Genomic DNA, 72089 nt, shown 5'->3' on the forward strand with positions numbered 1-72089 from the left:
GGGTCAACTTCAAATGACCATAAATCTCAGTACATGTTGAGTTATGTGGGATAAAAGATAGATAATGAAAGGTGTTTGAATTATCTTTCCAACGCCACCGAGTTTGCTAAGTTTCGAGTTCGGATGAGTGAGATATGCCCATTGAAGTCAAGCTGTCCAAATAAGGAAAGTTACCCGAAAATAGTAAGGGGTATTTTGGGTTTTTCCTTATCCAATCAGATTTGATTCATTTTTAGTAATATTTTAGGGGTCTAATCTGATTAGGTTCAGTTTTATAATCCTAATCTACGCCTAGGGTTTTAGTGGATAGTTCAAGAAGAGAAAAGAAGAGAAAAGAGGAGAAAAGAGGAGAAAAGAGGAGAGGATCAAGCGTTCATCGAGATTCTTGTGGTTTTTCGCCATGAGTTTTGATCCCTAAGAGGTATGTAAGGTTTGTTCACCCACATGCCAATCATGTTAATTTCAGCATTAAATTTGTTCTAGGAAGTTGAAAGTATGATGTTCTTGAAATTGGCTTTAGTTCTTGAGTTTAGATGAGATTGTTGAGTTCTTGATGAAATCATGTTAATATTAGAGTTGTATATGCGTAGGTTCTTGTGTTCATGTGCTGGGTATCTAAATTTAAAGAGGGATTGAGAAAAATAATCGAATTTAGGCGAATTGGGGTTAGAAAACGAAGAAGGGAAAAGTCGGGCGAATCTGGCACCTTGCTTCGTGTCCCAGACATGCCTTCCCCTTTCACAGAAATTTTCTTCGCGTCGCGGAGAGGTCACGGACCTCTCTGCCTCAAAATTTAATTCGCGACCAAATATTAAAATGCATCTTCGCGTCGCAGAATTGCTTCCAGACAATGATTTCTTGATCGTTTCTTATGTTTAACGATCTAAAAACATTCCTAAACATCCCGAGATCTTTCCTATCACAAATCACAACTTGGAATCATAAATCAAATTCAAGGTAGAGTTAAGAGTTAAGTCTTGAGAATTCTTTCGAACATTCTAAGAAAGTCCCTTTGAGTCCTTTTGGAGTTTTCTACAACTTCTAGTAACTTGTTTCAAGACTCAGGCAAGTGAGTATGAGAGTGAGGAGAATGTATTCATGAGTCTATTTTGTCATCACGATATCCTTCATATCAGGAACCAGAACTCTTGAATTCATAATTCACATTCAAGAGAGAGTTAAGAGTAGAGTTCAAGGAAGCCTTTGAGTTCAATTGTGAATCCTTTGAGATCCATCATCGATTTGAGTTAAGTTTTGAGTAAGTAAGTATGAGAATGATAAGAGTCGTGTCCATGAGTTCCTTATTGATATTTTGACCCATTAGTCGAGTCGTTCATGCCCATAACTTTCGCATGAACTCCATAAATTGAGTATCATTAAGAGGAGTAGTATCTTTAATTTCTAAGTCTTGAGTATTGAGTCCCTAACCCCCTTTGAGTTTATATTTCTAATCACGGGACTATTACCTATTACCCATGAAGTCCATGAGTTGAGTTGTTCATGCCCCTAATTCTGCATGAACCCTATAAGTCGAACAATCCTGAGATGAGAAGTATCTTTGAGTCCTTGAGTTGAGTAGTTCATGCTCATAATTCCGCATGAACCCTCTGAGTTGAGCATTGTTGAAATTAGTAGTATCACTGAAGTTCTTGAGTTTCAAGTATTGAGTTCTATCTATGGTTATTGAAAACCTTGAATTGAGTCGTTCACGTCTACAATTCGGCATGAACCATATTTTAAGAAGTTTTTTACAAACGTTTTAACTTTATTTTAAGACTTAAGCTTTGAGTTGAGTAAAGAAGTAAAGTTCATTTTCTTTAAAATGATATATAGGAATTAAGTATTAACAAGAGCAAATGTTTTCACATTTAAGATGAGAGGAAACTGAGGTTTCCAAAAGAGTTTTGAGCAGTTTGAGTACTATCTCTTTTAAGAGAAAGATTTTTGAGTATTTATCTCAAATCAAAGAAAAAGTTATGTTTTTAAACATATGAGCTGAGTATTTTGGAGTAGTATTGAGCATCGATATGGGGACGAGTTTGAGTTCAGATAAACCATGTAACCATCATGAGTAAAAAGGATCATACTTTTTAGATGACTCCTTAGTGATTTTTAGCATAGACTAGTGGATCTACTTAGTTAAGGCTTTCTATATGACGGCAAAGTATAGGACAATTCTGGCAGTGTGGGCAAGACGTTGTATCATCACTTAGGCTCATAGTGATGGTTGTCGGTTAGAGAAACTCCCACAAAGTTATATTATATTTCATTATATATAAATTGAGTTTTTATTGTATTTTTCAATACATTGAGTTGCTATCCACAGTTTTACAGCTTTCCATATATTGCATGTGTATTGTTGCTTTATATTGAGTTGAGTATCCAGAGTTGAGTACCCAAAGTCGAGTATCATATCCTTGACTTGAGTATCTAATCTCTGAGTTGAGTATCTTATCCTTGAGTACTTCTGAGTTGAGTAAGTTGAGTAGTTTTGAGTATCCTTGAGTATTCCTTGAGTTGAGTAAGTTTGAAAAGAGGTAAGTATGTTTCCTTTTTTTTTATATCAAGTTCAAGCTTATGTTTATGTTTTAGAATTCCCCTTACATACTCGTACATTCCACGTACTGAGCCATTTGGCCTGCATCATTTCATGATGCAGATACAGGTATTCAGGGTCATCAACAAGAGCTTTGTTGATACCACACGCAGTTCGAGTTAGTTATGGTGAGCCTCCTTGATTCCGGAGTATTTTATTTAGCTTTCAGTTATATCAGTTGTTAGAAAGTCGTGGGTCTTGTCCCAACTTCCATCTTTGTCATTTAGAGGCTTCATAGCTAGGCAATAGAGTTTCAGAAATGTGTTCATTTATTTTATTAACTGTTTTAAAGAATTAAGTTTCCCATTTTGGGGCGAGTTGAATATATTATATTTTTCAGAGTTTTCTTTTGAGTTAAAGCTTGTATTTAAGTTTTTCATGAATTTTATTTTGTTTTAAGCTATGTATGCTTAAGTTAGTCTTCCACTTGTAGTCAGTCAGGATAAGGTTCTCTTGGGGACCTGCAATGGTTCTCGAGTGTCGGCCACGTCCAGGGTGTAGGCTCGGGTCGTGACACATTCACCCACATGCCAATCATATTAGTTTTAGCAAAGTTTCGTTGTTGAAGTTGAAGAATTTGAGTTCTTGATTAGTTTCTTGAAAGTATTGTTTCTGTTCTTGAATTAGGATGGGTTTGATGAGTTGTTAATATAAAATTTAGTGAATTGAGGGTGGTTTTGAGTAAAATTTATCATGGTACATAAGTTGAGTATTCAAATCTAAGTGATTGGGAAAGAAACCATTCGATTCTAGGCGAATTAGGGTAAAAAAAATGGGTAAGAAAAGATCTGGCAGAAATTAAATTACCAAGTCTGCGACGCGGACCTGTTCCTCAGAAGTGAAATTTTCGTCTCCGCATCACAGAGAGAACGCGGACTCCACTGTTTAAAAAATTATTTCGCGACCAAATATTACAATTCTTCTCCACGTCGTTGACTTGCACCCCAGACAGTGTTTTTCAATCGTTTCTCATTATTAACTATCTAAAACTCATTTTATCATCACGATATCATTTCTATCACAAATCATAACCTTGAATTCATAATTCAAATTTAAGGTAGAGTTAAGAGTTAAGTTTTGACAGTTCTACGAGTCAGTTTAAGAAGTCTTTTACAATTGTTTTAAACTTATTTTAAGACTTAAGCATTGAGTTTGAGGTAGAATAGAGCTAAGTTCATTTTCTTTAAAATGATATATGAGAACTAAGTATTCCTAAGAGTAAATGTTTTCACATTTAAAATGAGAGGAAACACCGATTTCCAAAAGTATTTTCATGAGCAGTTATAGTACCATCTCTTTTAAGAGAAAGACTTTTGAGTAATAATATCAAACCATAGAAAGAATTATGTTTTTAAACATATGAGCTAGTTACATTTTGGGAGTAGTATTGAGCATCGATATGAGGATCAGTTCAGATAACTCAAAGTCTTCATAAACCATGTATCCAACGTGGGTAGAAAGAGTCATACTTTTTAGATGATTCCTTAATATTTTTTAGCATAGACTAGTGGATCCACTTTGTAGCATGTTCTATACCCCGTCAAAGTATAGGACAGTTCTGGCAGTGTGGGCTTGATGTTATATCATCACATAGATCATAGTGATGGTTGTTGGTTAGAGAATCTCCCACAGAGTTATATTGTATTTATTGTATTCTTCAATACATTGAGTTGTTATCTGCTATTTTTAAAGCTTCTCAAATGTTGCATCTTTTATTGTTGCTTTATCTTGAGTTGAGTATCTTATTATTGAGTTGAGCCCTATTTTCTCTGAGTTGAGTTGAACTATGTTTCATTGAGTTGAGTGAGTTGAGAAGAGGTAAGTAAGTTTCTTTTCCATCAGTTCAAACTTTTGTTTATGCTTTAGAATTCCCCTTACATGCTCGTACATTCCATGTACTGAGCCATTTGGCCTGCATCATTTCGTGATGCATATACAGGTATTTAGGATCATCAACAGGCACTTCGTTGAGGTCATGTGATATTTCAGTCAGCTTTGGTGAGCCATCTTATATTCCAGAGGACTTCACCTTTATCTAACAGTTAGTAGTTTTGAGATGTCATAGGTCTTGTCCCGATATCCTTATGTAATAGTAAAGGCTTTATAGATAGACAAAGTTGAATTAGTTTTCAGTATGTATCTTTCTTGAGTTGTTTTTACAAACTCTGAGTTATATATTGAGTATTGTTTCAAATTATTTTAAAGATTGAGTATTTGAGTAGTTGAATTTAATTCAACTATTAAGCTTTTGTATTCTTGAGTTAGTCTTCCTCTTGGAGTTAGCCAGGATGAGGGTTTACTTGGGGACCATCAATGGTTCTCGAGTGCCGGCCACGTCCAGGTGCAGACTCGGGTTATGACAAATTGACTCAATCTATAATCATGCCAACATTCATTTCGCCTATCATAATATTCTTAAAAGAAACAAAGAATCAAAATGATGAGCAAAAATTCATACATGATTTGTCTTTAAAGATGAGGATGTTTCGACGTTATAATACCAAAATAGTAAGACATTTTTGCCCTCAGGGTATTCTTGGTCAGACTCCAAATTAGGTTGGGGTGACGCTATCCTCACCAATCAGAGTTGCTGCCCCACTACTGGCCAGAGTTGTTGTCGTTGCTTTGTTGGAGTTTGCTGGTCACAACTCGCTGATTCGCGGGAGCTCCTAGTTGGAGTTGTCATTGTTTTCGTTAACACGTCTGTCAACTTTGACGAATAAGTGAGAAGAGAGGAGCAGGGCAGTGACTGAAGAGAGAGAAAGCATCGGCAAGAATGAGAGTAGAGGAGAGGGGAGGCAAAGGGGTTTTCATAGTGGTTCTCGTCAGTGAGCGACAATGGAGATCGGAGGCGATCAACGGTTGCTATCAATTTTTAGTCAGAAGATAGAAATTTGAGAGGATCCTCTAGTGCGGCGGAGAAGGTTGAGGGAGATGAGGTGTGCGGCTATTGAGTTCTCCAAGAGAAAGAGGAGAAATAAGATAGAATTTTCAGGGTCTTTGGATTAAAAAGGGAAATAAATGGGAATTTGATCTCAGGTGTCGATTTAATCAAGATAAGCGACTGAGATTGATTTTTGGTTTTGGATGAATTAAGATGGACATATGAGATTGAATTAGATTGGGGTTTTTAAGATTGAATTGAATTTGGTCTAATCTGGCTATAATTGAAATGAACAAATGACTATAATTGACATGAGAATTGGATTTAAAAGGTTAGAATTGAATAGAAAAGGCTGTGATTTGACTGATTTAAAGGAAGGTTAAATGAATTTCCACTTAATTAATAACAAATTACACATAATAAATAATTTCAAATAAAATAACATACTTAAATATTTAATATGTTTTTGAATAAATACGTAAAATAATTATTTCCAATTCAACTATTGATGCATAAAATAATAAAAATAATTTTTTAAAATTATGAATATTATTAAAATATATAGTTATTTAGACAAAATTGATTAAACTTTTAAACACATAATAAAAGGAATAGGTTTTAAAATATGTATTTAATTAAATAACAAATACTTAATCAAATAACAATTTGGAAAGGTCTATAGTGTCACGCCCCAAACTAGGGGAGGTGTGATTGGCATTTGATACCTCATTTTATCGAGTTATCCACTTAAACATACTAATTGACTTAACTGTGGGCCTAAAAGGTCGGGCAACATAACATCTAAAATACTAAGCCTGGACCATTACGGTCATAACTTGAATAACAACAAGTCATATAGGCGAAGGTAGACAAGCCAAAAATAATAAAGTACTACTTGACCGACGAGGCCGCAACTCAAGATATACATATGCGCGCGCGCGCACACACACACACATATATATATATACATGTCAAGCCTATGATGCTGGAGACTGGAAGGTGCATAAAGAAACCTAGAATATCATATGCACAATAGCCTCTAAGAGTGTCATACACACTGGTCAGGAAAAGGCCCCAACTATAACTATATTGTACAACAAAAGTAACCATCCTATGAAATATCCAGGAAGAGATGGAGCTAACCAACTCACAGCTGAACCCCGAATCTTAGCGGAGAGGTTAATACGAAATCTACTTGGACTTGCACTCACGAAACAAAAAAGCAGCGTCCTCAGGCAAGGGACGTCAGTACGAATAAAAATGTACTGGTATATAACATAGAAAGTAGAATCATAAATAACTGCTGTAAAAAGGGCAATAAAGATTCCACGTGAAACAGAAATTCTGATAGCCTCTATGGCTGGCATCCGACTTTATATAAATTAAATATGCATGGTATGCTCATGTTCTTTCCGCTTCCTCTTCTTCTTCCTTTTCTTCTTCCTACTCCTCTTCTTCTTCCTTTTCTTCTTCCTACTCCTCTTCTTCTTCCTTTTCTTCTTTGGTCCGTGGTCTGTGTCCGTGGATCAAGACTCATTTAACCAGCCTCTGACATGAACTACAGTCGACTACAATGGACCGTCGTTCGATGCACGGTCTGTAGGTCTGACCGTAGATGAGGGTCAACAGCCAGTTAGAGGAAAATTGTTGATTGGATCAACTTCAAATGGTCATAACTCTTACGAAAAAATGAATTAGGTGTCCCATGACCTATGAAATGATAGATAATTGAATCCTCTTTCCAACGCCACCGAGTTTCCTAAAATCCAACCTCCGATTAAAAAGTTATGCTTGTTTTAGTGAAGCTTGTCGAGAATACTCGACCTACGACCCCAATTTACGGACCATAGATTGAGCTACGACACGTAGGTCCAATCCGTAGGTCACTCTGACAGCAGTTAATTCAGGGGTCTTTTGGTCTTTTCCTATTTCGTTAGACCCCTAAGATACGTCATTTAGACCCTAAATCATGAGGTTTTAGTCAATTTAAGCCTAGAAACATAACTAGAACTTACCTCCTAAGTCAAATCATTAATCAAACATAGAAAATTAGAAGCAAAAGAGGAGAAAAAGGTCAAGAACCCTAGTTCAAGAACGCAGCAAGGTTCCATCAGTTCCATCCCCAAAATCTAAGGATTTCTCCGTGGAATTCGTCACCAGGTATGTGGGATTTCACTAGTGAGTTCCTTTCACCCATTAGGTCCATAGTTTTTAGTCAGTTTCTTGATTACCTTATTTTGACTAGACCTAGGGTTTCTTGAATGTTAGAGTTATTAGGTTCTTAGTTGTTCGAATGATCCAATCCAGATTAGTATGTTAATATTCAATTTATTGCATGAATTCCAGAACCCTAGCTATGTATTTCTTTAGTTCTTGAATTACACATGTTAGGTTAGATGTTTCAGTTATTCAGTTATACATGCCTCAGTTATTAATGCATCAATATCAGTTTAATTGTTGCATTCTCAGTTTGCATGTTCAGTTCGAGCTATCCAGTAACTTACATAAATTCAGTCATAATGTGTTAATTACTTAATCTATTGGGAGTAGCCTAATACCGAGTTGGACTAGGGTTCAGCGTACCCAAATAGTCCCAGAACTACTAGCAACGTAGGTTGTAAGTCCCCTCTGCGGGCATCATTTCAGTGATCACACCAGCATGCCTCTATACCTCTGGCAGGGTATATTTGGTCTTCTCGATGGGGGGTATACATCAGACTCCACATTTAGCTCATGTGGTTTTATTGTCTGTTATTAGTAGCTCCCACAGTTTAGTCAGATTCTATTGCATTGACCTCATTTACAGTACAATCAATATTCAGTTTCAACAAGTTAAAAATTTGGTCATTGCATTCAGTTAACTCAGTATTCAGCATCTATATCATGTTAAGATTATTTCATTGCTTTATTGCTTTGTTCAGTTATATGTTATTTATGCTTTACTCTATCCTGCATACTTAGTACCTTTCAAGTATTGACGCATATGTGCGCTACATCTTCTCGTGATGTAGGTTCAGGTTGTCAGCATCCAGATCACGCTTAGATCGGTTCCCGATCTCCAGTCCAACAAAATCAATGGTGAGTCCTCATTCTCCGAGGACAATAGTCATGAGTTTCTTTTCAGTATTTTTAGTCTTTTAGTTTCAGTATTGCTAGGCTTAGCTGGGGCCTGTCCCAACATTTCTAGCCAGTTAGAGGCTATTTTCAGACATAGATAGATTCGGCTTAGTATTGAGTTAATATCTTCCTTGTATTAAACTCATCATTTTTCATATATCTCAGTTTTAGTATATGGGTATCCCCCATCATTTTAGATTTACTTATAATGAGCTTCCGCATCAGTTATTATTATTCTTAGTGTGCTCATGTCGTGCCAGCAGGGTTAGCTTGGGGTCACTTATGATCCTAGGTCCCGTGTCTGCGTTCAGGGGGTAGCCTCGGGGTGTGACAAACTTGGTATCAGAGCATAAAGTTTAAGTGTCCTAGGATGTCTGAAAATCCGTACTAAGTAGAGTCCTCTTCATGGGTGTGAAGTGCACTACATCTAATGAGAATGAGGCTATGAAGTTTTTTTACGAAAACTTCACTTTCTTGATATTCTTATATTGCGTTGGTATAATCTCCTTTCTAATCCATCATTATGCACTTAAGATCATGCCTGTTTTTAGAGCTTACGCATGGAGTGCTAATGCACGCAATGCTAACGCAATTCCTCCAGTCCCAGATCAGGAAGTTTCGAATGCTGTTATCCAGCTGTTGGCTCAGAATGTGACCAACCAGAACAATCAGTAAGTTACAGTTCCTACTAGTAGAAATGATGGATCAGTGGCAGTTAGAGTTTGAGATTTTGTTAGGATGAATCCGCCTAAGTTTTTAGGGTCACAAGTTGGTGAAGACCTACATAACTTCATTGATGAGGTTAAGAAAATCTTTGAAGTGATGCAAGTGACTGGTAATGGTAGGGTTGAGTTGGCATCCTACCAGCTTAAGGATGTGGCTCACATATAGTACACTCAGTGGAAAGATTCAGGGCTACTCTTACCTTTGTAACTCCCAATATAGTAGTAATCTTAGGTGTCAATCAAGAAACTCTTTCAGAACCCTTCTCAGTGTCTACTCCAGTCGATGAACCAATTATAGCTAGACGGGTATACAGAAATTACCCTGTCACAGTCTCTCAGAAAGTTACCTCAGCAGATCTTGTAGAGTTAGAAATGGTAGACTTCGATGTCATTCTAGGCATGGATTGGTTACATTCTTGTTATGCATCAGTCGATTGTAGAACTATGACTGTTCGTTTTCAATTTCCAAATGAACCAGTCTTAGAATAAAAGGGTAGTAGCTCAGTGCCTATATGTCGATTATCTCTTACTTAAGGCTAAAAAGAGGTGAATCTATGGGTAGTATAGCACATGTTGAGGAAGAAAGAAAGGAACTAGCAAGGGATGTTTATAGACTTGCTCGCCTAGGAGTTCGTCTTATGAGCATATCAGACGGTGGTGTAACAGTTCAGAATGGGTCAGAATCTTCTTGGGTAGTACAGGTTAAGGAAAAGGAAGACAGTGATCCAATCTTGCTTGAACTTAAGGGTGCAGTCCACAATCAGAGAGTGGAGGTTTTCTCCTAAGGGGGAGATGGAGTGTTTCGTTACCAGGGTCGATTATGTGTTCCTAATGTGGGTGAATTGAGACAACATATTCTTTCAGAAGCCCATAATTCAAGATATTTATTCATCCAGGTGCCACTAAAATGTACTACGATCTGTGGGAAGTCTACTGCTGGAATGGTCTGAAAAGAGATATAGCAGATTTTGTGGCTAAGTGCCCAAATTGCCAGCAAGTCAAGGTAGAACATCAAAAACCAAGAGATATGACTCAAGAGATTGACATTCCTACTTGGAAGTGGGAAGTGATCAACATGGACTTCATCATAGGACTACAGATTCGGCAGAGGATTACGCCAAGCTTTACATTAATGAGATTGTGAGGTTGCATGGGGTTCCTTTGTCTATCATCTCAGATAGAGGTCCTCAGTTTACCTCTCATTTCTGGAAGTCATTTCAGAAGGGTCTTGGTACTCAGGTTAACCTTAGCACAACATTTCATCCACAGACGGATGGTCAGGCAGAGCGTACCATTCAGACCTTAGATGACATGTTGAGAGCTTGTGTGATCGACTTCAAGGGTAGTTGTGACGATCACCTTCCTCTTATTGAGTTTTCCTACAACAATAGTTACTATTCCAACATTCAGATGGCCCCTTATGAGGCATTGTATGGGCGTAGAAGTAGATCTCTAGTTGGTTGGTTTGAAGTAGGTGAAGCAGCCTTGATAGGACCAGATTCAGTCCTTGATGATATGGAGAAAGTGCAACTCATTAGAGATAGACTTAAGACTATCCAAAGTCGCCAGAAGTCTTATGCAGATGTGAGAAGAAGGGAACTAGAGTTCCAAGTTGATGATTGGGTTTTCCTGAAAGTATCACCTATGAAGGGGGTGATGAGATTTGGCAAGAAAAGGAAGCTCAGTCCCAGATAGGTAAGCCCTTACAGGATCTTGAAAAGGATTGGTAAAATGGCTTATGAGTTAGAGTTGCCACCAGATTTAGTAGTAGTGCATCCAGGCTTTCACATTTCACTTCTGAAGAAGTGTGTGGGGGATCTAGCATTCGTAGTGCCATTAGAAACTGTGGCTGTAAAAGATAGCCTTTTGTATGAGGATGTACCAGTTGAGATTCTCGCGTCATGTTAAAAGGTTGAGAAACAAAGAAGTCGCTTCAGTCAAGGTTTTGTGGAGGAGCCAGTCTGTAGAAGGAGCTACTTGGGAAGTAGAAGCAGCCATGAAGTCCAAGTATCCTCACCTCTTTTCTTCCGATTCAATTCCAGCTTGAGGTAATAGTTCCTCTTCAGTTTTTCAGTCATTCATACGTAAATTCAGTCAAGGATCATGTTCCTTCAATTTGTACTTGCATTTTCAACGTAATTGCATGTTCTTGGAACTCAGTTCAGCCAAAAATTCAGTTCTCAATGTTTAGTGGTAGGGATTGCAGCCCTTTCCCTTTATTTCAACTAGTTTAGTCTTCATTCGAGAACGAATGTTCTCAAGGGAGAGATAATGTAACACCTCGTATCCTAGATAAACCAAAATGCAGATTTTTAGAAGTCGCAGGTACAACCTACGACCGTCACCTACGGATTGTAGTCTGACCTACGACATATGTTGTGGGTCCGTGGTTCACCACTACAGCCCCTCCCAAAAACCCAGATCAAAAAATCGGCTAAGTCTAGACCCACGGACAGACCTACGGTCCGTGGTCTGTGTCCGTAGATCAAGACTCATTTACCCAGCCTCTGACACGAACTATGGTCGACCAGCACAGACCGTCGTTCGATGCACGGTCCGTAGGTCTGACAGTAGATGAGGGTCAACAACCAGTTAGAGGAAAATTGTTGATTGGGTCAATTTCAAATAGTCATAAATCTTAGGACAAAATGAATTAGGTGTCTCATGACCTATAATATGATAGATAATTGAATCCTCTTTCCAACGCCACCGAGTTTGCTAAATCTAACCTCCGAGTAAAACGTTATGCTTGTTTTAGTGAAGTCTTGTCGAGCAGACTCGACCTACGACCCCAATCTACGGACCGTAGATTGAGCTACGGCCTGTAGATTGAGCTACAACCTGTAAATCCAATCTATAGGTCACTCCGACAACAGTTAATTCAGGGGTCTTTGGTCTTTACCTATTTTGTTGGACCCCTACGATATATCGTTTAGACCCTAAATCATGAGGTTTTAGTCAGTTTAAGTGTTGAAACATAACTAGAACTTAAGTCAAGTCATTAATCAAAACATAGAAAATTAGAAGCAAAAGAGGAGAAAAAGGTCAAGAACCCTAGTTCAAGAACGCAACAAGTTTCCATCAGTTCCAGCCCCGAAATCTAAGGATTTCTCCGTGGAATTCGTCACCAGGTATGTGGAATTTCACTAGTGGGTTCCTTTCACCCATTAGGTCCCTAGTTTTCAGTCAGTTTCTAGATTCCCTTATTATGACTAGACCTAGGGTTTCTTGAATGTTAGAACTATTGGGTTCTTAGCTGTTAGAATGATCCAAATCATATTAGTATGTTAATATTCAGTTTATTGCATGAATTCTAGAACCTTAGCTATGTATTTCTTTAGTTCTTGAATTACACATGCTAGGTCAGATATTTCAGTTATTCAGTAATATATGCCTCAGTTATTAATGCATCAATATCAGTTTAATTGTTGTATTCTCAGTTTGCATGTTCAGTTCGAGCTATCCAGTAACTTACAGAAATTCAGTCATAATGTGTTATTACTTAATCCATTGGGAGTAGCTTAATACCAAGTTGGACTAGGGTTCAGCGTACCCAAATAGTCCCAGAACTACTAGCCACGTAGGTTGTAAGTCCCTCTGCGGGCATCATTTTAATGATCACACCAGCATGCCTCTATACCTTTGGCAGGGTATATTGGGTCCTCTCGATGGGGCGTATACATCGGAATCTACATTTAGCTCATGTGGTTTTATTGTCGGTTATTAGTAGCTCCCACAGTTTAGTCAGATCCTATTGCATTGACCTCATTCACAGTACAGTCAGTATTCAGATTTAACATGTTATAAATTTGGTCATTGCATTCAGTTAACTCAGTATTCAACATCTATATTATGTTAAGATTATTTCATTTCTTTATGCTTTGTTCAGTTATATGTTATTTCAGCTTTATACTATCTTGTATGCTCAGTAGCTTTCAAGTACTAACGCATACGTGCGCTACATCTTCTCGTGATGTAGGTTCAGGTTCTCAGCATCCAGATCACGCTTAGATCGGTTCCTGATCTCTAATTCAACAGAATCAATGGTGAGTCTTCATTCTCCGATGACAATAGTCATGAGTTTCATTTTAGTATATTTAGTCCTTTAGTTTCAGTTTTGCTAGACTAAGCTGGGGCCTGTCCCATCATTTCTAGACAGTTAGAGGCTATTTTCAGACGTAGATAGATTTAGCTTAGTATTGAGTTAATATCTTCCTTGTATTAAACTCATCAGTTTTCATATATCTCAGTTTTAGTATATGGGTATCCCCCATCATTTCAGATTTACTTATGATTAGCTTTCACATCAGTTATTATTATTCTTAGTATGCTCATGTCATGCCAGTAGGGTTAGCTTGGGGTCACTTGTGATCCTAGGTCCAGGGGGTAGCCTCGGGGCATGAAAAGTATGATACTTATTCTTTATGATAACCTTATTCAATTGCCAAAAGTCAATACACATTCAGGGGGAATCATCCTTCTTTCGGACAAACAACATTGAAGCACCTCATGGAGAGATACTTGGTCTAATATAACCCTTATCTAACAAATCCTTTGATTGATCCTTTAACTACGTTAAGTTCTCTTTGGGGCCATGTGTCAATGAGGAATAGAAATAGGTTATGTATCTCGAAAAAGGTTAATATTGAAATCTATTTCCTTTTTGGAAGGAATACTGGGAAGATCATTGGGAAAAAAATTCAAAAACTCAGTGACAATTGCAATTGACTCAAGAGTAGGTGTTTTAGAGTTTGTATCCCTAACTCGAACAAGATGATAAATGCAACCCTTAGAAATAATCTTCTATCCTTTAGGAAAGATATTAACTAACCCTTAAGAATATAATTTCCCCATTTACATGACATGATAGGTTCATTCAGAATATATGGAAGAATAATGTGCATGAAGTCAATCAATCCAAAGAATAATATCAAAATCTAGCATATCAAGTTATACAAGATTAACATGAATGATTCTATGAGAAAAATAAATAGGACATAGTTTATAACCTATTCTAGCAATAATAAAATCATCAACAGGGGTAGAGACATGAAAACGATTAAAAAGGATTTTGGTACCACAATCAAATATCATGGCCATATAAGGAATAATAAATGTCTACATTGCATCTGGATCAATTAAAGCATAGACATCGAGGTGAAAAACTTTCAACATACAGGTCATAACATCTGGAGAACCCTCATGATCATGTCGAGTTTGAAGAGAATATAATATATTTTGCTTGGGATCGAGCACCCGAACCAGAACCACTAGGTTGAGATTGCCTACCATCCCTTTTGTTAGTAGAAAGCAACGGACGATCTTTCATCTTGTGACCATCTTTCAACAATTAAAGCAACCATATGTGTCGTCCAAACATTTGACATCATGTTTGTTGTCACACATTGTGCATGTAGACATTGAAGATCCATCAATATTTCCCTTTGAGGCTTAGAGTTAGAACTCTATCCGTGTTGGACTTAGGGGTAGAAACATTAGAAGAACCTTGATCAGAAAACCTTTACTGTAATTTAGAACAACTTGTCCACCAGACTTAGAATGAGAAAAGTCACGATCATCCACACGAGCCTTCTTGGAGTCTCTTGCCATCTATTTGAGTTTTTCATCCTTAATTTGTTTTGGATGAACCATAAATCTAGAGATATTCATTTCCTTGATTAATATGGTGGTTCGTCACTCTTTGACAACCAAGTCGGAAGCATCCGACACAAACATACTCATCATTGCCCTAGAATTGGCAACCATAGTCGGAGCATACTTAGCCAACTTAGTAAACATCAAAGAATATTCTTTCAATAGCCTGACCCACCTACCGCCAAGTCTAATATGGGGTTAAGGGTAAGGGTTAGTAAATCATACACCCAGTGACAGACCAAGTTGCGTGGTGAAATTCCCTACTTGGAGGACCAATCACTTAGGAGATACATAACTTACCAACCTTGCATGTTAACACTAGGATAAAGTTACTATTATTGGAATTACCATATTAAGAACTTGTGGGGAACACATGTACCCTAGTTTTCATCTCATATTGATTTTACAAAAGTGAATTGTGATTACTTGTTACTTGTTATTACAAATAATCAACTGTTACATTATTTACAAATCACCCCTATTTACGGAAGTAATTTGACCAAAAGTAGATAACCATAAATTAGATTAAGTCTAGACCATATTCCCATGGGATCGACCCTAACCTAAATTTAGGTTCTTTATTTCACAGCGATCACTTATACTTATTTAGGGAGGTGTAATTTAGGCGTATCAATATTTTCCTCCTTGATTTATTGGGCGTGAGTCATCAACCTTGAGATATTCATATCTTTAATCAACATGGCAGTTCTAAATTCTTTAACCACCAATTTGAACACACCTGAAACAAACTTACTCATTCGTGCCTTAGAGTCAACAACAACTGTCGGAGCATACTTGGATAATTGAGTAAACTTTAATGAGTACTCGTTCACACTCATGTTCTATTGAATTAGATTTATGAACTCTTACACTTTAGCTTCCCTCATTTCAAGGAAAAAGAACTGATCAAGAAACATCCCTTTGAACTTGTCTCAATCCAACAGACCCGCATCCAAAGCCCTTTCTTCCTTCCATTGATCGTACTAAACTTGAGTAACCCCTTTTAATTAATAAGCAGCCAAATCCACCTTCTCCACCAAAGTCACTCCTGTGATGTCCACAATTTTATGGATTCCCTCAATGAACTCTTGTTGATCCTCATCCACTTTCAAACCATGAAACTATGGAGGATTAATTCTTGTGAAGTCTCTGACCTTGTTGCCATCGTACCTAAAATTGGGTTCACAAGATTTACAACCTCTCTATTTGCTTGTGTGGTCATGTCTTGGGCCAACACTTGGAAAGCAACCCTAAACCCCACATGTGAGACTTGCTAGGCCAAATGATCAACCAGAGCTTAAGGAACTTTGGCTTCCACATTGTCATTAGCATTACTTCTCAACGAAGCTCTTTGTGGAGTCATATTCTGAAAATGCATAGAACAAGAGTTAGGAGGAAGACCCTTATAGAGTTCAACTCTATCACACAACTTTAGAGTAATGAAAGAAGTAAAGTTTCTTAAAAACATCTTGTAACCTCCTATTCATAACGCTTCACACTTATGAATAAGACACTACTCGACGCGGCTTCTCAGACTCCTAGAACCTTTAAAACCTGATGCTTTGAATACCAAGTTTTTCATGACCCAAACTACCTCTTAGACGTGACATGACATATAAGATCTGGAGAGACCCTAAATAATCCACTTGACATATGAATAACACTAAGATGAATAATATAATATAATAAAGCATAAAAGTGCGATATAAGTCTCAACATCAACATTATAAGAGATACCAAAAATAGAGTGCACCAACTCATAAGCGAAAACACACTAAGTCTGAAAGTAAACCTCTATATCATAGATGCGACTAGGACAAATCCTTAGCTCACAAAAGAAGTCTTGAAAACTAAAATGACTAAAAAGACAAGAACTCATAACATGTGATCATTCCCTTGAACCATGAGGATTCACCACAAGCTAAGCAAAGTTGAATCAATCCGCTAGCCATAGTTGAAAGAAAGAACATCCTACCTTATATTATGAAACAATATAGGCACAAGAGATATATGTGTTAGTACTTTGAATGTACTAAAAAATGGGGAACATACATAAATATAAACATGATAAGATGATAAGTTCAAAACATGATAATGCATGATGAAGTAAATATATCAATCGAATAATCTTAATTCGTAAATCATGGAATGGTCAATGCAATATGAGAATCATGACATATGTGTAAAACATAAGCTAAGTAAGAAATCATATCATTTGTCGAATGTTTACTGTTAACCGATTTAGACCATGTGAGATATAACATGGACTTCAGTGTTTTGCTCCCACATAGAAAAGAGATTGTCATACTTGCCAAGATAAGGACATTATGCTTAAGCTTAGAGTCGCACTAGCTTTCTTTTCCATTAGGGACATCCTACATGGTACATAGTTAACGGACTATGGGAATCGCCTAAACTTACTTGATGCTAAGTAAACTCCAAAAAAAATCATCAAGAATAATATCATATTCATATCTCTTTAGTCTTTGAAATGGTGAGAATCTAGTAATACCAACTCAATTATAAGGGCTCATAAAAACATAAAAATAGCTCCTTTAATTTAAAATACCATGATTTCATAACGTATTTGATGTTTAAGAGACACTTAATAAAAAGCATCTAAATCATGATAATTTTTTCATGATGAGGATACTTCATCATAAGTAAACCTGATTTTTCATAAAAACGTGAGACACTATATTCGAAAGCACCCTAGAATCATAGTCACTATAATTGCTCATGCATTCCTAGTTTCGAAGCTTCAATTTATGATTATAAAATAGGCATATAGCATGGTTCATACGAAAGCATTAAAAATATGTAATTTAAATCAAATCATGTATAATAGGATCAATTATAATCAATTGAATCATAAATAATTGAACTCATAAAGAATCATATAAAACCCTAGAATTTAGGTTGAAATCATAGAAGAAAATAGATATACCTTTGGGACTCAATGGATGAAAGAGAATCCATTGATGAACTTCCCACATACCTTGAGTAATCTAAGCCTTAGAATTTGAGAAAGAGAACTTGGATCTTGAAGGACCCTAGCTTTCCTTGAAGCTCCTTGAAAAGAATTCGGAGAAGAAGACCATTTAGGAATTTTGGGGTTTTAAGTGAATGGGAGGGAATGGGATAATAGAAGAATAAAATCAGTTTATAGGACCTTAGAATGTTCTATAAATGACGTAGTTTAGGTGTTAAAAGGGTTGGAAAACACCCAAATAATCCTGAGTTAAAACTGTCGGACAACATCTACGGACTGGCCTACGATCCATATAACCCTCTACGGGCCGTCCTGGTCATCCATAGAACAAGGTACTGGAGATCAAAATCAAATCACTTTCCATGAGCACTTCCTACAGTCTGTAGTCCCTTCTACAGACCGTAGGTCCTAACCATATAACTTTTGATTTAAATTTTTTTACTAAATCTGGAACCACAACTATAGACCACTTTCTATGGGTCGTATGTCCTCTTATGGACCATCCTATTGTTTCGTAGACTTTCATAGAGACTCAACATTTTCCATTTCCCAAGTCATCATCCATGACTCCCATCCTATGGACCATAGGGCCTTGTACAATCCGTAGGTGGGCTCATAAGAACTGCACCAGTAAACATTTTTCTGCATTTTCCTTTCCAACTCAACTTACCAAGTTATGAGGTGCTACACTAATGCTCAACTACAGATGCAATAATCATAAAAATCAAAATTCAATTTGTGGGCCACTAAAGCATATCATCAATATGTAAAATATAAAAGCCCTGAAATCACTTCTTTCTCTGCCCTATAGGTTCCTAGGGCATTTTTTTAGACACGCTACCGCTCAACTACATAGCAATAAAGTAAACTAAGAAAGGGTCTCAGGAGCGACCCAAGAACCGTACATAAAAGTAGTGCATTTCTTAAAAACATAAGACCAATATCTTAAGGAGAACGTCTCTTTAAGAGCCTAAATTTCCATGAAAATAGTACAGTCCTCCACAATATCCATTTGCAATAAAAATTTGGTAAAATTTAAGATAGGAATCCCTTAAAACATGAAATCCAAGTGAAAGTAGGACAATCTTTTTATAAAACCCAGTTTAATTAAAAATAATATAATTTAAGGTAAAAATATCTTTAAAGTTAAACTACATTAAATGGTATAATATCTCATAAAAATCCAACTTTCCAGAATGAACCAACAATATGCTCCCTCAGAGCCCAACTCAACTAAATTTGAGGCATATAAGTTTTAAAATTGAAACTACATATGTTTATCTCCTTTATCTCATATTAGGGTCAAATGCAAGTGTTATGCACATGGATGCATGTCAATCATAGTAATAGAAGTCTCAATATATTCATATAACTCAAATAAATAGGGTAAACTCCCATTACAATACAATCGTACTAACCTGGAACTCCAATTAGTCCAAGTCCAAGACCTCAGACCCACAATCACAATAACATAATAAAAGCTCAAAATATTGGAATAAACACACAATCATACGAAAAACTTCAAACACATCAAAACTAAGTTTAAACCACCTAAAAGACTTTTAATGATCCTACAACAAGACCAAATCCAACCTAAACTAAGACTTTAAAGCTAATTTACTAATACAAAGTCTAAAAAATGGCCAAAATGTGACTAAGAATCATATAAGACTAATAGTTCAACCTACAAACTTTATAATGATCATGCAACTCAATTCATATAGAAACTACTTAATCTAAGTCTAAAGAAGGAAGTCGTAACCTGCCTAAAGTTGAAACTGCTCTCGAATGGCTACTTGGGATCCTTCCCTTCAAAACAGCCTCAGAACACTTCCATGTTGTTAAAAATAGAAATTATAAGTCAATACGAGATTAGCGATACCTTATCGATGTTAAAAAATTCAACTAGAAATTGGGTCAAAATTTGACCGTCGGAGATTGACAATGAAATGGAAAAGTAACTCCATCATTATATTCCTCTCGAGGTGAGGATCACATGCCTTAAAGCTAGGCAAATATGGGAATGTAATCAGTCCTCAAATGTACTGAAACTATACTTCAAATAATTTGATAAACAAGAAATCAAGGTCCGAAACAAGAATTAATTACGTAAGTGAAGCTAGAATAAGCAATACAAAGGAAATGAAAAGAAAATTATCTTTGAATCAAGTGAAATGGTTAAGAAATTAGAAATATCACCTATGATCGAGTTGAACAATGGAGGTTCTTGGGTCTACTAATTTAAAGAAATGAGGAAAAAAGCACTTAAAATTATTTAATGATCATCACCCTAGTGAACCCATGGTCGTCGGAGTGACGTTGATGGAGCAGAAAAGGACCTACTAGAGCGGAGGTATATAGTAAGCTCTGATTCTGCAGGACTGAACCAAAGCTCATATGAGCGAACCCACTATAATGGAAAAAGCTCTACAGAAGCGGCCACTGGCTGACATCATCAACCTTTCTTGGTGCAAATCTCTTATCGTATGAGCAACATCGCCGAAAAAAGCTAAGCTCCCTCGGAGAAGTTGTATCAACGGTTAAAAAAAGTTTCAAGTCCCGAATAGACCCTTGAGATTCAGTCGGGGTCCAATGAACACAAACTAAATATGCTACCCTACCAGATATGACATTTCAAACTCAATGGAATGAACCAAATAACCAATGGAGGTCATCTCAACAAATTTTGATCAAAGTCAACACTATAATAAAATAACAAAAAACAAACCAATCAAACAAGAAACTCAATCACAACCCGACCACTAACCAAAGGTCCTACTAGATCAAACTCAACGTCTAGGAGCTAACATTGCTGATGAAAATATCATCCAAGTCCATTTTCCATAAATTTTGACAGAAATCAACTCTTTCCATATAAAATCTCCAAACAATAGGGAAAACCCACCCAAAGCTCTCTCAACCACCCTAGGAAGTATGGCACCCATCCCGACAACTCAAAAACACAACACAAAAGTTATAGGAATGGGTAAAACAATAATAAAATACAAAGGCAAGCTAATGACCTCAAGGGTTATTACAAAATCCACTACTAGAAGAACTTTTGTCCTCGAATGTTAAAGAAAGAAAAACAACTGAAACCTAAAAAATGTGAGGATATTCGGTCTACATGTCAAGCTCAGCCTAGCAAGTAGCCACCTTAATTAGACAATGCCTCTGCTAAACATTTATCGATGGAATCTTCTTAGACCTCAACTTCCTAACTTGCTTGTCTAGAATAGCCATAGGCTCCTCCTCAAAAGTTAAAGCCTTATCAAGCTGAATTGAATACCACTGAAGCAGATGAGACTCATCCGGAACATACTACCTCACATAAAGACATAGGAAATAGGGTGAACACTCGAAAGAGCTGGAGGCAAGGGTAACTCATAAGTCACTACTCTAAAACACTTAAAATCTCAAATGGTCCAATGAACCTAAGTCTAAGCTTACCCTTCCTCCTAAACTTCATCATGCCCTTCATAGGAGATACCCACAGAAACACCTAGTCACTAACCATAAACTCTACGGCCTAAACCATACGATCAACATAGATCTTTTGCCTACTCTAGGAAGTATATATGGAGTCTCTCCTAAATCTCACATACTATATGCATGGAATCATGCAACAAATCAGTGCCCCACGACCTGACCTCAAAAGCATCAAACTATTCCACCAAAGACCGACAACTCCTACCATACGATGCCTTAAAAAAGTTATCTGAATACTCCAATGATAGTTATTATTATACACAAACTCTTCCAAAGCCAAGAACTGGTCCAACTAACATCTAAAATAAATAGCACATGTCTGAATCATGTCGTCCTGAACTTGAATAGTCCTTTCAAACTAATGATTAGTCAGTTGATCGAAGGTTTTGTTGAGATAAACTTTAGTACCCAACTCGCTCTAAAGGTTTAGAGACCTTACAAGGATGATATAAAATGAGTACCATGATCTTAAATGATAGACAACGGTACCCCTGAAAGTAGATAATCTCTTGAATGTAGATTTGAGCTAACCTCTCTAAATTGTATGAAGTTTGAACTAACAAAAAGTAACCAGACTGAGTCAATCAATCCATAATGACCCAAATAGCATCAAACCTTTCAAAAGTATGTGGAAAGACTACTATGAGGTCTATAAATATTCCCTCTTACTTCCACTGAAGAATTGGTAGGCGTTGAGTCAAACCGTTTGGCCTATGGTGCTCGTACTTCACTTGATAGCAGTTCAAGCACCTAGCCACGAATTCTAGAATATCTCTCTTCAACCCACACCAACAATAGTGCTACCTCAAATCATGATACATATTTTCTTCACCCGAATGAATAAAGTATCTATTATAGTAGGACTCCTTCAAAATCAATTGAATTAGGTTGCCAACTCTATGAACATAGATGCAACCCTCAATCCTCAAACACCATCCAATCTAAGGTCACCTTCCTAGCTTCACCACTCAGCACCCTATCTCAATTCACCCTCAACCTCACATCCTTGAATTGATGTTCCCAAATCTGCTCCATTAATGAATATCTAGCCTCCACATAAGAAAGAACCCCTCAATCTATGAAATATCAAGCCGAACCATTGAGTTGGCTAAAGACTAATGTCCAAATATAAAGGTCACTTCTAAGAAATCCAAATTCCCATACTCATCGCCTCTGGCTCAAGGCATCTGCTACCACATTTGCCTTCCCGGATAATATAGAATCATAATATCATAGTCCTTGAGTAACTCCAACCACCTACACTATCTCAAATTTAGGTCTTTCTAGATGAAAATGGACTAAAGACTATGATGATCGATGAAGATCTCACAATGAACTCCATATAGGTAGTGCCTCTAAATCTTCAACACTTAGACTACTAACGCTAACTCCAAGTCTTGAGTGAGATAGTTCTTTTCATGAACCTTCAGCTGCCCGAGAGCATATGTGATAACTCTGCCCTACTCCATCAACACACAACCTAAATCAACACCAGAAGGATCACTGTAAGCCTTAAAACCATGACCATCAATAGGAAAAGTCAAAATCGGAGATGAAGGCAACAAGGCCTTGAGGTTTAGAAATCTCTCCTCACACCTGACCATTGGAAAGGAACATTCTTCTAAGTCAATATAGTCAATGACACTACAACCGAAGAAAACCCATCCACAAACCATATATAGTAGCATGCTAACCTAACAAAACTCTGATCCTATGTAGGAGAAGTGAGCCTAGCCCAATAAACCTCTATCTTTACTAGATCCACCATAATCCCATACTTGGACACAATATACCCTAAGAATGTAACAAACTCAAGCTAGAACTCACACTTAGAGAACTTGATGTAAAATCGTTGATCTCGCAAAGTCTGAAGCATAATCCTCAAATGCTGCACATGATGTTCCCTACTTCCCGACTAGACTAGAATGTCATCGATGAACACTATCACAAAATATTCTAAGTAGGGATCGAACACATGATGTCAAATCCATGATTATTGTTGGGCATTAGTCAAACCAAGAGACATGACTAGAAACGCATAAGCAAATCACCAATACATGGCCTCAGATACCTATTCTTGATGGTCACCTTATTCAACTACTTGCAGTCAATACACATACGCAAGGAACCATCCTTCTTCTTCATGAATCAGGACAGTAGCACCCCACGGAGACACACTCGACCTAATGAACTGTAATACCCCATAATTTAAGTAAAGGGCAAATAAGTCTTTAGTTATTAAAAAAAAAAGAAAAAAAAATTGGCTAAAATCCCTAGGCAACCACGCTGCAACTTCAGTGATAAAAAAATAGAGGACTCTTCTTGTTCTACAGTGAGCGAACGAACAAAGGAGAAAAACAAATCAAAATTTAAAGACTTCGTTCCCAAACTAAAGAGAGAAGTGGAAGAGGAAGAAGAAGAAGAAGAAGAAGAAGAAGAAGAAGAAGAAGAGAGAAGTGGAAGGACAAGAAGGTAAGTTTCTTAACTTAGTTTAAAGTTTGAATTTGTATATTCCATGACTATAAGATTGGGAATTGGGAAGTTGAGGAACATGGGTTTAGAAGAAATAGAGGAAATTTATTAAATTCTTATGACCAAGTGAATATAGTCAATGATTTGAACTGTAAACTTTGGTATTTGGCTTATATGCAATAAGAGTAATTGGGCAGTAAGGTTAGGTTGATCTTTCTACAGTGATAATTAATCAAGAAGAAGCTATTTTGTGTGACTAATTAAGTGATTGGACATATTTTGAATCAGTCATGAAACCTCTAGGGCTGGGTTTTTAATGTAGTGCGAATTACCTAAATGAAGGAGTTAACACGAAATTGATAAGAACGTGATTATAGATTGATTGAAGGGAGCCATATGGATTGCTTGCGATGACAAGTTTGGTATTTCAACACAAGTACTATGAGTAGTAATCTTACCACAATTTGTATTTCGCAAATTTCATGATTTTTACATGGTTTATAAAGTAAATGTGTTACTGACTATTTTGAACTTGCATGTGGGACAAGTCTTTTACTGGATATGATACTAAAAAGATTATTTGAGATGATCTCATTCTTATAAGATATGATTACTATTATTGAAAAGGTTTTACACTTGTTTGAGAAATAGTATTTTGGCAGGTGATTGTTAAACTTTGAAATGATATGATTTGATAAGATTTAAATGCTCGGTCCATTTTGAAATGTTTCTACTGATTACAAGAAAAATATAAATGGGAGTAGACCTTGATGAATCCCGTAGTTAACAACGGGTTCTTTAGACTTGGTACGCTTTGTAGTTACTGATTACTGATAAAGCCCTTGCTAGTGGGAAGGTAGAACTAGTATACTATTACTGATGTCTCTCGAGTAGGGATCTACTGATATGAATATTTAACTCCTTTATGAGGAGTTCACTGTTATTGGTTACTTCTTAAAGAGAAGGCCACACTGAGTACATGATTTATCCTTGGAAACCTCCCAGCTATAAGATTTGATATGGAAATGTTTTTTTTTTAGTTTACTATTAAGTATTTACATTGATTTTTCTTATATGAGCCAGAGCCACATAAGATTGAATATTGTTATTGTTTCTGAAATGGCATTATTTCATCATTATGATTATTACACTAGCATGTTTTCTGACTTGTCCCTCATTAAAATGGTTGTGCTTAAAGCTAGCTTCTCACTCCTCGCTAATTATTTTTACAGAGAACTCAGGTGGTATTAAGGAGGATTTCATTAACTAGAGAGTGTGATTTGGTAGCATCTGGTGAGCCCCGCCTTGCTTCGCGTGGCAAGAGATCTATTGATTTGTTATGTTTTTTTTATAAAAAAAACTCTTAGAGTCACTCCATTCGTCATTCCTTTTATTTGAGTCAATGATTAGTCTTCGTATTGTAGTCAAGTGACTAGTTTGGAACTTCTTTATCGTATTTGGAGATGAATTGGTGTTACTGCGTGACAATTAGATCAATGATAGATATTATGTTGTGGTTTATAGTTGCTATTAGTTGTGTTGTGAATTTCTGAGACAGGAAAATTCAGGATAGGCCTAAAAATAAAGGAAACTCTGCCCGATTTTCTATAGAATTCTGGTAAGGCTTGCTTTGGGATTCTCCCCCTTAGCGCCAATCATGATCCTTAATTGGATCGTGACATGAACCCTTTACTCAAGACAACCTAGAGCTGCTCCTTAAGCTTACTCAACTCAGTCAGAGCCATCTGATATGGAAAAATAGAATCTAGTTGCGTGCCTGACTAAACATCAATGCCTAAATCAATGTATCAATGTCATGATCAGAAGAAAGACCATGTTAGTAGGAAACACATCAAGAAACTCACTAACCACCAGAACTGACTCAAGGAAAGGAGTGTCAACATTGGTATCGCAAACATAAGAGAGATAAGTCAAACACCCCTTTCCTACCTATCATCGCACCCTTATAAATTATATCACACCCCTCAGCATAAGGCTGTTAGTACCCGTCTATACAATCAAAGGGATACCACGTATGTATAAGGTAATAGTCTTGGAAAAACAATCCAAGATTGTATGATAAGGAGATAGCCAATTCATGCCTAAATTTCTTATATTGTTACACAAACACATCTTTTAAACATTATTTATACTATTTTTAATTTTTTTTTCTTACGAATATGAGGGACACACAAAACACATACTCTAAGACTAGTTTAAAAATATCTGCAGTGAAGAGGAGTTTTTACCAATCTAGAGAGTGAAATAACTTTTTGCATCTATAAACTATAATTCAATTTGAGGAGAAAGGAGAAAATGCCTATAGAGTATATTATAACATTGAATGAAAACTATTATGGTTCTTCTAGGGCCTATTTGGAAAGCCACCCTAGTAATTGGATCTAGTATAATTAGGTGTAATTACACTCTTGTTTGGTTAGTTCTATTATTATTTGGTCATCAACTAATTGAGTGTAATTGATAGGATGTAATTGTAAACTTCAACTCTTAGGGAGGGATGTGAATTGTTGGTAATTATATGGTGTAATTACAACATGATTACCTTTTAATTTCTTCTTTTTATTTTTTATTTTTAATTTATTTTAATCTATTATTTCTTAAAGAAATTGTTTTTATTATTCTAATTTTTTTTATATATTATTTATATTTCATTTCTTTCTCATTCTAAACATTTACTTCTTGTGATCCCATACGAATTTTTCGTATTATCTATTTTTATTTATTTATTCTATGTTTATTATTTGGAAAAATCACGCCACACATCTATTTAAGGGTAAATATTACAACCTTTAGATCTACTTTTTTAATATTACTATTTATAACATTTTAATTACAAGTATTAACAAATCATTTTTAATTTATAAATTAATTATTTTTTGTTTTATTAACTAATTAATTACATTTTATTGACTAATTATTCTTTTTATAATTATATTATAATTAATAGGAGAGAGAATCAATGGTAATTATCTATTACACATTTTTAAGGATATTTTTATCTAATATTTAAATCAAACATATTTTATTTTATCACATTTGGAATGATTAGTTTATGAATAGTAAGAGTCCATTTAGAATTAAAAGTCTAATGTATTTTCAAATTTAAATACTTTTGATGTATTGTTATTATTATTATTTATTGTTTATTAATTTAATATTTAAATGAAATGTATTTTATTTTATTTTATAATATTCAAAAATGATAAATTTATAAAATAGTAATAGTTCATTTAGAATTCTTTTACTTATGATTTTCTACTTTTAAGCTGATAAACAATACTTCTTTTATTTAAATTTGAATTCAAATATCATATCAATTTCTTAAAATGTGGATCTTTTTATTATTCTTCCTTATCCTTGATTTAAATACAATAATATCTTTTTATAAGCTATATATTTAAATTGATAGAAATATTTAAAAGATTCCCACCCCAACCCCCCAACAATGTATCTCTTAATCCTCATTTTTCTTATTTTACTATTATTTTCAGTACTACTATTATTACTTAATAACTCTTGATACTCTTGATAAATACTATTTTTTTCTAATATTAAATTTAAATATGTTTTCACTATATATATATATATATATATATGTTTATTTACATTTATTTATTTCCTACGTTTTTCCTTCTCTTCCTCCTTTATCTTCATTTTTTTTCTTTCTTTAGATTGTTGTTTTATTATTTCATACCATTAATAAATAATTTGAATGGTATGAATTCTTGTATGAATAATGATTTAAATTAAATGTTTTCTATTTTTCAAAATTATATATCTGCTAAATTGTATGAATTTGGTAGGAATTATGATTTTTAAAATAAATGAATCTACTGTATGAATTTTGTATAAATTTTGATATCAAAATAAATGAACCTACCATTTGATTTTGGTATGAATTTTGATTTGTAATTGATCATTATAAAGAACGGTTCATATTGATTATTTTATTTGATTTTATCCGTTTTTATATCGATTTTATATATATCGATTTTATATATATATATATATATATATATATATATATATATATATATATATATATATGGTTTTAAAAATAAATGGACCTACTCTATGATTTTGGTATGAATTTTGATTTAAAAAAATAAATGAACCTATTTTATGATTTTACTATGAAATTTGATTTTGTATTAATCATTGTAAAAAATGGTTCATACCGATTTTATATCATTTATATATTGATCGTTTTGGTATGAATTTTGTTTGAATTAATCATTGTAAAAAAAATGGTTCATACCAATTTTATGTCAATTGTATATCGATTTTATACCGATTATATCAATTATATAGACCTATTTGAATCCACAATTCATATAAAATATAACAAAACAATATATAGTCATTCTTTTGCAACCATGATTCATACAAAAATTATCATATACAAGATCACACTATGAACCATTTTTTTATACACAAATAAAATGAACTAGTAATATCAAAAGAATACCATTTCTAACTAGTAATTGTCATTTAATAAATAAAAAGTACACCAAATTCATTCCATTATCATGACCAAATCAATTACAATATAATACCAAAAAAAATAAAATTCAATCATACCAGAATCGTACCAAAAACATTATCAATGTCCAAATATGTCTGATATAACTAGTATACCATTTTATGAACACGTTCTAGTATATCATTTTATGGACAAATTTCATATCATTTTTATGCACACTTTCTATACATATTTCATGCCAAAAGTCATCACTGATTCATACCAGATTCATGCCAAAAGAATACAAAAATTATACCATTTCTAACTAGTAATTGTCATTTATTAAATAAAATAAAATGTATATTGATTTTATACCGATTATATCAATTATATAGACCTATTTGAATCCACAATTCATACAAAATATAACAAAACAATATATAGTCATTCTTTTGCAACCATGATTCATACAAAAATTATCATATACAAGATCACACTATGAACCATTTTTTTATACACAAATAAAATGAACTAGTAATACCAAAAGAATACCATTTCTAACTAGTAATTGTCATTTAATAAATAAACAGTATACCAAATTCATTCCATTATCATGACCAAATCAATTACAATATAATGCCAACAAAATAAAGTTCAATCATACCAGAATCGTACCAAAAACATTATCAATGTCCAAACATGTCTTATATAACTAGTATACCATTTTATGAACACGTTCTAGTATACCATTTTATGGACAAATTTCATACCATTTTTATGCACACTTTCTATACATATTTCATGCCAAAGTCATCATTGATTCATACCAGATTCATACCAAAAGAATACAAAAATTATACCATTTCTAACTAGTAATTGTCATTTATTAAATAAAAAGTATATCAAATTCATTCCATTATTATGCCCAAATTCATTTCAATATAATGCCAAAAAATAAAGTTCAATCACGCCAGAATCATACCAATAACATTATCAATTTCTATACATGTCTGATATATCTAGTATACTAATTTCAAGCAAATTTTATGTAATTTTTAAACCAGAAAATACCATAAAATGAAAAATGGTTCATACCAAAGCTAACAACAGTATACATTAAAAAAAACTTAATTTTTTTGCAATCAATTACACAAAAATTTTGGAAAAAGCACTAACCTGAAGGATCCCATCTACCACCATACTTATTAATACTGATAAGAAACTGTCCATTACAAGAAAATGATTATTATTGTATAAAAACAAATTCGAATTAGAAGAGAGTGACGACTAAGAAATCTGTTTGAACTAATTGGACGAGAGAGAATATTGAGGAGAGAGAGAAATTGTCGAATTGTTTTTGAAAAGAAATCTGTTTGAAATAATTGTCTTGAGCTAAACAAGGAAAACAAATATTCTATTTTGTTATGACTCTCCTATTTTTATGCCTTCTATTAATTATCATTAATATTTTCAAATTATTTGTTACTCAATTGTTTTTAATTTATTTATTTTTTCAAACTAATTGATTTTTACTGCTTTTAAATCCTTTTTTTAATCTAGTAAATGTTATAACATGTAATTGTTTATTGCTATAACTTGAAAGTTAAAGAATAATATTATAACTTATAATTATTAGTCCTATAAATGTCAATTATAAAATATTCACTTATTATTTTCGTTAGCATAATATTCTAATTTTTAGATTGAAGGAAAATTCATTGTTAAATAATGTTATAAATTTACATTTTTCTTTTCTTCTAGATCACATTTATGTACATTATGTTGAAATTTAAAATAAAAGTATTACATTAAATTTCTTTTTGAATTTAAAACTTATGTTATATTTTCAATTCCATTTGTTTTAGTAGTATTGACTTGATATTTTACATTGCAAGTCATTTATTAGACTTGATAGATTATCTTTTGTCAAATACTTTCAATATTACATTATATTTTTAATATTAATTTTTTTGTAAACATGTATTTTATGATGTTCATAGAAATCTTGTACTTTTAATTTTTATTATTAATTTAATTAAAATATAATAATTTGAAAAACACAAATCAATTGTTTTTATAATATTAGTTAAGAACATATGTTTGTTGATTAATACATTTTCAAAAGATATATATATATATATATATATATATATTTTGGAAAAAGATAGCAATGACAACACACTTGGAGGAGGTAGAGTAGTGGGAGAGGTGGTGGTTTCGGCGATGGTGATGGAGGAGATCTCGGAGAGGGTGGTGACTTTGGTGGTGGTTTAAGTGAATGTGCTGGTGGTGAAAAGCAAAGTTGATTTGGGTAAAAGAAATGAGTTCTGTGATTAAGCGGATAAGATAGGGTTAAAATTGAGTAATTTAAGTAAAATTGGACAATTTTAATTAATTTAGGGTTTTTCATCCAATTGAGGGACAGGATAATAATAACTTTATTTTAAAATAAAGTCAAGCGGTATTTTTGACTGTGTTCCCTTATTTATAATGTACTTGTATCGTTAATATATTTTGTATTGACATGACAAATGTTCCTTCACTTGTTGGCAATTACTTGTGGATAAAGTCATAGAGTTATGTTAGGACTTTGTCTCTTTGCTTTAACCCTATATAAAATGTAAAATTAATTAGGTATTTTCTTTGTATACCGGACAGCAGCTTCTTCGTTTTCTCTCGATCGTTCGATCGTTCGTTCGTTCAAGCTACTCTCAAGGTAAGCAATTATAATCATAAAATTATTTAATGGAAAGGGAAAACAGGATTTTGCGATGTGGTAATTGATAATTTTTAGGTAGAGTATAGGATCATAATTGGGATGAAATTGAACCGAGTAATTTGGGTATATTCAACTGATAATATAGGCTTCTTTCTGGTGAGTAAAAATATTTATTTTAATTGAAACTTGTTTCGTGTTTTGATGTTTGCAAAGTTTGATCGTAGGTATGGGATGTTGAAAGATACTAACTGATTCGGGTAGTATTTACTGCAAAAACATCAGTTTTAGACAAACCTGAATTTATAGTTATTACTTTTTGTGGTGAGGGAGGGACTGAAAATTGATGATGTGACACTAGCTGGACATTGCTCACTTATTGCTTAGTCTAGGATGTTTGAGTTGGAACCCAGTTACGGATGCCATTTTTACTATTTTTTTATTTTTTTTTTAATAATGGTGGTGTTTGGGCGAACTTATGTGCACTACCTCCCACCAAAAACAAGTACTTGATCACCTAGCATTTTTTCTGCTGGTTGGGATTTGAAGTGTGGTCTTTTATTGTTTTCACCTATTTCATTGACCATTAGGCCACATATTCTGAAATCTGTGTCTCATTGAAACCCCTGGCTAGTCAAATAATCTCTGGGGTTGATGTAAGGATTATTTGACAATTCTTAGTCTTATGTTGTACTCTTGTTTTTTATTTTTTCAAAAACCTATCTTTTTCAAAAAGGAGAAGCTTTCAGTGAAGATTCTTGTGGCTCTTTACAGATTCTATCTGCATTGTAACATATCTGATGTAGATATTAATAGTCAAAAGGTTTACAAAGAAGTTTGTTATGTTTTTGTGGTCATTAGTAGCTTGATCGAGCTTAATTGTAGGGTTGTCAGGTCGAATTCTTAAGACTTTCTTCCTTTACTTCTTTCTAGATCTGATAATCTCCAGCTAATACAGACACCTAAAAGACTTATAAAAATTATTAGGGATCTTATACTATTGCATGAAAACCTTGAATAACTGTTTGTTTATTTTTTTAATCTATTTCCTTACCTCTTTTTATGTTAACCAATTTGAAACTATTATAGTTAAGCATAATTGTTTCACCTCCATAGGAAAAATAGGCTAGCCTCTCACTGCTGCCTACTATTTAACAGTTTACTTACTCTTGCATCCATTGTGTAAACCTCATTATCCAGGTTTTAGATTTGCCTTTGAGAAAGTTTGTTTTGTTGATTGTGCTTTTATCATATAGCTGAACAACATCAGCTTTTTACCCTATTGTTTCACCATAACCTCAAATGTTCCTTCATTTAATATTCTTTGATTCAACAAGAAAAGATGGGTGGAAGTGCGATAAGTGATGATTGGGAATTCACTACAACTGGAGCTCGGACACTGGTTCTGGTTGGATGTACAGGTAATGGTAAAAGTGCCACAGGGAATAGCATTGTTGGAAGAAAGGCATTCAAGTCAATGTCTAGCTCAGCTGGTGTAACAAGTACTTGTGAACTACAGAGGACTGTACTAGAAGATAACCAAATACTGGATGTGATTGATACACCAGGTAGTATGCATAGATTTAAAGTTTCCTAACTTTACTGCAATAAGCTACATTAGTGAATTTAGTATTTAAATAAGTCACACACTACTCTATCTGTTGCTTATAACTAATGATTTTTTGAAGAATTATTGTCTTTAGTTAAAAGCGGATTTTTATGCAGATTTATTTTCAAAATGTTAGTATCTATATTTGTATTGTGTGTGACTAACATGTAGAATACTTTTTATACTTAGTGATATGCTTTAGCGTGTTCTTAAGAATTATATTACTGAAACAAACCAATGCAAATTATAGCACACATAAAAAGACAACATGAAAGAGCTTTCTAAGCATTTAGAATTTGTCTTGGTGTAATCTGAGTATATTACTTGTTTTTTTCAAAATACTACGACATACCCAGTGTAATCCCATAAGTGGGGTCTGTGGAGGGTGGTGTTGAAGTATGTAAACTAATTGATAGGAGTGTTCTTCATAAATTACTAGGAGGACAATTTTACTGTGTTTTCCTTCATTCATGAGATTCCGTATGCTATTAATTGTTCCTGAGTTATCTAAAGACACTGATAAAGCATGCTACATCAGAGTTGCAAAACGTGTTAACATATGGAACAATGGTGCCTCAACACTCAAAATATCCGCATATGTAAAAAACATGAATTTTCTCTTTATCAGATCTTGATCTGTTTTTTTACTACATAAAGTCAAAAATAGCTGACTGCATCAGAATTGCAGGATTGTTTGATTGTTCTTCTGAACCTGAATTTGTTGGAAACGAAATTGTTAAATGCATCAATATGGCCAAGGATGGGATTCATGCTGTTCTTGTAGTTTTATCTGTGCGAAGTCGCTTTTCAAGAGAAGAACACGCAGCAGTGCAGAGTCTGAGGGAGTTCTTTGGGAGCAAAATCAGTGATTACATGATTTTGGTTTTCACTGGTGGGGATGATCTTGAAGATAATAATGAAACCCTGGATGATTACTTAGGTCGTGACTGCCCCGAGCTTTTAAAGGTATAATGTGCTTAAATATAATCTCATACTTATAGTCTGTTTGCCCAAACTTTTGGGAGGCCAAAAAAGCTTATTTTAAAAAAGTGAAGTGTTTGACCAAGCTTTCAAGAGAATTAGTGATTCCGAGGAGTAACAAAAGTTATTTTCCAGTAGCTAAAAAAAGTAACTTTTCTTTAAAAACACTTTTTTGAAAAGCATTTTTGAGAAAAATACACTTAGAAGCACTTCTAAAAAGCTTGGTCATACACTAATTGCTGCTTAAAATTACTTTTTAAAGTTATTGGCCAAACACAAACTATTTCTCACCAAAGGTGCTCTTTTTTTACTAATTGTTGCTTAAAACTTAAACGTATTTTTTAAGTTTATTGGCCAAACATGATCTGTTTCTCACCAAAAGTGCTTGTTTGAAAAACAACTTTTCAAAAATAAGTTGATTTTAGAAGCTTGACCAAACATGCTATTACAACCTAACTTTCAGTAAGCTACTTGATTTTATTCGTAATTAGAAAATTTGTTAAAAAGGTTTCGTCTTATTTTTTTTCCTTCAAAATTTTCGGAGATTTCTACACCTTGATAGATAAAACTCTGGTGGGGAAGAATGTGCTTCGGCTTGTTAGATAATAACTTACAAAGCCTAGTCATATATAAGGCCTAGAAACAATAGCTTGTGGGATGAATCTAGTACATCTGAAGAAAATAATGCAAAAGTAAAAGTGTTTTCTTTTGAGGGTGGGGATGGGTAGAGGCAAGAATCGATAGTAGATTTATGACTTCATAACCAAAAAATGGAAAAAAAGAACAAATGGAAAAGAGAGGAAAGAAGTTCTACTAAATATAGCTAGGTACTACGATTGCCTTGATCAGGTTTTATTCTTTTCTCTTTTCAAAGTTCTGAAATTAAAGAAAGTTTTAAATCTAGCAAAATCAGCACCAGTTAGTAGTTCTTGTTGTAGGCAGGTGTTGAAGGGAAATGACAAGAAAGTGGGGAGAAAAATATATAATGGATCTTGAACTATTGGGATCGATTCAAAATTTCCTTTTCTTATCTAGTAAAATGAGGAAAAAGAATTTTCAGCAAGATTTATACTTAAAATTCCATCATCAAATTTCAGTTGGCTTTATAGGTTATTGTTTTCTCTCTTCAAACTTGTGCAAGTATGAGATATTTTCAACTTAAAGCATTTTCTATGATGATCTAGAATACCCTCAAGATGTGTGGAAATAGGCAAGTGCTTTTCGATAACAAGACTAAAGACCCTTTGAAGAAAGCTGAACAATTGAAACAACTACTTTTCCTGGTAAATGTGGTTGTAGAGAATAATGCTGGAAAACCATATACAGATGACTTGTTCAAGGAATTAAAGGTATGCACTTCCAACATTTCAATTGTCCTATGTACTTTTCCAGTAATTGGGCTGACTTGTTAATTGCAATGTTTTCATTTGTAGAAAGGAGCTACCAAACTTCATAACCAGGCAACCGAGGTTAATTTTTTGGTGGGATATACTAAGCAAGAGAGACTAGAGTTGAAGGAACAAATGCAAAAGTCGTATGAAGAGCAACTGAAGCGAATAACTGAAGTGGTATGTTTGATCTTTATTGAACTCTTTTGCTACTATTAGAAAATGAATTCATCAGTCATTTATCTGCTTTTGTATATCCTATTGCCAAATGCTGATGTTGCAAATTATGCAATACATTTTTAGTACTAGCAAGGGAATGAGCTAGTGGCTTTCTTTCACTAGTTAGTTTAGAATAATAAAATTCGTTAGTTATACAAAGTTTTGTCAAGGAAGTTTTTGATTGGTACACTACTTTTCTGCTGGGAAATCATGATGGTAAGATATTAGATTTGGCCAAAGGCGCCATAGAAGCAAGCTTGACCGATCTTCCTTAGCTTTCTAGATTTCATGTTTCTGGACTTCCCTTGGCATGTTAATTTGGAACATCATATACTGTGTAGTGATTGTAGAACCCTGTCCCCCATAGTAGATAACTTGTTTCACTCAACAAGGGTCAAATTGCAAATTTTGTAAATGAATTAATTCAATTCCAGAAAAAAATAATATACATGTAAACTGCTTGTCCAATTTTATATTAATAAACATAGCTATGGAATGATAATGATGGTAAAGCGCTTTTTTGAAAAATCAAATACAAAGACAACTCTGTTGAATTGCATGCAGTAGTCTGGTGCCAGGGAATTACGGTGTAGTCTATGAATTAGGTCTGGCAGTGTCATAGCTAGATAGTGCCTTTGGGCTTTCTATTTATCTACCTATCGTTACATGTTTGGCAGGTTGAGTCAAAGCTGAAGGAAACCACACATAGGCTCGAAGAGCAACTGGCCAAAGAGCAGGCTGCTCGGTTGAAGTCTGAACTAAGTGCAAAAAATGCACAGAAGAAATCAGATGAGGAGATTCGCAAGTTGAGAGAATATCTGGAGAGAGCTCAAAGGGAGACAGAGGAGCTCCGAGGTCGTTCAGATCGTGGCGCGTGTAATATTCTGTGAGAAAGCTATCTATATGTATATTCTTTTGGGAAGAATGTGCCACTAAAGTGAATTTACTCTTTGCTTCAACTCTTTTACTCCTCTTTCTATCGTATAGAAGAGAGTAGTACATCTTGATAATGTTAAATATTCAGTTGGGATATTGTCATGACTAGTAATCAGAAATAGCTCAAGGTTGAATGATGGTATAGGCTTTCATTTTCTCCCATGTTTTTGGTTCTGATTGACTTGGTGGTTAGTGCAGTTTGTGGAGTAGTTTCTTCTGTCTTATTGCATGCATATATCTATGGAACTTGATGATAAGTTACTGTTATTTTACCAAAAGAAAAGGATTTTGTAGGAGGCTTGTAATGCCAACCAGATAGTCCTGATTTATGTCACAGTAATAATCAAAAGCCTCTTGAAAATTGCAATTAAGTTTTAAGGTCATCAAGTTATCAAGTCCTAGTGCTTGAGTTGGTCAGACAGGTTTTCGCTTTCGATATGATTTGAAATTAGGGTGACAATGTCAAGATTTATCAACTTTTTTTATCATAAGAAATAAATTCACACTCCCCAAAGTGAGTCGATTTTTGTCCAATGGTATGGTAAGAGTCAAATAAGAGTTTCAAGTGCATGAAAGCAGGCAGGATCGCAAACTAAATTGAAACCAGTAAAATCATTTGTGACAATTCCATAACTAAGCCCCAAATTTTAGGAAATGATGCAGGGTCTATTGGAAAAAAAAGCTGAGGTGTCCAGAGTTTACAAGTAATACTAATAGCAAACATGAAAATAAGGTAGTAAAGATTATTATATGTTCGAAAAGAGCACATTCCTTCCTCCACAGTAGAAATGGATTTACCTGCATCAACAGAAACCAGAATTGAGAAGTGCGGTTTATCAAGTTACACATTGTTTTCTCCATTGAAACATACATACTTGGAAGGGAAAGATGATTCACTGAAGTTGGAGATGAGACCTTTTGTGATCAGGAGACAATGGATCATAAGATGGTAGTGCAGTTTCCATCATGTTGAGTTGCAGCATATTTCTTGCTAAATATTGTTGAAATGCATTATACTCTTGCCCACCTTGCTCACCAGATGGCATCATGCTTAGTTCCTGCAACCTCTCATTTTCTGCTATCTGCAACCAAATCAATTCAATCTCATCACTACTCTTTTTCTAACCTCAAAATTGGTTATTAAAGTCTTTAAATAGTAGTAATTAGTATGAACAGCAGAGTGACTCCCTCTAATCTTATATAGATAGGGGTTGAAGACGAAATTACAATCTATAAATTAAAGGGGACTGATGCACCATCTTTACCTGCTATTCAGGCATTGCAAATTTACTTTGAGGACTGATTTTGGAGAAGAGAAGAAGAATTCTTATTTCAGAATCAACAAACTTCAGTTACAATGTGAATTGTATTATATATACATAAGTATCACTAGCTCATTCAACTCTAACCGACTACTAACAAACTTGTGGTCCCAACCTACTAACTAACTTTTAGCTAATCAACTTAATTAATTAACTAACTATCAGACGATTAGTTAAATTAATTCCAATACTCCCCCTCAAGCTGGATGTATAGAACAAGTTCAAGAATCCAAGCTTGACTACAAGTGTGTCATGTTGAGACCTACCAAGTTGCCTTTGTCAATAGATCTGCCTGTTGGTCTTTTTGTATGAATGTAGGTGGTTTTGATTAATCCTGCTTGGACCTTTTCTCTCATAAAATGACAATCGATCTCAATGTGTTTGGTGCGTTCATGAAACACAGGGTTAACAGCAATCTGTATGGCTGCTTTACTGTCACAATGAATGCTTTTTGGTCCTAACAACTTAACCCCCAATTCCTGAAACAAATTTGTTACCCAAACAACTTCTGCAGTCAAGGTTGCCAAGCTACTATACTCTGCAATACTCCTAGAAACTGTGCTTTGTTTTTTGGACTTCCATGAAATTAAGTAATCACCAAACTTTAAGATGAAACCAGTGATGAATCTCCTCATATTTGGACAAGCAGCCCAGTCTGCATCACAAAACCTTGTAAGTTGAGGCTTTTGAAGTGAACTTAATAACAATCCCTTTTCTGGATCAACTTTAGTTTAGTGCTGCATCACAATGTGATTACTTTGGTCTCTGCATGAATTGACTCAGAGATTGTACAGTAAAGATTTTATCTGGCATGGCATTGGTAGGGTATAATAATTTCCAACTAGTCTTTGTTACTTGTTAACATCTTCAAACAAATCATCGTTGATGGTAGTACCCTGATCATATTCCACACTAGTCAATTTCATGTTGCATTCTAGTGGTGTAAGGGCAGGTTTTGCAGCAGCTAGTCCCACCTCAGATATCAACTGCAAGGCATACTTTCTTTGATTCATCACTATCCCTTTACTGGATCTAAAGAAAGAATTCAATTCCCAAGAAGTAGTTAAGCTCACCGAAGTCCTTGATCATGAAGTGGAGTGCTATAGTTGCCAATGTGTGTTAGTGGAGTGGTTTCTCCATTTGGTAAATTAACTCTCCTACCTATACAGCCTCTACTGTAATTTAGTCTTCCTAATTTAGAGGTCATGTGACATGTAGTCCCTCAGTCAACTATCCAACTTTCCTTTTCATCATTCACAGAAAAAGCTTGGGTAATAGGACTAATCATACTTGCCATAGCTATATTTGCCACAATGTCATCTGTTACTTCTCCTCCTTTGTCTAGCATATTCAAGATTCTTTGGTACTACCTTTGAGTGAAAGTAGGATGAGTTGCTAAAGCTGATGGTGCAAATGCATCAATTGTTGATGCTTGCTCATATCTCACCAAATTTGCCACATTTTTGATGTTGTTTGTCAGTGATCTGCAATCCTTGCATGACTAGCTCCTCCTTGATCAACTCCTGGTCCTGATTTCTTCTTAAACTCCCAATCAGGTGGATAGTCATTCAACCTGAAACAATCTAGTTTGACATGCCCTAGAAACTTACAATAATCACAAATCTGATCCCAGTTTTTCTTCTTATGCTCAAAGTTCCTTGGGTTACTTTGAGGATGTCATTTTTCTGCATATAAAGCAATTGAATCCAATTCTCTACCAGAATGAGTCCATGTTATTGACCACTAGCTTTCATTTGTCATTATCATAATATAAGCTTTGCTAACACTTGACAAGGGACTCATCATTAGGATCTGACTTCTTGCCTGACCATACACTTCACTCAATTCCATTAGAAGTGCAAATAGCCTTAAACAGTCTATATGATCCACTTATGTTCTCGATTTGTCACAATTACATAACGGTGGGGGGCGCAAATGCATCAAACTCATCCTTCAACAATCATAAATTTGTAAAGTAACTAGAAACAATCAAATTACCCTAATGAGTTGTGCAGATCTCTCTATAGAGATGATAGATCCTTGATCCATCGACCTTATCAAATCTGTCTTTGAGATATCTCCATACTTATGTTGCATCATTTGCATACACAATTCCACTAAGTAGTTCCTTAGAAACTATGTTCGTAATCTAGGCAAGTACAAAACAATTACACTTCTCCCATTGCTTTTCCAATTCCAGTTAATAGTCACATCTCTTGCATGTTCCAAGCACGAACCCTAACTTACTCTTAGCACGAAGATTAATTAACATAGACCTGCTCCATAGTGAGTAATTCTCCGTTCATGTAAGTTGTACCATGGTAAGGACACATCTAGGAGTATCTAATGGATGAAGATAGAGTGAATGATTGCACTTCATCTCAATCTCATTTAGAGTTTCTTCTCTAACTACAACTGCATCTAATTCTCATATTGTTCACCATTTCCTCTGATTCCACAGAAGATCTTCAATGGCTGAAGAACATGATTGTCTCTTCACGCAGTTGAATCAAACTTGATTCACAGCTCTGATAACTTATTGAAAATATACTTTGAGGACTGATTTTGGAGAAGAGAAGAAGAAATCTTATTTCAAAATCAACAAACTTCGGTTACAATGTGAATTGTATTATATATATATATATATATACACACACATCAGCATCACTAGCTCATTCAGCTCTAACCGACTAATAACAAATTCTACGAACAAACTTGTGGTCCCCACCTACTAACTAACTTTTAACTAATCAACTTAATTAATTAACGAACTATCAGATAATTAGCAGGGGCGAACCCACATAGACTCATTCGGGTGCTTGAACACCCATTAACCTTGTATCAGACTTTATATATCTATGTAAAAATTAAGAAGAATTTGTATTAATTTAACATGTAGCACCTAGTGAACAAATGATTTGATTGGTCCATTGGCTCATGGATGCTTAAGGTTATTTTAGTATTGTTGAGGGTGAGTTCAAATTTCATTCTTAACATGTTTTATATATATATCTTGAACAACACCCACAACCTTGATTAGTCCAGTCACAACTCGCAAGAGAAGAAGTTTTCTAAGGCTACAAGTGATATAGATTATAGAGAGTATAGACTCATATCTTATTACACTATAGATTGTGGAAAACATCAACATTTGTGTAATCAATAATAACATTATGGTTAGTCATCAACTGGCCGGCCTGAAAGGTTTAGGAAGGAAAGCGATTTCTCTTAGGTGTATGTGAAGGTATTGGTTGAAAATTGTTTCTCAATATTTTTATCAAGCATAAGAGCACTTTAAATAGTTGAACACATATATTGTATGTAAAAAATTTACAATTCAAAAAAAGGTAAAATATTTCAATAACTAAAACAACCTAATAAAAATTTGAAATTCAAATTCATTCTAAATCAAAGCAATTTATTATGCTAAAAATATAGCTGAACATAAATTTCAACAAGATATTTAAATAAACATATGATTCAGTAGAATAAAAAATTTGCATGTTTAATTCTTCTATTTTTCTGTTCAGATTTTATTTAGTTTCTTGATTATAAAACATAAACTCATTTGTTAAGCTGTTTAAGACGCAGAAGATAACAAAAGTATGTGGTGTGGGTTGACCGATTCCACATGAATTCACACCCGCATCTGTGCCTTGTCGATACAAATGCGAGGTCAAAAATAAAGAGTCCGTGCAACTTTAATTATAATATGTCATATCAATCTTCCCACATATTTTGATATTCATCAATTTCATTTTGTAATTTTTTATCGGTAAACTTTCCTACCCCCTCCCCTTCCTAAATCCGTATAAATAAGAAAAACCTTTTCTAATCATAAATTTCAGGGAATTGATTTAAAAATGTGAAAATTAAATCAAAGAACATATGAGGGGAATGAAATAATAGTTCTAATTATTAATTGACATATAAAAAGTATAGAATATTAAAATTATTTAGTTTAATTCTCTTCCATTTAATTTTATTTAGCTAAAATGGAGAATATATGATTATTATTTTTTTGGAAAAAGTAGTGTGATAGTAATACTAATTTGAATCTATTAACTTTAATTAATTTTTTTTGAACATATTAATGAGTCTTGAATTTATCTATTTTTCAATGAAAAATCTACAAATCAAAATTAACGAGTACCAAAATATGTGGACGATATTGCATACTAATTACTATAATTAAAAAGTGATTTCTACAACAAGTGTCATTTATCTCGTGTAGTTGGGGAAATAGAAAAAAAAAATGTAATAGAGAAGAGTGGCATAAGAAACAACTTTAAGTGATAAAAAAAAAAATATATAATACCTTTGATCTAAGGAATGCATTTTCCTGTTCAAGTTGAATTTCCTATTATCAAAGTTAAATAATTCAAATCAGTAGAAATTTAAAAAAAAAACCATAATGAGAAAAAGAAAATACCCTCTTGTGCAAATTCTCAGTCTCAGCTAGTATTGCTTCATGCTGCATCCCCAACACAAACAAATAATAATTACTTAATTAGTTTGATATATATATTTATGCTCATATAATTAAGACAATTAATTAAAATATTATATGATATGATAATTATAAAATATTATACCTTTTTGGACCTAATTCTTGTAATGCCTCGTTCAAGTCTGTTCTCCAATTGCTTCAGTTCCCTCACATTTAAAGAGCACAGCCCTTCACCCACCAGATGCCTGTACTTGTTACATGCAAATTAATTATCACTCATTATTTATTTATCGAATATTATTATATATACAAATTAAATCACCTATTTGTGTTCTGCATCAATTGTATTTGTTGCCGCAACTTCTTTGATTCTTGTTGGTAAAACTGTAAACAAATTAAACAAAAACGAAATTAAATAAAAAGCATATATAGTAGTTATATATGACATTTTTGTATATATATAATTAAATACCTGTGCATTGAGCTCTTGAGTAGTGTACGCACTAGACGTTTCTGCTGTTGCCTTCTTGTATCGTTCTATAGTTGCCTTTACACTGTTCACATATATAACGTGTTTAGCTCTGTCATATAAACATAACATACACAACAATATTTATAGTTATAAGTTGCTTAATTAATTACGATTTATATATTAGAAATAGGAGAGAGATCAGAAGTGAGATTGGGAGAGGGAGGAAAAAAACCAAGCTATATTTGGGAGAGACAAGAGAGGATGTATCAACATATACAATTGATAGAATTGTTTTATATATCAGTGAATACAATCGTCGTATCAAGTGTATATGTTCCTTGTGTATTTATTTTGTATCAAGTGTATCAATTAGAGGTGTCAAATGAACGGGTTGGATTGAATTTGGGTGTACAATTAAATTGAGTTTAGTTAATAAATGAGCGGGTTATTGACCCGCTCAAAAGCTACTTGGACTATAATGGGCTAAAATGTGGGTCATAACCCAACCTACTCAATTCTTCCTAAGTTTTAATTGATTTATTTAAAAAAAATTAGTACTTCTTTTATGACTGTATAAACATATCAAATAATAATTAAAAATTAAACTATTTCAACAAGATTTCTCATTTGTCAATTTGGACTACAAATCAATCAAATTTTTAACGAGCTGGAATGGATTAGGCTTAAATGAGTTCAACTTATAAATGAGTGGGTCAATAATCCGTCCAAACTTGAACGAATTGAGTTTGATTTTGTCACCCCTAATATATCAGCTAATACAATTTTGTATCAAGTGCATGTATATATTTATATCATTTGTTATGTATTTGTATCATGTGTTGTATACTCTTTTAGAATATGATTGATACAATGTTGTAGGTATACATTTGTATTATGTGTTGTATACTCTTTCAATACATTATTGTATCTCTTCCTCGTTCATACAAATTGAACTAAAGAAAAGGAAGAAGAGAAATCTCCACCATCTCTTGCTTCATACAAATCTTTCGCCTAATTTTTTTCTATACCCAATTTGTATTAGTAAGTATTATACCCTATTTATATTAGGCGAGAGAAAGAAAGGGGAGCAATGGAGGAGAGAGGAAATAAAGTGTAAAAGTAAAACTAGAGTTAAATAGTATAAATAAAATAATGAAAGCCTAAAGATTAACATTGTGTTTAAATAATACATACAAAATGGATTAATTGAACGACTCAAATGAAATAAAAAAATCGAGATAAAGTGTGAAAATAAAAAAAAGAGAGGATAAATTAGACATGTTGTCCATATATTTGGCCTTCTGTATATAGTTTCCCTAATGCACAAAAAGGTGCATTATATTACTATGTATATATTTATCATTTGGTTAATGCATACATATATATATATGTAAACAAAAGACAGTCCCAAGTACCAAGACTTGCCTTATGCATGCAAGGGGAAAAGTAGCATGCATGCATGTATGTATCATTTACAGAGAGAATATATATTCAAAACCTGAACTAATAATGAAAATATTTTTGTTGCATACTAAAAGAAAAAAAGCAAAAAACAAAGCTAAATGAGCTTTTAACAGTATATAAGCTACAAGTAGAAACCAAACAACTCCTACAACCACAAGTCATCAAACAATGCAATCCTAACTCTTCACTTCTCGATATAAGCACTCACAGTTTTTCTGCTGATTCACTTCCATTTTTCTCTTTCTAATTTGTTGCCCTTTTTTAGCTTATTATTGTTAAGGATATATGTGGTTTCTAAAGACATTAACAGCCCATATGATCAACTTCAATCCACCAAATGTGCTTATTTATTCGAAAAAATTACGCATAATGGCAAATATTTATAGTTTATTATTTAATTTAGCTATAGTTTTGAATATTTGTTATGTATTTGTATAAATATACCATTCTTGATTGTATTAATTCAAAATTTGTATATGCTTACCCTAGTTATTTATATACAATTTGTTGATACATTTGATTGGTATAAGTTATGGAAAATTTATAATAAATTACCATGTTTGTATATTGACAAGAGAAATATACAAACAGATTTTTGAAAAATTCATAAATGTATATATACAAAATTTATGTATACTTACCCTGTTTGTATATTGACAAGCAAAATATACAAACAAAAATACCCATAGCAAACAAAACTACAGTGATGGAGCATAATTAGACAAACGGTAGCTAAGGAGGCTTATCAAATTTAATCTCTTTCTCTTATCAACTGTAACTAATCTGGAGACTATTGCTTTTTTTTTCTACAACTATTTAATTCCTCCATTTAGTTTTTACTTGACTCATGTTGACTTGATATAATTCTTAAAATAAATAAATATCAACAGTATTATATCTTACTAACCAACCTTATTAATAATATTTGAAACTGTAAATTTGACTTTTACTATTACTTTATGTAATTCTTTAATACCAAATAGTAAGAAAAAAAATACTCACTTAATTTACTAAAATGAATAAGTACAAATTAAAGAAAAAATTATTTGTAATATTACAGGCCAAGTAAAAATCGATTTTTCTAAAGTAGTCATTGTTAGAGACTATTTTGGTCTATATATTGGAGAAATTTTTATAAGACTTACCCCGAAGCGTAACAAATTTTGGGTTACAAAATTCTATAAGAAATTTTTATATTTCCAATATACTTATATTTTTCTTGGTGTAATTAATAATACTTCAAATTCAAGTGCACTAATACAAAATTAAGTTGTAAAAGTGTGTTACTCCTAATCCTCTAATTAACTTTTATACGAGACAAATCACACACTTTAACATCAACTACTTGAGATTATCTGAAAGTTAATTCATTGATAGTAGCTAGAAGCTAGGAAAAAACAAGTTCGATTAATTTGCTTCTCCACATTTAAAATGCTGTATTCTTGAATCAACTAGGAATATTTATTTATCTTTTATTTTTAAGTTATTATGGACTAATATTGCATAATTAATGAGGATGTGACGTTTTAGAAATTGTAATGTACTATCTTTTAACCTAAATTAAACGCTAAGATATCCTTTTTATTTTATAGAATATAATTTTAAGCTTTATCAGACCCCATTAGACCAATCATAATTAGGCGCTGTGAACGATCCACTATGCCTACATGATCAAAAGCTCATTCATCCACCAAACTGCATTAAAATATAAACAAATTCACTAAACAACAATTTTTTCTTAAATATACTACACTAGTAAAAAAAAATTGATTTTTTTTTTAGTTTTTTCTTATTCCCTCTTTTTCAATTTACGTGGTACCGTAGGAATTTTGAGATTCAATCAAGTTTTTTTTTTTAACCATAATCGCTTTATATGTTTTTTTTAAAAAAAATAATATTTTAAGATGTCAATTATTGTGATCTACAGTACTATTTATGAAGTTGTTAAATATATAAGTTTTATGTACTTAAAACTTGAATATACACCATAAAAATTAGTTAATTAGAAATTAAAATGTGAAATTTATGTAAATTAGGAAAGTAGGAAATGAAATGAAGTATGAGAAGAAGGAGATACTTGTTGTTAGAGTATTCATAGAGGCGACCGCGAGTAGAGAAAACAATGAGAGCAATCTCAGCATCACATAGAACTGAAAGTTCATATGCCTTTTTCAGTAGTCCATTTCTTCTCTTGCAGAATGTCACCTGTCGATTTGTGTTGTTCTCAATCCTCTTTATCTCTATCTTTCCTCGACCCATTGATCGATCGATCTACACATCATCACATATTTCATAATAATAATTATACAAAAACATACTTTTAAATTTTCTAAAATTCTTATTTTATTAAACAACATCATCTCCATATATGCAAAGTGCAATTTGTGTTCAAGTGTGTCACTGATCACACTTTTATTATTGAATTACATGCCGGAAGAGGAAATTGCTCGGAGAAAAAAAATACTCCTACGCTCTGGACTTGAGGAATTAAAGAATCATTTAATTACACATATATAAGATATAAGAAGATTTAGGTTAAAAACTAGAAAACATCCATAATTTTAGTGGAGTATTTAATTAGGGTCAAAATAAGAAGAAAAAAAAAGGACAAGAGTAGGGTTTCTTTTTACTAAACATATAGCAAGCACCAGATTTTATGTTTAGGACACAGAATGAGATTATATAGAAGATGGTTACTAAAAATGAAAAAAAAAATCCAATATCTTCAGATCTGAAGATTTACATGAAAAAGAAAGTATGTATTATATTGAACTGAGGATACTAAGAAAAAGATAAACAGACCTGAGTGAGTTCAATGGAGTCGGCCACACGAATTCCAAAGACTTGCTGTTAGTCTTTTCAAACAACTTATAAATCACACAATTACACTATACTATACTATAGTGTACATATGTGAAAGGAAAGCGACCAACACAGAGCAGCTGGCAAAGAAAATGACATTTTTTCCACATATAAACCAGACCACCCTCTTCTTTATTACTACCTTTTCCACACCAAATTCTATACCAAAATAGCATAGGGTTTAATTTCCTCTTTGCTCAACTAATTTCCCCTTCCATTTTCTTCCTATACAATTAAGGGGAAACTTTCAAAAACAACAAATATTACACCTTAAATAGGATTATATAGCTATGCTTTACTTAATTACAAATAATAGCAAAATGTTAGGGGAGGAGAGAGGCGAGCGAGATCTGGGAGGGAGTGTATTTTTTAGCGGATTTTGGAGAAAAACTACAAATACAAACTGATTTATATCAAAATGAATACATATTAAGAGGAGAGAAGCGAGCAAGATCGAGAGAGGAGAGAGGCGAGTGAGATTAGAAAGGCGAGCGAGAAGCGAGACAGGGAGATCCACTACTAAAAAACAATGTTTAGCGATGGACGAAATCTGTTGCTACTAGACATATATCCGTCCCTAAACTGTATTAGCGATGAAATGTTGACCGTTATAATTTTGCTAGTAGCTAACCCCTTAGTGACAGAAAAATTGATTCCGTAGCAAGAATAGCGACGATCTAGTGACATATGATATTCGTGATGGAAAGTTTTGTCGCTAGATTTATATACTTCGTTGCAAATTACATAAATTAATTCGTCGTCCTATAAATTTGCAACGATATGATTTATCGCTAATCTGTCGCAAACTTTTGGCAACCTATCAATATTTGTCGCAATCTGTCACCAATTTTTATTTTCTAACTACATCCAAAATTCGTCGCAATATATAACACCAAATATTCATATAAAATAATTGTTACTACATATATAACATATGCACCAAAACATATATTCATACTGATATTAAGTCCAAAACATCTACACTAAGTACGAATCATCTAACAATAACTTTCAAAAACAACAAATATTATACCTTAAATAGGATTTTATAGCTATACTTTGCTTAATTACGAATAATATCAAAATGTTAGGGGATGAGAGAGGCGAGCGAGATTTGAGAAAGAGTGTATTTTTTCCTGGATTTTGGAGAAAGAATACAAATACAAATTGATTTATATCAAAATGAATACTTATTAAGAGGAGAGAGGCGAGCAAGATTTCAAGAGAGGAGAGAGACAAGCGAGATCAAGAGAGGGAGAAGAGAGGATTGTATTCTGTATTTATTTTGCATTGTATTATGTATTTATTTTGTATCAAATGTATTGGAAATACAACCAATATAATTGTATTCATCATCCACTACAAAAAAACCCCAAATTGCCAATAAATTTTACTAACAACTTAAGTTGGTTAGTATTCTACTAACAAATTACCAACATATTTCTAACTGATTTATATTTTAAAACTTAACAACGAAATTCTAACAGATTACCAACCAATATCTTACTAACTAAGTATTTTAGTTGGTAAATACGGCGGGAAAAAATGGCGCCAAATTTAGCAACATTCTATCAATGGATTACCAACTGAAATATTACTAACGCACACCTTTTGTTGGTAATATTACAAACGAAGTATATATCGGTTGGTAAATATGACAAAAATTTGTTTATATAATTTATTAACATATTACCAATGAATTACTAACCAAACATTTACCAACGGCAAGATTGTGTTGCTAAATTTACCAACCAAATATAAATGTGTTGGTAAATTAGCAACGAAATGTAATTTGTTGGTAAACTTGCTAACCAATATCCAATTAGTTGGAAATTTTGCCGACGAATAAAGATTGTAGTTAGTAAATTACTAACATCATTAAAATAGTTGGTAATATACCAACCGATCATTAATCCACTGGTAAAATTTACCAACATATTAATTATTAGTTGGTAATATTACATATGAATGTTTTGTTGAATAGTAACTATTACCAACTGTGATAAAATCTATTGGTAAATTATTAATTACTAACTTATATTTGAATAGTTGGTAAATTTACCAATTGAAGTTAATTTTTTTGGTAAATCAGCATCTAGTGTTGAGGCTTTCATATTCAGTTTGTGTCGTTAGGCGTTTTAACTTTTAAATTTTAGCCAAAACTTCACTTTGGTCAATATTTTTTATAAACGTGCTCAAATTAGAACTCTGTCAGTGTCATTAGCTTCGAAAGGTCATTTTTGGTCTAATAGGAAGGTTGGTTCAAGTTTTGAAGCTTTCATTTTTTGTTTGTGCCGTTAGGTGTTTTAAATCTTATATTTTTGTCAATATTTTTGTGAACGTGCTCAGATGAGAATTCTGTCAGCGTAATTAACTCCAAAGGTCATTTTTTTTATCTAATAGGATGGTTGGTTCAGGTTTTGAGGCTTTCATTTTTAGTGTGTGCCGTTAGGTGTTTTAACTTGTAAATTTTGGCCAAAATTTAACTTCGATCAATATATTTGATAAACGTGCTCAGATGAGAATTTCGTCAGTGCAGTTAGATGTTGAAGGTCATTTTTTATGTAATAAGATAGAGGGTTCGGGTTTTGAGGCTTCCATTTTTAGTTTGTGTAGTTAGGCATTTTAACTTTTAAGTTTTGGCTAAAATTTCACTTTAGTCAATATTTTTGGTAATCGTGCTCGAATTGAAATTTTGTCACCGCAGTTAGCCATATAAGTTCAGTTTTGGTCTCATAGGATAGTTGGTTCGGGTTTTGAGACTTTTATTTTCAGTCTGTGTCGTTAAGCGTTTTAACTTTTAACTTTTGGCTAAAATTTGAATTAGGTTAATTTTTTCGGGAAACATGCTCAAATTGAAATTTCGTCAGCGCGGTAAGCTCTGGAATGTCATTTTTTGTCTTATAGTATAGTTGGTTTGGATTTTGAGGTTTTCATATTCAGTTTGTACCGTTAGGCGTTTTGACTTTTAACTTTTGGCCAAAATTTGACTTTGCTTAACATTTTTTATAAACGTGCTCTGATGAGAATTCGGTTAGCACGATTAGCTTCGAAAGGTCATTTTTATATCTAATAGGATGGTTGGTTCATGTTTTGTCGCTTCCATTTTCAGTTTGTGCTGTTAGGCATTTTAACTTTTAAGTTTTGGCCAAAATTTAGATTTGGTCAATATTTTTGGTAAACGTGTTCAAATTAAAATTTTTGATGTAATTATATATGTCATATTGAAATTAATTTAACTTGTTATCGTAGATTTTGCATTGTTTCATTCAATTATGATTTATAAAATTGATATTAATATTTTTGGATTTGTGTTCGTGCTCTTAGATTTTTAAATGCAGTAAATTAATAAATATTTTACTATTGGATAATCATTCAGTTAATAATATTTTGAACATATTTTCAATCAATTACTAACCTAACATTGAACTTGAATGATACATTACCAACAAACTAACTATCAATTAGTAAATTGATTAGAAAAACAAATAATCATACTAACGTATTTAAAATTTATTACTAACAAGGGTTGTGGTGGAGTGGTAAATACTCCTTCATCCTTAACCAAGAGGTCTCGGGTTCGATTCCCCTTGGGTACGGAGTCTCCTTTGTTATGGAGCGTAGAGGTCTCGGGTTCGATTCCCCTTGGATACGGAGTCGCCTTTGTTAGGGAGTACTTTACCCCCCAATGTGGGACTTCCCGGCGTGAATCCGGATTTAATCGGGCTCCAATGTGGGTACCGGACCGGATGGGAAACCAAAAAAAAAAGTACTTAAAATTTATTGGTAAATTACCAACATAAATTTTATGTTACTAAAATTGCCAACCAATTACCAATGTATCTGGAAAAGTTTACTATCAGACATTTGTTACTATAATTACCAACGTATTACCAACGGAATCGAATAATGAAGAAAAAAAGTTACCAACTCCTTTTCAATTCGTTAGTAAAGGTACTAACGATATACTAACCAAAAATTAGTTGGTGAATTTACCAATGGAAATTTTCAGGCCATGTTTCAAAATTTTGTAACAACATCTTTGGGTGTTTACCAACTACTTTTTGGTTGGTAAGTTTACCAACAAATTAAAATCGATTGGTAATATTTACCGACGAGCCTTTTAGCAACGGATTAATATAAGTTGGCATTTGGTTGGTAACTCAATTTGCCAACCAATTTGATCAATTTACCAACGAATTTTTTTGTTGGTAATTGGAGTTCCTTTTGTAGTGATCTCTTTGATTGGATACAAATACATTTGCCAGAGAGGATGAATGCATATTGTATTCGTATGAATATAAATACAACTGTTACAAAAATATAAAATACAGTTTTTTGAATACAAGTAAAATAAAATATAAAACTCTCACCTATATTTGATTGAACACAATTGATACATAATACATTTGAATTAATTTCTTCTTATTGACATAAGAAAGAGAAAAACAAAGAGAGAGATGGCGAGAGAGAGGAAGGAGAGGCAAGCGAGAGAGTGAGATGACTTGCTATAAAAACAACATATTATTATTTATTATAATATTTTTCAGCTATAGTTGTTTTCCATAAATAAGTTGTAATTTTTGCCATTTTCCATAATTTTCCCTAATAATAAACTCTTTTAAGTTTTATACACTCTTGCCATAAAACATATTTTACACAATTAAGAAGTAACTAGTCTTAGTTCAAGCATTTTGCGAGTGTCTTTTACATTAATAAGAATAAGTTTTAAATAATAGCATAAATAGTAATATTTAAAAGATGTGATTGTGTAACAATAAAATAATTTAGAAAGTAAATTATAAATTTTAATTTGATAAATAATAACTTTAAGAGTTTGATCTAATCTAGTAATTTTTCCTTTAGTTTGTTCTAATAGTTGCATCATTGAACAAAAGTGTTGTAAAATAGTGTTTCATCGAACGACAAAAGAGTCGTTTACTTTTGCAAGAACACTTAAATGCATGCATTAGGTATATATTTCATGTTAATTATTACTCCCTTCGTCCACTATTAATTGTCATACTTTCCATTTTTAGAGTCAAACTATAAAAACTTTGACTAACGTTTTACAATATATTTTTTCATCATATTGATATACAAAAAATTGCAATGTATAGTACTTTCCGTATAGTTTTTGAATATCTAATTTTTTTGTTTAAAATATCGAATTAACGTAATCTAATTTAACTTTGAAAATTAGTCAATTTGACTTTCGAAAAGCGTAACATGATAAATAAAATTGGACAGAGGGAGTACAAATTTTGTTTTACTACACTATTAACGGATTTAAGTTTAATATGAATATTAGCATTACGAGACACATTGTAATGCAAAATCGTATGGTAGATTAAAACATATAATATAAGTTATTCCTCATCCTTACCCCCTACCCCTGTTCCCCTTCCCTACCCCAATTTTTTTTAATAAAAAAATATTAAGTATAAGTTATTCGTTTAAACAATTGACACTCACCAAATCCGATTTTGATTTATTACTGGCTTGTTTTGGCATTAATAAATTGATATCACATCACAAACACATAATTTATTTGTAATTATTGATCGTTATGAAATTTTTATATCGCCAAACTAAGAAAGACTCGTCAGAATTAGTGGAAACAACTACAAATGTTTGCATTTGGGTATATTGTATATATCACACTCCTTGAGGTGCGATCCTTCTCTTCTCTGGAGTCTTGACCACCCTGTCAACGCAAGATATTTTGTGCACAAAACTGTTTTTTTTAAAAAAAAATTGTATAACAAGAATTATAAATATAAGGTTGCTTTGAATGAAATGTACACTTTTGTTCAACGTATAACTATTTCTTAAAAGGTAAAATCTTAATTGCTTTGATTTTTTTTAATATTAATTTTTGTATATATTTCAAATAAGGATGGATTTAATGCATTAATTTAGTTAATTTTAAAATCTAAAATATTAGAAAAATAACCACTATTTTGTCGAGTGTGAACTCTATTTTAAAAGGATGAAAAGGTGAAGTAGATGTTTTATGAGGCTTCGTACTTCAAAATTTAGTACTAATAACTTAGTTTTAATTTTTTATTTTATCCTTTATGAGATGATTTCAACTCAAACAATTTTTTTTCTTTCTTAATCTACATGTCTAGTCAAACACTTTTACATAAGTTGAAGTGAAAGAAATAATGTAAATTTAACTAAAGAAAGTGAATAACAAGAAAACTTGATTAATTAAGACAACATAAAGTATGTTGTGTTTCTATATATATTTTTTTGATTACACAATTTAAAAATAAGAAGAAGAAAATGAAGAAGGAATTCAAGTATCATTGCAAACTAAAGTTACACTCTTTCATTTATTCTCTTATATTATGAGTTGAAAAATTGTGATGGATAATTAGTTATCTTAATAAAGAAAGGATTGTAATAAGTTAACAAAATAGAAATCCTTAAATGTTAAGACTTATAAATAGTTCAAATACGGAAAGATTTTAAAAAAAAAACAAAATTCTAGTCAATTCTAAAATACTAAATATTAGATGTTCTTACATCTTATAAATAAGTCAAAATGGTTTCTAATTGCAGACATAAACAATAACAAGACTCATAAGGATTCAAAATCAAGTTTAGGAGGCATAGCTACAATAACAATGAAAAAGGCGTACATACGTACGTAGATGGAGTTGGAAATGAACAAATACTCATCTATGCTCTTAGTTATGCTTGAGTTATCAAAATAAACAACAATTGGTAGGATTCATACCTGTTAGATCTAAAACCCTATACAATGGTGTTAGTTCTTTGGAACTCATTTTGTGTAAGGTAGAAGAAATACAGATTGTGAACTCCTTATTAGTTGTTATTGTATTTGTTTCATAGACTCTTGGCCTAATCCTTAAACTCTTGTCAAATATCTAGCTTTGAGTCGAAGAAGTCTTCATGAAGGTCGATTCTTGGTATTTGTGAGATTTAAAATGCCTAGATGGAATTCACTCAAGCTCATTGAGGTAACGTGTAGTGTGATGACAAACAGAAGGCCACATGAAAGCTCATCGATGAAGATAAAGTCCACGATGAATGGATATTCATAGAGTATAGTGAAGAAATTCTTAGCTTGTAAAGGAAGAAACCTCCGACAAGGCAATATGAGTGTGAATGAGTATGCTTTGAAGTTCACTCAATTTGCTAAGTATGCTCCGACTATGGTTGTCGATTCTAGGGTAAGAATGAGTAAGTTCGTGTTGGGTGTGTCTGATATGTTGTCAAGGAGTGTCGTACCACCATGTTGATCAAGGAGTTATATTATAGTGTTTTGATGATCCTCACAAATGCAGGGCCTTGGTCCTTGACAGAGTACTTCCGTCCAGATTCTAAGTGATGCAAAGCTCTAAAGTTAGCTTTACAGCTGTCTTGTCAGGTTGTTGGTGAGATGTGCACCGTACTTCACCAATAGGAAGGGCGGACGTAGTTATTTGTTTAAGTGGTCAAAACCTTTGCTGGAAACAGATATATATAGGAAACAATAAACAAACAACATTATTCATTCAAGAAGAGAGAAAGCTAGCAAGTCCTTTTCAAGAACTCCAGCATCAAAGAATGCAGCTAGGGACGTGGTCCCAAAAAGTCTGCGAACGAGAAAAGGACGAAAAGACAGCTGTCAAAAGGCTGCCAACTCTGATGTGGTTGGTGCACAGCCTTTCATGATAGCAGGGTTTCAGCCAATGGCCTTGTCCCAAGGGTTTATGTCCACTTTGATAATTGTCTCTTCTCGAAACACAAATCCAAGATTTTGGCAAACAAAGTTGTGAATTTCTGAAAAATTCATAAGTTCAAAAGAAAAGGCCATCTTCAAGGAAGTATTATCCTCAAGAGCAACAGGGACCTGATAGAGCTGCAAGCTATCTAGTTATCTTAAGATTATATCTTTCGGGCTTACATTGTAAATCTATTCCTAATCTATAAAGGAATTAGATCGTTGTTCAGTTCGTCTAAAAGTCTAAGTCAATTAAGGTCAACGGATTTAGTGGGAAACTCTGCTGCTGCTTAGTCAAATTCTAAGTCATCTAGTGGTAGCTGGTTTAGTGGGCAACATGGTTGTTGCTTAGTCAAAATTTTAAGTCATCTAGGTGGGATGGTTTGGTAGGCAACGTGGTTGTTGCTTAGTCAAATTCTAAGTTATCTAGAGGTGGGTAGCTTAGTGGGCAATAATGTTATTGCTTAGTTGCTCTCTTTGTAGTAAGAGTTGCTACATTGAGGGGGAAGGGGTTTAGTGTTAAATTCCTAAGTTGCAATAATTTGTAATCTGAATCGTTGCTCTGTTTGAGTGAACTAGAGTTTGGGTTGAAAAGCCTATGAGGATAGGTCGTGGTTTTCACCTCCCTTGAGCAAGGAGGTTTCCACGCAAAATGCTTGTGCAGATTTTACTTTCAGCCATTTAGTTTCTGCATTTATTTCAGTTACTGTTCTTGTTGAGTCAAGGGACCTGGTTCGTTAACGTGTAGTGGATGCGTACTACTACTTGTGCTAATATTACTGTTCCTACTTGAGTAAGGGACCTAGTCCATTGGATGTTAGTGGTAGCATACATTCCAATAATTAGTATCAGAGCAGGTGCTCTCTAGCCGGTTAACACCAAGAGAGATTCCTGTAGAAGAATGGTTGCTCCACTAAGCTGGCCAAAAGGTCGGTCTCTAACGAAGCCACCTCTGTTTGATGGTCTGTACTACTGGTGGTGGAAAAAGTGCATGTTTGACTTAATAATGGCTGAAGATTGTGAGTTGTGGGACGTTACTTGTGAAGGTCCCTATGTGCCAACTATAGAAGTAAAAGATGGGGATGTCACAAGGGTCGTTCTCAAATCCTGACAGCAATACAATGACTTTGACAAAAGGGAAGTTGAGAAAAATCATAAGGCAAAGAAGATCTTAGTGTGTGGAATCAGAGCAAATGAATATGACCGGATTTCATCTTGTGAATCAGCCAAGGAAATCTGGAATCGCTTGAGAATAGTGTACGATGGTACTGAGCAAATAAAGAAATCTATGATAGATCTCTTCACTACTCAGTTTGAAAGTTTCGCCAAGGAAGAAGGTGAATCTATTCAGGAAATGTGTACTGGATTCTCCACTATCACTTCCTAGAAGAACCTGTCACTCTGTGGAAGCAAGTCACTAAGATATTGGATATTCTTCCTAGATCTTGGACTGATGAACTCGATATTGTTTATGAGGCAGAGGATCCTGAAGTACTGTCGTTGGATGCTCTATTTGAACATCTTCAAGTTCATGAGATAAACAGAAGAATGGACAATCGCACTCTCAAAGGCAAAAACAAAGGAAGGGACCAGGTCCGAGACAAGTCACCATCTATTAAAGTGGCATCAGGTGAAACCTCTGATGAAGATGAGGACATAGTATACCTCACTAAGAAATTTCAGAAAATAGTGAGAAAATATGAAGGTTCTCAAAGAAGAGGGAACTCCAGAAGGGCTGCAAATGCAAACGATCTATGCTACAAATGTGGAAAGTCAGGTCATTTCATCAAAGATTGCCCCATGCATAAACTTTAATACAAAGACTATGTCAAGGCTGGAGGAGAAAAGGACAAGAGAAGGGACCTGGTTTCTGATAAGAGCGGAAGAAAATCAGCTGCGTACTATGGGGTCAAGAAGGCCCTTATAGTCTGGAGGGACACCTTAAGTGACTTAGAAGAGTCTAACCATCCCGAAGAAGCTTCCATGCTTGCAGTGAAAGATGATGATGTTAGCTTCGATGAAATGTTTGCCTTTATGGCAAAATCTGATGGTGAAGAAGCTGAAGAAGAGGTAACCTTTTCTGACCTTAAACAAAATTTGCATGTTTATTCAGTTAAGAGGTTAAGGAATCTAGCCGTTGTTTTGATTGACTCTATCATTGAGTTAACGACTGAAAGGGATCTGATGAACAATAACCTAGATATCCTTCATGAAGAAAAGGTAGCCTTGGTTGACCTAATGTCTGTTGTGGAAGAACAATGGATAGTTCTAGAAGGTGAAATCTAAAACTTAAGGAAAAATTAAAGATGTTGAGCGAGAAATGTGGCAGAGGAAAGGGGGAGGCCAGCAGCTTGCAAATCGAGCTAGAAACCAATTTGAATACTACGGAAACAAACTTGCCATGGCCTTGGAGAGAAATAATCAGTTAGAGAGGGACCTGGTCCGTGTCAAAGAAGAACTGAACAAATCTCTCAAATGGACCACCTCTTCAAAATTGCTTGCAAATCTTACCAGTCAGGGTCAAAATGATAGGAAGGGGTTAAGAATTCTCTTATCACTCCTTTGTCTACTTACTGGGAACTCCGTATCTAATGGAATCCCAAGGCTAACAAGTGATTTGCTATGCAAGGGAGAGGAGGTAGCATCAGTCGGTGTTGGTTTATGAGTAGTGGATTCGGAAAGCACATGACTGGAAAAACTAAAAAACTTCCTCTCTCAAGGCACTTCAAGGTGGAGGTGTCTCATTTGGCAATGACAAGAAATGATAAATGAGTGGTCACAACTTGATCTCTCGGATGATGATGCTGACAAGAAAGAGATGCAAGAATATGTACTGTTGATCTAAACTATGCTTGTTGTAACATTCTCAGTTCTCTTGATGCTCAAGGTGATAATACGTTCTGTGATATATGAGACTTAGGCAGTTAAGCTCTTCTCTCTAAACAAACTTGTGTCAAGGGACTTAGTCCACGGTCTGCCCAAAATAAAATTTGCAGACGACAAAGTTTGTGATGCTTGTGTTAAAGAGAAGAAGATCAGGCCATCCATCAAGTGGAATAAGCAGGCTCTTGATCTTCCAAAGAACCTTCGGGCGGAAATAGTGAATAGTACTGTGACCAAAATGATGATATTGAGAAGTGCAATCTCAATGATGATTAAAGAGTATTTGTGGGATATTCTTTCTCTAACAAGGCTTATCCGATGTATAAAAATGTGCACATTAAAAGGGGATGTTCATGTGATGTTTGATGAGTCTAGAATAATTGAGAAGTTGCAAAACAAAGAAGATTCTGAGATGAAAGAGCTGCTTCGGATTTAGAGAGATGGTTTAAATAGGGAGCTTGCTGAAGAATATCCTCTTCATGAATCCAGCAACCCCAAGGAAGCCGATACAAATGATGAACCTGATGAGGGACCCGGTCCGCTAGTCAATGCTGAACAAAGATGATGTAGTTCAAACTGATAATGTGAATTCTGAAGCTGACAGGTTGTCCAAGTTCCTCTTCAACATTGTTTCGAAAGAGAAAGGTACACCAAGATGCTGCTCAAAAGTCTTAACATACTTGAAGTCAAGACAATGTTAAAAGTGGGCATGTCATCATGAAGCTCTGAAAAATGGAAGATCAAGTGGCTGACATCTTCACCAAAGTTCTAAGCGAGGACAAACTTGTCAAGAACATGGACCTTATTCCATCTCAGAGAAGCTACTGATGAAGTTTTATATTACGGATGTCAAGACAATTGATACTCCCATGAGGACCAACTCAATGCGGAATGCTGATAGATCTGGTCCAGATGTAAATGATGCAAAGTTTTAGGATTTATGCAAGATTCCAAGATTGTACAACAAAATCTCATTTGAAGGCTGCTCAGAGAATCCTAAGACATTTGAAGAAGATAGGGATCTAGTTCTATTCTGTCCATCAGGAGACTTTTTGATTTGGGAGAAATATGGTGATGCTGATCATGCTGGATCCAGTTGGTAGAAAGAGTACCTCATGAATGACTTATGTTCTAGGCTGATCTCTCACTCATGGGGAACTAAAAGGCAAGATTTAGTTGATCTTTCAACAATTGAGGCAGAGAAGTAATGTAGCAAGTGCAGCTTGATGTGATCAACTTTTGTAGATCAAGCAACAACTTGAAGCTCTCAGAAGACCTAGCTGAGATAATCAAATTGAAGTTGGAAATGCTGAAACCTGATTGAATAGATCCTGTCTGAAGCAATCAACCCTCTCATGACTATGCAAAGGGAGCAGGTATCCTTGTTTTTCAGTTATGTATGTTTTAGCAAGTTCAATATCATACCTTTTGTAGGTATACACACATGGAAAAAGGGCTGAAGGAAAAGGGAGGTCAGGGAAGATTTAGGCAATCACATTCAACAACAAAGAGGGACCCAGTCCATTCTCGAATGTTAGCACTCTTAACATTGCATTTTGATTTATGCATGAGAACCGTTACAATTGCCACATGTCTGTCATTCAGGTATCTGACCATTGTCCCATCTTTTGAATACCAAGATGACTCTTCCTTTCACTCAAGACACCATTTCCCTTCCTTTATACTTCAGCTCTCTTTCTATCTCCCTAGAAAATTAAAATCCCCTTCCAAAATCATATGTTTTCAAAACCCTCTTTTCTCCTCTCTAAAAAACACTTCAAATGGTTAAATCCTTTGTTCTCAATGGAGAATTTTCTGATGAAGATGTTTTTAAGCGTGAAGAGGGACCATGTCCATCAACCAAAAGGAAGCAGTGGAAAATATGATTTTCAAAAAGGAAGAAGTTAATATTCTGAGAACTCAAAGTATTCTGATTTGGAGGGTGTCTGATTTAAAAATAAAAATAAAAATAAAAAATGAAATGAAATTTTCTTTCTGGTTCCTCAATTATTGATCTATTCATCTCGGAGGCCTTGAGTAAGTTTGATTTTACCAATCTTTTTGTCATGAGAATCTTAGGCTAGTGTTGGAAGCTATAACAATTGCTCTTGCCAACAAGGATACTGAAATGATTTGCCTAAAGGCTCAGCTTCTGAAACAGCACTATCAGAGAGACCAGGTTGAAAAAATAAAAAAATATGGCAGCCCTGAAGGTTCAACATGAAGCCTGGTCAGCAAAGTATGTCATTCTAAGGGATATGATCTACTAATTCTATTATTTAAATCTCTTGCTTCTACTTTATCACCTCTCTTCATAAATTTCCATATCAATCCTCATTCCTCCCTTCTCTATCGAAACTCAATGGGCATTGTCTTGGTTCTCCTTCGTAATACCATGTGCAATGCTTTGATTGCTGATCTTTTAGTTATGAATTTAAAATGTCTTGTTTCTATTGACTTGTCTCATTACTTTATGCATTTTCACTCACGCCCAGTGTTGCCCAAGTGTCCATGAATTTGCTTGAAATGCATTTCTATCTACTTGGTTTACTGTTTTAACCCTTTTTATGATGTTAAAAGGGGGAAGATTGTTAGGGTATGAGATCAATAATGACAAGTGGTGCTACTTGAGAGGATATGGTCATGCCAATAGGGGGAAGGATTTGTAAAAGTTTGTCATCATAAAAAATGGGGAAAATGCTATTTTGTTATTGATGTGAAGTTTTGATGATTTGATAAACTTCGAGAATGATGCAAAAATGGGACCAATCGAATTATCTGAAGAGGCATGTTGATAGGGGGAACTGGTGAAAGGGGGAAGAAGGTGAATAAGTTTGTTATCATCAAAAAGGAGGAATTTTTTTACTGTGGAGCTAGTGTTAAGTTTTGATGATTTAACAAATTTAAAGATCTAACAAGGGACCAGATCCAGGAAAGGGTTTTCTGGTATTGGGAGTGATGACAGGGAAATGAATGAATAAATCAACATGAGGTATATTTGTGTGTCTTCATCAAAAAGGGAGAAAATGTTATATTTTAGTGTTTTGATGATCCTCACAAATCCAGGGACTGGTCCTTGGCAGAGTACTTCCGTCCAGATTCAAAGTGGCGCAAAGTTGTAAAGTTAGCTTTACAGCTGTCTTGTCAGGTTGGTTGGTGAGATGTGCAGTATACTTGACCAATAGGAAGGGCGGACGAAGTTGTTTGTTTAAGTGGTCAAAACCTTTGTTGGAAATAGATATATATACACAACAATAAATAAACAACATTATTCATTCAAGAAGAGAAAGCTAGCAAGTCATTTTCAAGAACTCAAGCATCAAAGAACGCAGCTAAGGACTTGGTCCCGAAAAATCTACGAATGAGAAAAGGACGAAAAGACAAGTTTCAAAAGGCTTGCCAACTCTGATGTGGTTGGTGCATATCCTTTTATAACAGCATGCTTTCAGCCAATGGCCTTGTCCCAAGGGTGTGTGTCCACTTTGATAATTGTCTCTTCTCCAAACATATATCCAAGATTTTGGCAAACAAAGTTGTGAATTTCTGAAAATTCATAAGCTCAAAAGAAAAGGCCATCTTCAAGGAAGTATTATCCTCAAGAGCAACAGGGACCTGATAGAGCTGCAAGCTATGTAGTTGTCTTAGGATTATATCTTTCGGGCTCACATTTTAAATATATTCCTAATATATAATGTAATTAGATCGTTGTTCAGTTCGTCTAAAAGTCTAAGTCAATTAAGGTCAACGGATTTAGTGGGCAACTCTGTTGCTGCTTAGTCAAATTTTAAGTCATCTAGTGTTAGGTGGTTTAGTGGGCAACGTGGTTGTTGCTTAGTCAAAATTCTAAGTCATCTAGGTGGGATGGTTTAGTAGGCAACGTGGTTGTTGCTTAGTCAAATTCTAAGTTATCTAGAGGTGGGTACCTTAGTGGGGAAATATTGTTATTGCTTAGTTGCTCTCTTTGTAGTAAGAGTTGCTACATTGAGGGGGAAGGGATATAGTGTTAAATTCCTAAGTTGCAAGAATTTGTAATCTGAATCATTGCTCCGTTTGAGTGAAATGGAGTTTGGGTTGAAAAGCCTGTTAGAACAAGTCATGGTTTTCACCGCCCTTTAGTAAGGGGGTTTCCACGTAAAATCCTTGTGCAGATTTTACTTTCAGCCATTTACCTTCTGCATTTATTTCAGTTACTGTTCTTGTTGAGTCAAGGGACCTGGGCCGTTGACGTGTAGTGGACGCGTACTACTGCTTGTGCTACATTACTATTCCTACTCGAGTAAGGGACCTGGTCCATTGACTGCTAGTGGTAGCATACATTCCAACAGTGTAAGGTAGAAGAAATATAGATCGTCAATTCCTTATTAGTTGTTATTGTATTTGATTCATAGACTCTTGGCCTAATCCTTAAACTCTTGTCAAATATCTAGCTTTGAGCAGAAGAAGTCTTCATGAAGGTTGATTTCTTGGTATTTGTGAGATTTAAAATGCTTAGATGGAATTCACTCACGCTCATTGAGGTAATGTGTAGTGTGATGACAAACAAAAGGTCATATCAAAGTTCATCGATGAAGATAAAGTCCACGATGAAAGGATATTCTTGGAGTATAGTGAAGAACTTCTTAACTTGTATAGGAAGAACCTTCAACAAGACAATATGAGTGTGAAGGAGTATGCTTTGAAGTTCACTCAATTGGCTAAGTATTCTCTGACTATGGTTGTCGATTCTAGGGTAAGAATGAGTAAGTTCGTGTTGGGTGTGTCTGATATGTTGTCAAGGAGTGTCGTACCACCATGTTGATCAGGAGATGGATATTTCTCGTTTGATGATACATGCCCAACAAATTGAAGAGGGGAAGCTCAAGAAAGGGAAAAAGAGTCCAAGAGGGTAAGGACCTATAACATCTCGCTAATTGAAAGAACTAGAAAGAGCTAGATTTATAAAGAGTCATTTTTTTAAAAGAATGAAAAATCTGGAAAATTGGTTAAGTTATGTTAAGTTTGAGTTTTTGGGAAACTTCAAACAATCATAACTCCTAGCTCATGATGATTTAGGTGTTCTTCCGGATACCATAGGAAAGATCTTGGAATTATCTTTCCAACGCCACCGAGTTTTCTCAATTTTGAGTTCGTATGAGGAAGATATGCCCATTGGAAGTCGGGCTGTCTAGATAAGGAAAGTCAAAAACAGATTTTTAAGGGGTTTTTTGGTCTTTTTCATACCTACTTGATTTAATTCATTTTTAGTGAATTAATTAGGGTCAAAACTGAATTGGTTCAGTTTGCACAATTGAAAATTCACGCTAGGGCTTTAGAGAGAAGAACTCAAGAGAGAAGAGAAGAGGAAAAATCAAGATTAGTCGTATTCGTAAGGAATTGATTGCAAATTTCATCAAGGATTTGATCCTACGAGGTATGTGAGACTTTCATAATATTGGGTTCGTTCACCCACGTGCCAAAACATGTTTAATGCAGCGTGAATTCGCTCTAAAAAGATTGGAAGTTTGAATATTCTTGATGGGTGTTCGTGAATTGCTTTCGTTCTTGAATTTGGGTTGAGATTGAGGAGTTGTTTTGAGATTAATGTGTTGATTCCTTGAGTTGTTTGAGTTAGATTTTTGTGTATATATTTTGGGTATCTGATTCTAAAGAGAATTTGAGAAAAAGGATCGAGTTTGGTCGAATTTAGAACAGAAAAAAGAGTTGAAAAGTTTGTCGGGTTTGCCTGGGGAGTGGTTGATGTGGCGCTCCCCCGTAGAACCAGGAAGGCTGGGGAGGCGCACCAGTAGTGCGCCAGAAATGAGCTTCAGTAACTTAGGGGCTAGCGCAGCGCGTCAGGAACGCGCCCGGGTTGTTGCCCCCACTCGTTTTTTGTCGTTTATTCCGTTTAAATCCTTCTAAAGTGTACTAACACTTCCTATTGATTCTAACTACTCTAAATGACTTCTAAACACTTAGAAATCATCCATAAACTTGAATCATAACCTTGAATCCATAAAATTCAAATTCAAGGAAAGTTAAGAGCCAAGTCTAGACAGTTCATAGAGTCTTTTCAAGAAGTCTTTTACAAATGTTTTAATCTTGTTTTAAGACTTGAGTTTTGAGTTAAGTAAGAGTAACAAATGAAGTTCATTTCTTCAAAAAGATTTTATGGGAACTAAGTATTCCCAAAGAGTAAATGTTTTCACATTTAAACAAGAGAGGAAACACCGATTTCCAAGAGAGCTTTTGAGCTAGTTTTTGAGTAATTATCTCAAACCAAAGAAAGAGTAAATTGTTTTAAATATATATATGAGCTGAGTATATTTGGGAGTAGTATTGAGCACCGTTATGGGAGAGTTCATAATAATTCAAGTCTCCATAAACCATGTAGCCATCATGAGTAGAAAGGATCATACTTTTTAGATGACTCCTTAGTGCTTTTTATCATAGACTAGTAGATCCACTTAGTTGAGGCGTTCTATAGGATAGGAAACTATAGGACAGTTCTGGCAGCGTGGGCGAGACACTGTATCATCACTTAGGTTCACAGTGATGGTTGTCGGTTAGAGAAACTCCCACAGTATTATATTACTTTATATGTAAACTAAGTTGTTATTGTATTTCTTTAATACATTAAGTTGTCACTAACTATTTTAAAAGCTTTGTATAAGCTGCACCATTATTGTTGTTTTTACTTTGCATTTGAGTTGAGTTATTCATTGAGTTGAGTAAAGCCAATGTAGGTGTTCTTTTCAGATTCCTTTCAAGCTTATGTCTTGTTTAGTATTCCCCTCGCATACTCGTACATTCAATGTACTGATGTCATTTGGCCTGCATCATTTTATGATGTAGACACAGGTAACCATGATCAACATCCAGCGCCTCGTTGATCCGGTTGAGCACTCAGACTCAGTTGGTGAGCCTCTTTGCTTTCCGGAGGACTCCTTTTACATTGTTTTAGTATATCAGTTGCTAAGATGATCGGGGGTCTTGTCCCAACATCCCTCTTTGTTTTAGAGGCTTCTTAGATGAATAGCCAGAGTTCTTTAGTCTTGTATTTCAGATGTTTTGTTGTAAGACCTGAGTTGCCATTTATGGCTAGTTTGAATGTTTTATCCTTAAGCGTTCTGAGTTTAATTTGAGACTGTTGTTTTATAAATGCATTTGATCCTTGTAATAATGCTTAAAGTCTTTCGCTGAAAGTCCAACCAGGCCAAGAGTTCACTTGGGGCCAGAAATGGTTCTCGAGTGCCAGTCACACCCAGGGTGTAGGCTCGAGACATGACAAACTTGGTATTACAAAACAGAGTTCAAGAGTCCTATGGAGTCTATGAAGCCGTGTGTGTAGAGTCCTAGTTATCGATGTAAAGCGCTCCACATCTATAATTAGGAGGCTGCGACGCTTAGGAATGTTCTCACTTCTTTCATACTCGTTTCGTACGTTAGAGTTTTATCTCTAAAAAAAAGTTTCCTTTTAACTCATGCTTGCGTATGTCTTTCAGTTAATCATGCCTCCACGAAAGCTGTCAGAGGTCATCTTGTGAGGAGTAACGTTGAGGAGCAAGGGGTACCTAATGCACCTGAAGTGCAACCTCAAGGAGAAGTCACCAATGTTGAATTTTGGGAAGCAATCTGACTGTTGAGCCAGGCTGTGACCAACCAAGTTGGGCAACAAAGAGGGGCTCGACAGAAAGAGGTTGATGCTTCGAGGGGCCGAGAGTTCTGGAGGATGAATCCTCCAAGTTTAACTGGATCAAGCACAACTGAGGATCTGAAAAACTTTGTTGAGGAATTGCAAAATGTATTTGATGTCATGCACGTTGCCGATGTTGAGCGAGTTGAACTAGCTGCATATCAACTGAAGATTGTTGCTAGGACTTGGTTTGACTAGTGAAAGAATGGTAGAACTGAGGATGCACCAATTTTGACTTGGGCAATTTTTGAGGAGGTTTTCTTAGGGTGTTTCCTCCCCCGTGAATTGAGAGAATCTAAGGTACGATAATTCCTTACTTTTAAGCAGGATTCACTAAGTGTTCATGAGTACAACTTGAAGTTCACCCAACTTTCCCGATATGCTCTGGATATGGTTGTGGATATGAGGAGTAGGACGAGTTTGTTTGTTGCTGGGCTGTCTCGTCTGTCGAGTAAGGAAGGTAAAGTTGCGATGCTAATAGGTGACATGGATATAGCAAGGCTGATGGTTTGTGTGCAAAAGGTTGAGGAAGAAAAGCTGAGGGATAGGGAGGAGTTTAGGAACAAGAAAGTGAAAACAGAGAATGAGTCCGGGCAGCAGAGAAATAATGTGAACCGTTTTGTCCTTTCAGTAAAAGCAAAAGGGACATGCTCTATCATCTGCTAATGCACCTGCACCCAGAAACAAAAGTGAGTATAATGGTCAAAATTCGCAGAACTTCAGAGCTAGACCTACACAGTCTCAGGGTAGTGTGGCACAAGGAGGCAACTGGACTCCTGCATGTGCCAAGTCTGGTAGAAACCGCACAGGTAAGTGTCGCGATGGCTCCATAGGTTGTTTCAAGTGTGGGAAAGAGGGTCACTTCATGAAAGAGTGGCCCAAGAACCGACAAGGTAATGGGAATCAGGGTAATAGAGCCCAATCTTCATCAGTTGCTCCACCAGATAGGGCTGCACCTAGAGTAGCTACTTCTGGTACTAGCGGAGGGCAAACCACCTTTATGCAATCACTAGTCGTCAAGAGCAAGAGAACTCTCCAGATATTGTCACTGGTATGATCAAAGTCTTTACTCTTAATGTTTATGCTTTGCTAGACCCAGGAGCGAGTATATCTTTTGTGACTCCTTATGTTGCAATGAAAGTTGATATTCTTCCTGAGAAACTTTGTGAACCCTTTTGTGTTTCTACACCAGTTGAGAAGTCTATTCTAGCTGAGCGATTCTATTGTGATTGTGTCATTTCCACCAATCACAAGAACATCATGGCTGATTTAGTTGAGTTAGACATGGTGGATTTTGATGTCATTCTAGGTATGGACTGGCTTCATGCCTGTTATGCCTCCATTGATTGTAAAACTCGATTTGTTAGGTTCCAAATTCCTAATGAGCCAGTTATAGAGTGGAGTAGCAGTTCAGCAGTGCCTAAGAGTTGTTTTATTTTGTACCTTAAGGCAAAAAATTTAGTTTCCAAGGGTTGTGTCTATCACTTAGTTTGAGTTAATGACTCTAGTGTTGAGACACCTCCTATTGAGTCAGTTCCAATTGTGAGTGAGTTTCCAAAATTATTTCCAGATGATCTACCCGGAGTTCCTCCTGAGAGAGAGATAGACTTCGGTATAGATATTTTTCCCGATACTCTTCCTATATATATTCTGCCATATAGAATGGCTCCAACAGAGTTGAAAGAGCAGTTGAAAGATCTCATTGATAAGGGTTTTATTCCACCAAGTGTCTCACCTTAGGGCGCTCCGATCTTATTTGTGAGGAAGAAAGATGGTTCCCTTAGGATGTATATAAATTATCGTCAGTTGAACAAGGTTACCAAGAATAAGTATTCTCTTCCGAGGATTGATGATCTCTTCGATCAACTTCAGGGTGCTACTTGTTTCTCTAAGATAGACCTCAGATCAGGCTACCATCAGTTAAGAGTAAGGGATTGTGATATTCCAAAGACAATATTCAGGACCAGTTATGGTCATTATGAGTTCCTAGTTATGTCCTTTGGTTTGACCAACACACCTATAGCGTTCATGGACCTTATAAATAGAGTATTCAATCCTTATTTAGATTTATTTGTTGTCGTGCTCATTGATGATATACTAATCTATTCGAGGAATGAAGAAGATTATGTTAGTCATCTCAGAGTAGTTCTCCAAACTTTAAATGATAAAGAGTTATATGCCAAGTTCTATAAGTGTGAGTTTTGGCTTGAGTCTGTGGCATTCTTAGGCCACATTGTGTTTGGAGAGGGAATTAAAGTTGATACCCAGAAAATAGAGGCAGTGCAAAATTGGCCTAGACTCACATCTCCAACAGATATTAGGAGTTTCTTGGGTTTCACTGGCTATTATAGAAGGTTTGTAGAGGGGTTCTCATCAATTTCATCCCCTTTGACCAAGTTAACTCAGAAAACAGTGAAGTTTTAATGGTTTGAAGCTTGTGAGAAAAACTTTCAGGAATTGAAAAAGAAGTTGATTACTACCCCAGTATTGACCTTACCAGAAGGTACACAAGGTTTTGTTGTGTATTGTGATTCATCTAAAGTTGGTTTGGGTTGTGTGTTAATGCAGAATGACAAAATTATAGCTTATGCCACCAGACAGTTGAAAGTTCATGAGAAGAATTACCCAACCCATGATCTAGAATTGGTTGTCGTAGTATTTGCATTGAAAATATGGCACCATTATCTTTATGGTGTCCATGTGGATGTGTTCACCAATCATAAGAGTCTTCAGTATGTGTTTACTCAAAAAGAGCTTAATCTAAGACAACGAATGTGGTTAGAATTACTCAAGGATTATGACATGAGTATTCTTTACCACCCAAGTAAGGCTAATGTTGTTGCTGATGTCTTGAGCAGGTTATGTATATGTAGTACCACCCATTTTGAGGAATATAAGAAAGAGCTAGCAAGAGATATGCATAAACTTTCCCGATTGGGAGTTTGACTAATGGATTCCATAGAAGGAGGAGTAGTAGTGATGAATGGGGCTGAATCATCATTGGTGTCTGATATACCGTGAGTTTACGGTATTTCTAATACAGTTCACTTACTAGTTGTGTGTGTCTAGGGCCTTTTTATATTGGTTTTTATGTATTTTATCATGTTTTGCAGGAAAGGTGTTCAGGCGCGGAAGTTTAGAGACAGCTGAAGGAAATGCAGAAAAAGGCATCCACGGAGGTCATCTACGGACCGTAGGTCCATTCACGGTTCGTAGGTGATGACCGTAGATCAGCAGGAATGTGTTGAGGACAAATCAGGGAAATCTGACCAAGTGTGGAACCACGGTGCCCATTGACGGTCCGTAAATTGATCTACGGACCGTACTGTTGATCCGTAGAGTGAGACTGCGAGGGTTCCAGTACCTGATTTTTGAAGATGCTAAGTATGGAGCCACGGAAGGGATTGACGGACCGTAGTTCGATCTACGGTCCGTGCTGCTGGTCCGTCGTTTGCTTCAGAAAAGCTGATTTTTGGATGCTGAAATATTTTCTAAGTCCCGAGTGACGGAAGGGACTTACGGACCGTAGATCAATCGACGGTCCGTAAGTCAGTCTCATGGATCGAAGACGCGTACCTGAACAAAACTTTCCTTAATTTGTTTCCTTTTTTATTTAGGATTTGTTTTCTATAAATAGGACATGTAAACCTCGTTTTTAGGGGTTAGATACTATTATTCTATTTTTGCTTTGTAACTTTGGAGATTAATTGGCAACCCTAGCAATTATTGATTTCCCAAGTTCGTTTTTGAAGATTTTGGCTTTGCAATTCAAGTTAATTCTCTGGGTTTATTATTCTCTTTACGTAAGTTCATGATTTCTCCATCTACAATTATGAATTGTGTTCTTGCTAATATGAGTAACTAAATCCACAACTAGGGTTGTGGGAACCATGATCGATTAACAAAGTATAAATAGTAAATAAGCAATTCTTGACTAGTATTTTGCATGCATTGATAATTCTTTCGTTTAGAAGTCTTTTTAACGGTGGCCAACGTTAGAACTCGCCTTGTTACTACTTGCCGGACCAAGGAGGTAATTAACAAGAAAAGAATTATCAACATAGATTTAGTGTGATACTATCTAATAGGCTAGTGTCGATTGGTGCGAAGTAATAACTAAGCCAAACATCGATTATGATGTCTAATATGAGGTAAAGGTAAGGGTTAGTAAATTATACACACGTAGCCGGACCAAGGTGCTGGGTGAAATTCTCTAGATGCCGGACCAAGGATTTAGAGATACCTAACTTATCACTTTGCATGTAATACACTAGAAAAGGATTGTTATTACTAGGATTACTGCGTTATGAGATTATGGGGAACACGTGTACCCTAGTTATTTCTCTTATCTTGATAACAACCAAAGTTGAATCTAATTACTGATTACAATATTAAGTCTTGCTATTCGTTTCACACAAGCACAACCCCCCATTTTTTATTACCTGTTTCTGGAAATAATTTGACTAATTGAATATAATTGTTGGTTAAAAGTAAAGTCTAAACCATTTTCCTCGTGGGATCGATCCCAACCTACAAGTTGGGTTCTTTGCTTGATAACGATCGCTTATGCTTCTGAAAGGAGGTGTAGTTTGAGCGTATCAGTGTCTGCAGTTAAAGAGAAACAAGACCAATACCTTATTTTACTTGAATTGAAGGCAAATGTTCATAAGCAAAAAGTATTGGATTTTGAACAAGTGGGAGATGGTGTATTGAGGTATCAAGGTAGGTTGTGTGTACCAAAAGTGGATGAACTCCAAGAAAGGATCATGGATGAAGCTCATAGCTCCAGATATTCCATTCATACGGGTTCCACAAAGATGTACCGTGATTTGAGAGAAGTTTATTAGTGGAGTAGTATGAAGAAGGGCATTGCAAAATTTGTTGCTAAGTGTCAGAATTGTCGACAAGTTAAAGTAGAGCACCAAAGGCCCGGTGGTATGGCTAAGAATATAGAACTTCTGGAATGGAAGTGGGAGATGATCAATATGGATTTCATCATATGTTTAAAAAGGTCTCGCAGGCAGCATGATTTTATTTGGGTGATTGTCGATAAAATGACTAAATCAACCCACTTTTTGCCGGTAAAGACTACCCATACAGCAGAGTACTATGCCAAGTTATATCTTCAAGAGGTACTTAGACTTCATGGGGTGCTAGTTTCGATTATTTCAGACAGAGGTGCACAATTTACTGCACAGTTCTGGAAATCTTTTCAGAATGGCTAGGGTTCAAATGTGAACTTAAGTACTGTTTTTCACCCTCAGACAGATGGTCAAGTAGAGCGCACTATTCAGACTTTAGAAGATCTGTTGAGGGCCTGTGTGATTGATTTCAAGGGGAATTGGCATGATCACTTACCTCTCATTGAGTTTGCGTATAACAATAGTTACCACTCTAGCATCTAGATGGCTCCTCATGAATCTCTTTATGGGAGAAGATGCAGATCTTCTATTGGATGGTTTGAAGTTGGTGAAGCTGCGTTGATAGGACCAGACTTAGTTCATCAAGCTATGGAGAAAGTGAAAGTCATTCAAGAGAGGTTGAAAACAACGCATATCATCAAAAATCCTACACTGATGTTAGGAGAAGGGAGTTAGAGTTTGAAGTAGATGGTTGGATATACTTGAAAGTTTCACCCATGAAAGGTGTTATGAGATTTGGTAAGAAGGTGAAGCTTAGTCCTAGGTATATTGGCCCTTACAGAATATCCAAAAGGATTGGTAATGTAGTTTATGAGTTAGAGCTACCCCAAGAGTTAGCAGCGGTTCATCTAGTATTTCATATTTCCATGTTGAAGAAGTGCATGGGAGATCCTTCACTTATCATACCAACTGAAGATATTGGTATCAAGGATAGCTTGTCTTATGAGAAGATTCCTCTTCAGATTCTAGACCGCCAGGTTCGCAAGTTGAGAACCAAGGAAGTAGCATCAGTCAAAGTCCTTTGGAGGAATCAGTTTGTTGAGGAAGCTACTTGGGAAGCTGAGTAGGAGATGAAGAAGAGATATCCACATCTCTTTGAGACCGGAGAATTTCCAAATCAAGGTACTAATTCTCTTCTTAGTACTCTTTAATTTATATACTTGATGTGTTAGATTTGCTTGTTGGGTGTTTGAGTTGAATGTTAGATGTTACACCCTAAGCCTAATAAGAGTAATCTCATTTGAGGACGAATATTTCCAAGGGGGAGATATTGTAACATCTTGCTAATAGAAAGAACTAGAAAGAGCTAGATTTATAAAGAGTCATTTTTGGAAAGAATGAAAAATCTGGAAAATTGGTTTAGTTATGCTAAGTTTGAGTTTTTGGGCAACTTCAAACGACCATAACTCCTAGCTCAAGATGATTTAGGTGTACTTCTAGATACCTTAGGAAAGATCTTAGAATTATCTTTCAAACGCCATCAAATTTTCTCAATTTCGAGTTCATATGAGGAAGATATGCCCATTGGAAGTCGGGCTGTCTAGATAATGAAAGTCAAAAGCGGATTTTTAAGGGGTATTTTGTTATATTTCATACCTACTTGATTTAATTCGTTTTTAGTGAATTAAGTTGGGTCAAAACTAAATTGGTTCAGTTTGTACAATTGAAAATTCATGCTAGGGCTTTAGAGAGAAGAACTCAAGAGAGAATAGAAGAGGAAAAATCAAGATTCGTAAGGAATTGATTGCGAATTTCATCAAGGATTTGATCCTACGAGGTATGTGAGACTTTCATAATATTGGGTTCGTTCACCCACGTGCCAAACATGTTTAATGCAGCGTGAATTCGCTCTAAAAAGATTGGAAGTTTGAATATTCTTGATGGGTGTTCGTGAATTGCTTTCGTTCTTGAATTTGGGTTGAGATTGAGGAGTTGCTTCACCTTAAAGTGTTGATTCCTTGAGTTGTTTGAGTTAGATTTTTGTGTATATATTTTGGGTATCTGATTCTAAAGAGAATTTGAGAAAAGGGATCGATTCTAGT

General features: G+C 34.6%; 2 protein-coding genes across 3 annotated transcripts; one reads left to right on the forward strand and one right to left on the reverse strand.

Moving 5' to 3' along the window:
• The first annotated feature begins 32455 nt into the window (after window positions 1-32455).
• LOC125809244 (immune-associated nucleotide-binding protein 9) lies at window positions 32456-36402 on the forward strand. The gene is made up of 5 exons (XM_049488907.1): window positions 32456-32697; window positions 33427-33704; window positions 34904-35068; window positions 35153-35287; window positions 36004-36402. Exons 1-5 carry the CDS (start codon window positions 32472-32474, stop codon window positions 36214-36216), a joined length of 1017 nt encoding a protein of 338 aa, XP_049344864.1. The 5' UTR covers window positions 32456-32471; the 3' UTR covers window positions 36217-36402.
• A 483-nt stretch (window positions 36403-36885) lies between these two features.
• On the reverse strand, window positions 36886-46235 carry LOC125809253 (agamous-like MADS-box protein AGL11). 2 transcript variants are annotated; one of them, XM_049488918.1, is made up of 8 exons: window positions 46048-46235; window positions 42507-42588; window positions 42357-42418; window positions 42180-42279; window positions 42017-42058; window positions 41903-41944; window positions 37178-37344; window positions 36886-37060 (listed from the first exon to the last, which is right to left on the reverse strand). In XM_049488918.1, exons 1-8 carry the CDS (start codon window positions 46227-46229, stop codon window positions 37057-37059), a joined length of 681 nt encoding a protein of 226 aa, XP_049344875.1. In that variant the 5' UTR covers window positions 46230-46235; the 3' UTR covers window positions 36886-37056. The 2 variants fall into 2 exon arrangements, with proteins under 2 accessions (XP_049344875.1, XP_049344874.1); XM_049488917.1 differs by lacking the exon at window positions 36886-37060 and having other exon boundaries at window positions 37156-37344.
• Between the last annotated feature and the right edge of the window lie 25854 nt (window positions 46236-72089).

Source organism: Solanum verrucosum, unplaced genomic scaffold, assembly GCF_900185275.1.
Source record: "Solanum verrucosum unplaced genomic scaffold, falcon-dt-bn FXZP01000062.1, whole genome shotgun sequence".
Taxonomy (NCBI): domain Eukaryota; kingdom Viridiplantae; phylum Streptophyta; class Magnoliopsida; order Solanales; family Solanaceae; genus Solanum; species Solanum verrucosum.

Coding starts and splice junctions, on each gene's coding strand:
- LOC125809244 (XM_049488907.1), top strand. CDS start 32,472: ATGGGTGGAAGTGCGATAAGTGATGATTGGGAATTCACTACAACTGGA. Junction 32,698..33,426: donor GGATGTGATTGATACACCAG/GTAGTATGCATA, acceptor TCAGAATTGCAG/GATTGTTTGATTGTTCTTCT. Junction 35,069..35,152: donor ACTTGTTCAAGGAATTAAAG/GTATGCACTTCC, acceptor TTTCATTTGTAG/AAAGGAGCTACCAAACTTCA.
- LOC125809253 (XM_049488917.1), bottom strand. CDS start 46,229: ATGGGTCGAGGAAAGATAGAGATAAAGAGGATTGAGAACAACACAAAT. Junction 42,419..42,506: donor CTCAAGAGCTCAATGCACAG/GTATTTAATTAT, acceptor ATTTGTTTACAG/TTTTACCAACAAGAATCAAA. Junction 42,059..42,179: donor CAAGAATTAGGTCCAAAAAG/GTATAATATTTT, acceptor TTGGGGATGCAG/CATGAAGCAATACTAGCTGA.